The sequence below is a fragment of the Rhea pennata genome, chromosome 1 (assembly GCF_028389875.1).
Source record: "Rhea pennata isolate bPtePen1 chromosome 1, bPtePen1.pri, whole genome shotgun sequence".
In the NCBI taxonomy this organism is placed as follows: Eukaryota; Metazoa; Chordata; class Aves; order Rheiformes; family Rheidae; genus Rhea; species Rhea pennata.
In genome coordinates this window covers 11,878,545-11,950,633 of record NC_084663.1, presented here as the reverse complement: position 1 = coordinate 11,950,633, position 72,089 = coordinate 11,878,545, and the positions used below count along the sequence as shown (strand labels likewise).

Sequence of the window (72,089 nt, the reverse complement as noted above, 5' to 3'; positions counted from 1 at the left end):
TGAGATTTTTCATGATGTCTCTAGTGTTTGTCCTTCCTTGGTCACTTTGGAGTTAGTGGATCACTGTCAATCCAGTATAACTCTTCCCAAACTCCTTGAACACTGATGGCAGTTTCAGCTGCTGGTGATTAGAAACAAGGATGGTTTTTTTCCATCGAATATGCTGACCTGGAGATTCCACTAATTTCCAGCTAGACAATTCTGGGATTTCTCAAAGAAAGTCCTAAACTACCATGAAATAAAAAAAGAACAATGATAAAAGATTTATTTCAGCACAAGTGAAGGCAGCTTTCCGGTTTCCTCTGTATACTTATTACATTGACTGAGAAAGAATGTGAAATATCTTTTGGTGATTGCACATTTGGAAGCTGGACATTCTCTTAGGTTTTCAGATAAAGAATGATACAATAAAAATAATAAATAGGTGACTACTGGTACTGTAACTTATTATCCTGCTAAAATGCATTAAAAAAAATGTTCTTCTCTTCTTAGGACAGCCATGAGATTAGAAATAAAAGCAGAAAAGATTTTTTTAAAGCTGAAATCAGATTTTTTTACTGGATTTCATAACACAGCTGACTGGAAGTAAAATGTTAAAGGAAAAACATAATTGATCTGAAATAAAAAATAACTTCAAACTCAAAATGTATACTTCTTATTAAGAAAGAAAGAGATGGGGAAGCAATTTCAGTTTGCAGTCTGAGAAGGAGGTTTTGAAATCCCCCAAACTTATTGTTTCACTTGTTTGGAATGAAATGGAGTTAAACACACAAACCTATCTATATTAAATTCACAGAAAAAAATAGTTTTCTGTTAAAATGAGTTTTAAAAGTAGTATTCTAAGTAATAGAAGAGTTAAATCCTCTAATGGAAACATAAAATGAAATGAAGAAGCTGGATCTATCTTTAAACAGGTAATGTAAATGTAAACCTCTAAGGAAAATTTGAGAGAAAAGTACAATACACTCCTCCCCCACTTCAGGCTACGCTGCATCTCCCATTTTACAAGTTAGGTATAATTCTGTATCATAGGAAGAGCTCTGGCATTAAACTTGAATTACAGGGTTTGTCTTTGCTCTGGAGACATAACTATATTTCCTTAGGACTGTCTCAAGATGACCTCCTCAGTGCATAGCTAAAACCTAGACTTACCTGGCACTGCAATTCCCCACCTTGAACACATGCAACCAAATCGTCAGAGACAGCTCGAGCCTTGGAGGAAACACTGAATTTTGCTATTCCAAGAAATGGGCTTGAGGGGTGTGTGGGAGGGAGATTGCCAGGCCTGAGCAACTCCCACTACAAGGAGAGAAGAGGAAGCTGGTAAGAAAATGTGGAGAGTTGGGTTTGCTGCTCCAACAACCCAGGAGACAGGGAAATAAAGATGGTGCCTGGTTCCTGGGAGGAGCTCCTCTTCTTCCCACCAGTATGTACCAGCCCGCTCGCCACAGAAAGACAAACCAACTTTGCGAGACTTTGGCATCATAAACAGAGGTTGGGGGAATGGGGAGAGAAGAACAGCTGTTTCCTCCCCCCCCCCCCCCCCCATATCCATTTTCCTGAGTAACTGTCTATCCATCGTCAATAAGTAGATTAATATTACTGTGGACCTTAATCACTATCACTACTGCTAAGTCTTTCTGTTAGAGAAAAAGAAAACAAGACATTCTAGTTTCTCAGAACATAAAGTTGACAGAAATGGCTTTTCGGCTACTCAAACTATCATTTCTTTATCTCAAGTACAATCTATTTTTATGGCAATGCAAAGCTTAATTTGAGCTAATTTACCATGCTCTAAGTTGATAACATGATTGTTGGCATTAGTCCAATCTGATGAGAGTTTCCTTTTGGGAAACTCATCAAGTATTTCTATAAAAACTGCAGACCATTGTGCTGCTTCGTTTGGTACATTCAGTACTCTCCCTGTCTAGAACTTGTTCCTGCTGCGCCTCTTTTCAATGATTGTCTCCTGAAATACAAAGATGTCTCTCTTTCTTGTCTGCCTAAATGTTCTTTTTTGTGTAGCCTTCAGCTTCGGGTACTGAGCTTGAGATTTGCTTATATTATGTGAAAGGAATATTTCACAGAGTTAAAGTGTGAAATTTTTTGGAATTTGCTCATCTGTATAGGGACACACATATGCCTGGAGGAGACCCTGGAGTGGCCAGCAGACCCCTATTTCATTCCAGCAGAGTGCTCCAGTTTTCTTCAGAGTTACCTGGGGACACCTACATGTGGTTTTGGAAGATGATCCTCTTTCCACTTCTCAGGTGGAGTAGACATCTAGCCATCTATGTCCTACATTGATGTCACATTGCTGTCGATGAAGTAACACACCACTGAGCATTTTCCACAACCATAATTCACCTTTTCCCCACTCTTTTAACACTTAAACGGATTTCAGTAGGACTAGGCTAGCGGCTACTGTCTGTGGAGCATAGCTGGACATGGCTATCATCCGTAGCTTTTCCAGGAACATTTAACAAATAGTCTTTTTTAACAATATATTTCCTCAGAACTTGAACACACTTTACATACAGTGCCTTGGCTCCTGCAGGTTGCAAAAAAGCTCAAGGTCTTCCACTTTTCATAGATTGTTTTCTGTTGCCTTGGTTGTGATTCTCTCAGTGCATGCTTATTCTCATAATTTCCTTGCCCATTATGCACAGCTGCTGGAGAAAGCTTTATAAGAAGCATCGTGTTTCAGAATTTTTAACAGATTAGACAACATCTCTGGCTACTCTTTTGCATTAGGATACTCCAGTTGGCACAGTGAATGATTTTAGAATTTTCTTGAGGTGCTTGTCTTTGTGGAAGCAGCTATTTCAATGTTACTTGTCTGAATATTTCAGTGTACTGTTTCACCTAAGCAGTTGCTGCATCTTGTATTGGCAATGTAATTTTGAGGTGAGATTTTGATCTTCTCTTGAAAGAGATTGAATGGTTTTTGTTTGGAAAAAACACCATTGCTCTGGTGCTTTTAGTTTGTATAAGTGATGCATTTCAGTATTATAAACAGCATAAAAATTAAAAAAGTGTTTATAAGCTATGCTCAGTTGATGTAGCTTTATGATTTTTAGTAAGTACTAATGATCTAGTCATGTAGAAACCATAGAAACCAATACAGGCTAATATTTAGTACAGACTGTCTTTGGTTTTTCGTTTTTTGTTTCTTTAAACATTGATTTGTACCATGAAATCCAATGAAGTCTTATGAAGTTTGTGAAGAACTTTGACACTTTGTAGAAGAAAATATTAGATTTTTTTTCAAAATAATGGATTTTTAACAGTGTTCTTAAATGATCGATGTAAGATTGTGCTTGCCTTTAAAATCATTTTGGAACTTTGATCTTAATATAATTAGTAACGGATACAACTATACTTACAATAGTATCTGGTTCTGATTTTCGCTTTAATAGTTCAGCTCATTATCCCTGAATTTAATCTTTTAACAGAATTGTCAGCTTGGAGTTTTGAAACCTTCCTAATAGCAGTAGCAGATATTGGAAGGCATGAGGCTATGGTTTCTTTTTTTTTTTCCTCATTGAATTGTCAAGTTGTTACCACCATGATCAGGGAAAAAAAAGATTAAAAAAAACTTATTTCCTGTTGCTATTAGCATTCTCTCCAGTCACTCTTTCCAGTTTTGGCTTGATGTTATACGTGTGGGAGGCCTGATCATTCAGCTTACAGAACTTTGTTTACTTGAACTGCTAAAATAACATTACTTCTCTTTGTAAATGTGGCAAAATACATGTGATCATGCCTCCCTACATCTGCTAGGAGTCCTATGACTTGCAGCCACTTGATAGAAACATCATGCCTCTTGCTCTCTTGCTGCTTAGAGAAATGGACATCTGTTCAGCACAACCGCTAACTTTTCAGTTCCCACCGATTTTTGTCGCCTTTTCACAACATTTCCTCCTAGAGACTCTGAGTAAATGGAACAAACAGAGCTTGCAGGTTTGCTCTTTATAAGTGGCTTCTTTTTTTTCAGGGGAATCTTGAACTTTTACAAGGGAACACAAAATTTGGAAAAGGGAGTTTGTTATTGTTAGGGCTTTCTAGGAGCCCTCTGAAAACTGGGACACAGTGGCTGCTAGGCACCTCACTTGGGATTCTTATCCTTCGGCAGTTCATATTAGTGTTTGATAGCACTCCTATACAAAAAAGGGGCAATTACAACCTAAAATATTCAAATCAGTGATTAACATGAAATTTTTATTTTGAAAACTTGTATTTCTGTGACCACTGTCTCCAATCCAAAGAAGAAATCCAAGTCAGGAAAGTAAAGTCTGAAAAGACACAGAAAGAAATACTACCAGTGTTTTCTTAAAGTGGAAAAAGGGGAGTCTGGTCCTGACTTTTGAGTTAGTATTATGCTAGCACTATTCTGTTGATTCTGGGGAAGTTATTCCACACTTGCTTTGAAAGAGTAGAATATTCTTCTGTTCACTTAACCACAAAAGAATAAGAAACTTAGTGGAGATGCCAGTAATCTGCAATACCAAAGCTGCAAAAGCAGCTGTGGGTGTTCAGTTAGCCTTAACTATGCATATGCAATGAACACAGTTGTAAAGTACTCAGTTGTGCCAATTTTCTCCCTAGTGCTTTGTACTAAAGGAGCTAATTTGAGATTTTTTTTACCATATAGTGTGTTGAATAAGAGGGTGTAAGTCCTTATAGTAATTTCTTTTCTACTACATGGTGAACAGATTATTCTTTGCAGTAAACTCTTGCTATCACATGGTCTCATAGTTAGCATTTCAGAGGAAGTCGTTATTCTGGTATCTCTGCATTTCCCACAGCTATGGCTCAGTAGAACTCAGGCACATTACTAGAGCACAGGTCCTTCCTTTGATTGCTCAGTGATTAGTTTCCACTTCCTGCTTACTTGAAAATGTGATTATTCTTCAAGATGCAGGAGGCTCAAATTTAGCGACAGCTGGGGGAAGAAAAAAAAAAAGAGAGAGAGACATGATTTTTTTCCTAGTAAAATAGCAGGGACAAATTGTTTTTACAAATATTGGCACGTCGTTCCCGGCAACATTATATAAAATGCAGATGGTTAGCTAGCAGTTCTACACTGCTTCCTGAGGCACAGCTGGAGATTTAGTAAAGAAAACCTGTTCCTACAGAGCACCACATAGAAAGAAAATGGCTTTAATGGCTATAGTAGTCACCTTTCATATTTTCTTCAAAGCTAATTAGAACAGTTCCATTTTGTGAGATGAATTTCAGTCAAGAGCTCCTTAAAAATAATTTCAGAATAAAAGATATAATTACTCAACTGCTCATTTCAAAACCTCTGACTCAGTTACTTTCCATGTTACTTTCTCCATAGTTTGTCATGCAAACCACACTTACTGCCTATGGCCCACTACAGCCCACAGAAAATCACTGGACAAATATCTGGGTCTATGGACAGCCTTTGCTAACTGCAGAAAGTCACAGAAGATTACCGTGCTTGTGGGGCAAAAGAACTGAGTTCTTTAGCTTTGGACATTTTTTACTAAATTAATCACTTCAATAAACTCTTATTTAGAAGTATTTCAGTCCATGCGGCAGCACAGAATCAGCTCTGTGGTACTTTCTGGCCATGTCCTACTACTGTCAACAAAATATTGAAAGACAAGCTTTTCAGTATCCTAATCTATACATGTCACTTTGTAGAGTAAACAGTGCTCTGGATTAATAATTTAGAGGATCTGCTGTTCACAGCAGCTGATAATTTTCTGCTGCAACAGAACATTAGGAAAACGCTGATGCTGTAAAGTAAAATATTCTCCAGCTAGCTAACAAGTAGGTGGAGGGCTTAGTATGCTGGGCAGGAGCATTCAGGCTGCTCGGCTTGCTGCCTGCCCTGCTCTCGGGCCAGCTTTCCCTCGCAGCGGACACTCGTCCATTGACTGTCTGACAGTGGATAGTTGGTGTCCTTTTCTCCCATGGTGGATTCTTCAGAAATTCACTACATATAGATATTTATGTTTTTATGTATTTTTAATCATTCATCTTGGTAATGAAAAGATCTGGAGTATTTTCCAGGATTTGGAAAATTCCCATTCCCCAAATCTCTTACCTTATTAAAAGTTCATACTTCTATTCTAAATAAATGTTTTTGACCAGAAGCATTGCACACACACCTCTCTCAATATCCTATCACTGAAATAAATCTCAAAACTTCATACATGAAGTTGTTGGCAGACAATAATATACCAGTTCTGTTTCTTTTTTGTTCTTGATGAACATAAAGCATATTTTACACACCTTGAATAACTGATACACTTTTATATAAAAGACTGTCATAAATTATCCAAACACAGAAAGTATCATCTTTTTTATAAATGGTCTCACTTATCTTTTCTTGATCAAGACTGAAATGTCATTTCATATGATTAAGAAATAAAGGTTATGTTAAAATAACAAGCAATTCCAAGTCCACTTTATTTCTTGCCAGTTCCACTATTCCTGATAAGGCTAGTTAAATATTAAAAAGGATTTATTTGAAATTCTCTTTGCTAGATTATTTTCTAGGCCCTAAGTGAGACAGAATGCGGGGACAGCCAGCACGTTCTCTGCCACTGTAGAATTTAAAAATATCTATTTTTTCTTTTTATACCATTCATTTCTTCAAAGAACAAGTATATTACCACAATCAAAATGAATACTGGCTGGAAGATTCCTAGTGTTTAACAGTGGCAGGCCACTTCCCAAGTCACTTGTATGAAGGCTGCAAGGGGACACTGATCTTACGGCCAAGGGAGGGAGTTTGAAGACAGCCTGTTGTCAGTTCTGGTACCAGCTGTCTGGGCTCTAGGCCAAGAGATTCTGGTTGAAGCTCAGAGACCCTGGGGAGCCTGAGCTGCAATTACCATCCATCTGACCCCTGGCATATCTCAAGCCAAGAATTTAATATACTTACTCTTGAAGGAGGCAGCATTTGGGCTTCGCTAAAATATATTTGGACTCCACTAAAGCATATGTACTTTCAAATATATACTGGATCAGAGTAGAAGTTCAGTAGTGTTTGGAATTGAATTCATTTGGCTATAAGCCAGTTCTGAAGTGGGCTGGTGAAAGTGTGTCTGACTGATGATAAGCATTTATTTATTTATTTATTTATGGGCAGAAATTTGGCTCTAAGACAGGGCTAGTGTGCAACTACACTGAAGTGATGCCTTATCTAAGGTTGCACATAAAACATAGGGAGGAGAGAATCATGATGAAATTATGAAAACGAGTGGAGGCAAACCTGGCTAGCAGCTATATGCCACTCAGCTGAACTGAAAAAAAAAAAAATCCTGTAGTCATGCTTTACTACCTACAAGCAGAGAGTACATTGTAAAAAAGTGGCAGTCTTCCTGAATCCCTACGAGAAAGGGAAAGCATTGGAAACAGGAAATCTGATTCCACAGAGCTCTGGCTGGTGGCCATAACTTGCCTGGATGCATTGCCATAGCGTGGGCAATAGCATAGTTGTCAGACTGGGTATTCTGGCTGCTTAACAGGCAACAACATCTGTTGGAGCAACATTCAGATTTAGGATCCAGGGTGTGGGTTGCACTGTGCTGAACTATCCAGAATGTGGGTTATGTGTGAAGGAGATGGGGAGACCTATGGTTATTTGTTAGTGCATTTGTTAGCGCACGTTTCCAGGTGAATTTCTTCCTCTCCAACAGCAGTAGGAAGGACATCCTCTGCAAGAAAAGTGGAAGTTTGAAAGTAACACCTACTAGAGAGGAATCTGTACATATGAGTGCAGGATGCTTAGGTTCTGAACTCCACACTAAACTGGATGACTGGTATTTTGTAGACCAGCCTTACATTTACAAAAATGCCTTTGTTTTAGGATATTCAGACTGTCAGCACAAACTCTTTCCTTTCTAACACAATCCTGACAGAATTAAATTGGCCTAAAATGCCTCTAGGCTTGAATTGAAATGTGGACAAATGGCATCAACCTTAGTACAGAAGTCCTGATTACAAACTCTCGCCCTCGTGGGAGATTTCAACCATCCAGACATTTGCTGGGAGGGCACAATAGTATTGTGCAAGCAATCCAGGAAATCTTTCGATTGTGTTGGTAACGATTTCCTAATATAAATGCCAGAGAAGCCAAATAGGTCTACGTGATCTGCTGTTCCCAAAGAACTGGTGGTAACTGTGGTCGTAGATGGCAGTTTGCATTGTAGTGACCAGGAGATAGTTGAGTTCAAGATCCAGAGAAGGGCCAGGAAGATAAGCAGCAGAGTTAGGAGTCTAGATTTCAATAAAATTGACTTCAATTTATTTTGGGAACCCCTAAATAGAGTCCCTAGAAAGCTACCATGAGGAGGAAAGGCACTCCAGAGATCTGGATAACTTTTAAAGAAAACTTACCTAGTGCCCAAGAACAAACCAACCTGTTACACAGAAAGACAGAGAGATTTGGCATTTTTAAATATGTTCATATCCATAGGCTGGATAGGATACACCCAAGGATGATTGCAAGGTCACTGTCTGTCACTTACTAAAAGTCATAGTGATTGAAGGAGTTCCTTGACTGGAAGAAGATGGACTGGAGAATGAGAATTCTGCTCATCTTTAAGCACGGCAAAAGGGAGCCTATGCCAGTCTCATCTCAGTCTGCAAGTAATGTGCTTCTGGAATTCATTTTCAAGCATTTGAAGGATGTTAAGACAATTAGGGGCCTAGAGTATAAGACCTATCAGGTGATATTGAGGTTTTGGGGCTTATTTAGTCTAGCAAAGAGGAGGCCAAGGGGTAATTCAGTAGTAGGAGACAACTACATTGGGGGAATCATGAAAACAAAGCCTTTTTTTTTTTGTTTTTTTTTTATGGTGGCAGATTGTATAATAGGAGACAAAAGCCGCAAGTTGAACCTTATTGAACATTAGGAAAAACTTCTTTACAGTGTGTGTGGGTGTAGTGCAGTACTAGAACAGGCTATGAAGACTCCCTCCTTGGACATTTTCAAGACACAGGTAATCTAAGTTGCAGCTGATTTACTACGGCCCTGATGGACCTCTTACTTCAAGCAGCAGATTGTACGTGGCACCTCCAGAGATGCTACTTCTAGATAACATTTCTGTGATTCTCTTTTGTTGTGGATACAAATTCTGTTCAAGTAAATGTATATTTACTTTGTCAATCTAAAGATCTTAAAAGTGAAGAAAAGGAGTAGGAATTCACTTCAGATAATAGAAGACTATCCTCTGACTTGTATCTGACTTCAGCTTGCCACCGTCTTACACATTTTACAACATGATCAGAGTATATGCTATAATACATACAAATACAAGAGACGCTGAGAGGATATTGCAGGTTCACATGCTATTTTGAAATCATCAGAAATCAACAGTGGGATCATCTGTTTAAATCTGTCACAGTTCCACATACCTGTTGATTAAAAAAAAAAAAAGTCCAAGATGCCCTAGATGCAGTGTGATCTGAGGATTAAGGGAATTAAGAATTATTAGTTGGTGATAGATGACTAATGCTTAAGAAAACACAGTCAGTGAAGAAATGAAGGTTAAACTCTTCTCTTTGTATGTATATGCTAGACTAAATTGCTGGGAGACCTTCTGTTTAAAAAGAGACAGTTGACATCCTCCTCTCTGTGCAGAAACCCTTTGCTGCCTTTGCTGCCCAGGAGATGTTCACTTTTCAGGTCTGAATTGTAGCAGTCAGCAAGCTACACATCAGCTGAAGACACTGTCATCACTCAGGAATAAGCTTACTATCTAATGTAAACCATCTCAGCATTTAATGAGCAAGTTTATGACCACAATCTGAATACTTGTAACAAACAGCTGTAACGTGTATAACCACTTGCTTTTCAGAACGATCCTCTATGCTGTGGCCTGTTTACGCCTACCATCTCTTAGACTGTGTTTAGAAGTCAACACTCTTATTTTATTCCCTTCAGAGAAACTGGTTGTTCTTAAAAGCATTTATAATTTCTCCATGGGGCCTTTAGGTAAATATATGATGATAATAGCAATAGTGATTAATTAAGCATGTTCTGTCTTGATCTTAAGATCTCACAGAAGGCTGAAAGTTTGTCCCAGGTCAAAAAGCCTGTTTAAATTGAGTCTAAATTTGGAGTTCCATGGGAGGCACTAATCTTTGGAGTCTAATCTTTCTGATATTCAGATCCACAGAAAAAAACTTTCCTGGATTTTATTTGTGCTGACTTCATAATTTGATCATAAGTTCTTAGAAAACTAGATGGCTTTCATATCTTTCTTTTAAGGCTACAGCATTGCTCTTTGAGTAAAAAAAAAAAAAAAAAAAAAAACGAACAACCAACCAAACAAAAATATCTGTAGAATTCTGCAGTACACAACAAGAGTAGTTCTTCTTTTTAGGGTAATTCTTAATCCATCAGGCCCTGAATTCAGGTAAGTTTTGTGTGAGTATACAGCAGTATATAGGTAGCATGTTCCTCACAAGATGTTGACTGCAAGGTGATCATCTGCAAATGTGAGTCTAGCGACAGTAAGGTTTGATTGTACACTGTCAAGAATACACTTTAAGAGGAATTTTATGCACCTGCAGACTTAAATGATTCCTGAAGTGAGAAGACTTTCCTTTGGTTAAGCAAGTGCACTGAACAGAGCATGTGCACTGACATGTGGCCCAAAGAAATCATTATATCCTATTCTGTACTGGGGCATATGGGCATTTGGGGCTATAAACTAAAAACTGCAGTAACAGTTACTGAAATTTTATCTGAAGGAAACCAAACCAACAGAATATCTGCCTTTGACCCTTGAAGAGACTATAAATACTATAGCAAAGAGGATCAGAATGCAAAATCCAAGCTAGAGAAACCATCTGAAATCAAAAAAGAAAAGGTCAATAATGCATTATTTATCAATGAGAAATTAAATATATTGATATAGTCAGTAATCTGAGACATTTACAAAGAAAAAATGTAGACAAATTGGAGAAAGTTCAGAGGAGAGATCAAAAAATACTAAGAGAATGCACAATCACTAGGGAAAGCTTGACTATACTTTGGTCAGTTGAGAAGGCTAAGGAAGGCATACAAGTATGATGATAATATAAGAAACGATGAAGTAATAAAGAGGATGGTGATCATTTTTTCTCCATATCAGCTGAAAGAAAAATAAAAAGCCTGATTATTAACAAAGAAGATTCAGGGTGGAATTAGCAATACTAGCAGTGAAACTGAAACAGGCTACTAGAAGAGACTAGGAGGAACATTTTTCCCTGGAGCTCTTCAAGAGAAGGTAGACACAATGGCTGGTAGGAATATGAAGGTGAATTTAGTACTCCTCAATTCAAGGCTGGAGGTTCTTTTAAGAGGTCTTTGATTTCTGCAAACATGAGCTGTTGTTCGGAGAATGGAAGAGGAATGTTAAAAGAGGACATTTTTAAAAAAAAAAAAAAAAAAAAAAAAAAGAGAATTTACAATCTGTTTGAGTGATCCTAAGGAAAAAATTGGGCTGAAAGCTGGAAACTGACATAGGGCGTTGGATGAGGCGAAAGGCTAATGGAGTGACTGAAGATGCAATCTAGTCCTTTCAGCTCAAAACTTGACTTGCATTTAGGTGTAGGCAACTATTGGTACAGTCCTCTTAAGGCATCTATATAGACCAGAAGGGTCTGCCTGATGGAGTTTAGATCTTTTGGTATTTGGCAGACTAGAGCCTATCAATGCTGAGCATCTGAGATGTATAACCTCAAATGTCAAGGTTAAGTAGAATTTAGTAGCAAGCAATTGAAGACTGAGTGCCAAAACTTTGATTTCACTTGGCCATCAAGATACTCGATTGGACAAAATTCAAAACAAGAATATTTGTATAGAAAGATGCAGCCTTTCTATACTGATGCAGATTCTTTTCTCAGATTGTATATTTGCTAGAAGAACACAGTATATCAAGCCTTTTTACACTCGAAGAGTAGGGGAAGGTCCGAAATAGGCAATGTAAAGAGGCAACATCATGTTATGTGGCTTATTATAGGTCATTTCATAAGGAAGGAATAGTTGAGGCTGTCTTTCTATGCCTTTAATAGTATTCTCCAAAACCAGAACAGAATTTTAATTATCCACATAACTACTTCAAACAGGTAACCACAACATAGCCTGGCAAGTTCTTGGAATAGGTTGGGAGGAAATTTTATTTGAAATAGCTGAGCAAGTTACTAAGGCAGTACGATTTGCTTCTGATGAAAAGAATATATGCCTGCCTCTAAATGCCTGAGAACATATAGATAAAAAGCCACATACATAGAAACTGACCCCATCATGGTACAGTTTACTCACTGAGTGACTGGGGTATTTATTTATTTATTTATTTTTGCTATTTTATTGCATCAGGAGCTTAAGAAACATAGGCAAGACATTTTAGATCCTGCTTTTGGGAAGAGGTTTTAACAGTAGCATATAGGTAGAAGACTGCAAAACACAGTTTTCCAAACCCAGAAAATTGCTGGATGTAGTCTTACGGTATAGCGTAGGAGAAAATCTATCAATTAGCAAATAACTGTCTTAAAGGCATAATACAAAATGTCTTTAAAGCAAAAGGGAGATAAGAAGCACAATAGAAGAACACTATAGCTGCATCAGAAAAAAAACAGTTAGATAAGCACAATCATACTTGTGACTTAGGTTTCAAACTGATGGTTAAGGCTTTCTTGGTAACGTGGATTTAAACTCTTCTTGCAGAAATAATTGAATCTACAATTACTACACTCTGTGTGGGTACTCATATCACTTCTACAGACATCACTACACACATATTTATGAGAAAAAATCCTTACAACAGGTGAGTGTTGAATCTATTCAATAGGAATTCCCACAAATCCAGGAGATGTGGGATCTCTACTCTGAGTAACAGGCATATGTTTTTTTCAGGCAAAGTAACTGTGCTTCTGAGCATTTAGAGGAGTGTACCTTCTGACATTTCAGCATATGCCACCAGGAAGGTAGCCTTACAGATGTGACTTTGTGGTGCATGAACCTTGGTGGGGGCTGCTCCAGCTGCCACCTTGGTGCTGTGGAACGGGTCTCGGCAGCCCCTTGTGAAACAGGGTATAGAAATTGCATATAGGACAGTTAAAGGATGACCTTGGTAAAAGTATTACAAGTGATTACTGTGTTCTTGAAAGGCTGTCAAATTTGAGCACAATGTTAAAGCTTTAAGGGCAAATGGCGGGTTCCTACTTTTACCTTTAGCTGCAGACATTGGTGTGTCTTAAGAAATATAGAGAAGAATAACTTCTCAAGGGAAAAACAGTGGGATTTTTACCATTATCTTCAGAAAGAGCTGAATCAGGTTTGCAGATTCTATATGATTTGCCAAGATGATGCTTTGAGCACAGTAAAGTTCCAGAACACACAACACGTACAGTGCAGGGTATTTGGTTGACACCCTGCAATTTTAGATTTGGGAGCAATATCTTAATGAAACAAGATTTTGTGCAATGCAGTATTCTTACTAGGAACATTTATGGTCATTTTGTTAATAACTAGTTATAATAAACATCTGTCCTTAACTGCTGAGAAGACATTTTTTAAAAACTATTGTTAGGCTATTTTGTAAGAACAGTTTAGTTCATGCATGTTTTTATAAAAATGGATCTTGTGTTCCAACTCTAGTGAGGAACTTTATGTGGAGAGCAAGTGGCTTCCAGCACTAGTATAAATAAATTGGAAAACTATAAAAGGGAATAATGTGATGAGGTCCCCATATAAGCAAAAATATCCCAGTGGCTTTTCTTGTATGTGAAGATGCAGAGAAAGAGCTCCTGGCCTCACTGCTAAATGTTACAATATTTCAACCTTAGTACACAGCACATCCTCCACGCTAGTGCCAGTCACTTTAATAGCTCAGTTTCTTTTGGTCAGGTCTATATTTATCCTCAGTGATAGTGTGAGGATGGAAATTACTCCCAAGAGGATTAGGGTCCCAGATCCAGGCATTTAGCTGATTTGGAAGTTAGTCACTTCAACTCCATCCTGTAGTGCATGGAAAACAGAAGAGAACTCAAGTCACACAGACCTGAATTGCTTCTCAAGATTCCTAACTGTCTCCAAAGAGCAGAGGGAGATTAGCTTAGCTAAACCAAGGATGAATGAGGTACCTACCCATCACTTTAGGCACTCCTTAGACATCGCAAGCATCATAAAAATCTTCATTCACCCACCTGTAGTTCGAAGCTCTCCAGGACTATGCTGATACTGCCAAATAAAAAGAGATCAAACCAAGTGAGGGCCACTTAAATCAAGTGGTACTGGTTGTCTCATATCCTCAGTGGCTAGTGCCAGCTCTGTCTATAGCAGATTTGTCTTAGAGCTAGTTGGGCAGATTCAAAACTGCAAAGGACTAAACTAAGAAATACCAAATGTAGACATTAGTGCTCAAGCTCACTATCCAGACCTCCTTTACATATCTGTATAGACACACTTGTCTCTGTTTTTGTTGCCCAAGTTTCTTCTAACAATGCACATACATACTAAGAGCTGCTCAGATGAAGGATGTGTTATGCAGCTTGATTAATAAAGCAGGCGAACACCATAAATACCTGATTCTCTTCGTCTCCTATAAGCATGACTATGAAAGGAGACACAATTGTCTATATAGATATATGAATTGATTAAGACATTTACTTGAGATTTGGTGACCTTGATTACAATGCCACTTGGGAAGAACAGCTGCCTATGAAGGAGTTCACCTCTATACCTGAGAGTTCATGACATGTTAAACATGAATTTGAAGCTTTGCGACATTTAAGTGCCTTTGAGGATCTGGAGTTGAGCAATTTGCAAAAAGTCAGGAGATTGATCTGTGGAAAAGCTGAGATTTAATCAGGTTTCCCACAGTATGGGGAAGCTTAATTCTCTGTTTCACCCTTTTCATCCTGTTTCTGTCCTCAAACTGAGCCAATTATTTACAACTCCCTAGGTATCTGACTGCGCTGACACTCTCTTCTCCTTTTAGTGCTTCTTCCAGTCTTTGACTCTTCTGAGGCTTGTTTAATGTTTCTGGGCTCAGGGTATGAATCAAATAATTGGCACCAGGGAGGTCAGAGAGAGCCAAGAGGATGGGAAGTGGGAGAAGATATTCTAGTGGGAAAAAAAACAGAGGATATGTTACAAATCCAGGGTCTGAAAGAGCTCTTAATGATACTGTCACCATATTTTATTATTAATGTTTGTGTTACATTTATAGCATCCCTCTCATCAGGGACAGATACAGCAGTCAGTTATCTTGGCCAGAAGTCCTGAAGTCCTTTGCTGGAATTAAAACTGAGGGAAACATGACTGTGTATTCACTAAGGTCAGTGAAAACAAGTAACAAAACATCATTCCAGTAAAGCAAAGAGGAAAAGATTATTATTATGTACAAAGAGATTAGGAAAATTTGCTATTGTGCAGAAAAAGAATAAGAATTACTTTTGAGAAAGACAGATTTCTGCGTAAAAAGAAACAGAATCTGGGGAAATGACAGATAAAGAGAATACCAGTGGCTATGAATAAGCATGAATACCAGGATCTGGAAAGAAAAGTTGTTAGACATATGGAAGAAGGTTCTATGTTAAATAAAATAAAGGCTCTTCTAACTTTTAAGAGCTAAAGAATGGTGCAAAAAGAGAATCACAAACAGTAGGTGAGAATTATTTGTAAATATTAATGATTCATTTGAAGACTACCAGAATATTTCCTGAATACTTCACTCTTAAGAAAAATCTTAATAGGAAAGCAAAATTAAAATTCATTGCAAAAGTCATACTCTTTGAGACTCTTGACAAATTTTATTTATGACTCCTTCTGAAAAAAAAAAAAAAAAACAGTGAAAGGCATCACCCTGTGAAGCATCCTTTGTGACTGTTTTCTAATTCCAGAATCAAATGAGATTCCAAACAAGAGGCACACTCAACTTTCATTCAGCAGTGTTTATGGAGAAACTCATTACAACTCCTTTGATTAATCCACACAGTTTAAATGCACTTGTCATAATGTCTAGGGGTGAAGATTCCTCACCCACTACATTCATGAAAAAAGGCATACCTACACAACAAATAAATGTTGGAGTGCCAAATTACCAGCAGCAGTCATAACATCTGCCCACAAGACCAACCCTCCCAAATATTTATATCTTGTAATTTTCTTTAGCCAAATTGACTAATCTACTCCAAAATGAAAGGAGTTAAAATGGCAGAAGACTACTTGCAGAAGAAACAGGGGCTCTAGCAGGGGAATAAGTGAGTGGATGAGTCAAAATTATTTCACACAATTCATCTTAAATCAGCTTTCTTCTAATTACCCCTAGAACTGCTGCTTTGTTCTTCTGAACTGTGACATTTTACTCATCATAATTGGGAGAGTGTTGTAACTGAGAGGCAGAGATCTAGTCCCATTTAAGTTCAGTGACCATGATTTAATCAATCAGATGTCAAGTCAGGGTCTTGGGCATTACACAAAATATCTAATTTGCACAAGAATGTAAGAGCAAGAATATAAGATCAGGCAAAAAGTCCATCTAGCCTAGCATCCTGAGCACTGGCAAATTAGATTTGCCTAAAGAATAGTATAAGAACAAGTTTTGGTTGAGTACTCCTCCAGTCCCTAGCAGGCTGCAGATTATAGATTTATGGAACAAGACCTTTTTGTATTGAATAGATTTAAATAGATTATTTTTTGAACCCATGTAAATTAATAGCAGTAAAGAGTCTCTGGACTGCTTATTATGGATAACACTTATGATTTGAAGTGTGCCCTGTATTGCCATTGCTGTTGATGAACTCTACCAGCCAGTTACCTGTCTCCATTGGACCCTAACAGGTATGTCACTGACCACAAAAGTTCATTTCAGTGGTTTTAATTCCAATTTTAAAGCTATGGTTTATTTCTTTTGCATCCTTACAGTTTTTGGTAAAGCTACTATAATTTTCTATCTCACTGAAAAAAAATAGAATAATATGGTCTTCATCCTGTACCTTTATAATTTTGTCTAACTTCTAAACAATGGATTAATCCTCTACACTTTTGAGTTATAAGACCCAAACAATTTAAGGTAAATGTTTCAGGGCTTTTCTGCACTACATTTTTAACATCTGCTACTCCATATAAAGAAGAATGAACTAAAAATTCTTTACAAAGGCATGTAATATTGTAGAGTAACAACTACACACTGGAAGATGTTATAAAGTCTCCTTTCTGCTTCTCCTGGCTTCAATGGGGATTTTCTATGTTAATCATTTGTGAGCATATTTTTAGAGACTATATTTCAATTCTGAGAGACTTTGAACACCTTTTATTATATCCTTTCTCAGATAAAGTCCAGTTGCTAGAAAGAATTTCAGAACTTTGCTTTACAATCAATCTTTAACGAGACTAAGGTTTTATTTGAATATAATAAATTGACATTCCTACTGAATTGAAGAAACCCCACTCAGTGAAGAAATCTCACTGCACTAGATGTTGGACTATTATATACTGCAGGCTCTGCCCTAACCAATAAGGAAGATACTACCAATGCACAGGACACACAAGAACATACTCAAAATGAGACTGAATTATTGCCTCAATTTTGATATATACTCAAAAAAGGCTTATGGTTTTACTAGGATTTTCTTTTATCTAGTTTAGCATAGAAATCACAATTTAAAGACAAAAATTTGGATTTCAGTAATTACTCACAGTTCTCACTGAAATCAAAAACTGCCCGGTTTCTCTACCAATCACACCATGCAGTTAGTTATCTGAATATAGAGCAGAAACTTCAATGATAGGTCACATAACTGAACTGTCAACTTTGTGTAAAAGCAGTGCAGAGAACAGCAAAATGTCAGTTCTCACCTCCACCTCCAATCTCCTTTACTCAGATCCACTCAGAGGTGACCCCAGCTACAAATAAACACATCTCAGACAGTGTTAGAGCACCTTCTTTACTAGTATTAAGTACTTGGGGGACTATGGAAGAAAAAGCATCTATTAAGGTAGTATTTGTTCCTCCATTCAGTCTCACTTTTAATTCAGTATTTGCTTCATGGCTGTTATCAGGAAAGCAATCATTTAAAGCAGATGTGTTAAGGTGGGAGGCAAGGAAAGACAGGATTCGTAGTCAGAGCAGTCACCAGTGAGAGCCGCAGTTTAGCTACTCGCTGTTTAGCTGAAAGCATAGCATATTCACAGTGTGGAAAACGTGGGGTGTAATAACCTACTTAATAGTGTTGAACAGTTCAAGTAGGCTTTGTTTTAACTTAAAAAGCCCGATTTCAGAGTCTGAGAAAAAAATGATGACACTTACATATGATGTGTAATGATGAAAATGAAAAGTAATGATGACAGCTGCTCTTGATGAAAAATCAGATACTCCTGAAAGCTCTCGCAACATGACAATACAAATGTAACTTTAAAATTCTATTAATTCCCTCATCTGTTGCCACAACACCAAGATTTACAATGCAAACATGTGCTTGTCTATTTATCAGGCATAGCTGCAAACTAATTTTTTCAACACAGCTACAGATGATAGCATTATCAACAAAATTACTATGAACTTTTGTGGTAATACATACATGAATGCATTTGCTTAATTCAATGTAAGTAAATACTTGTTGACAGCAGTTTTATTGCTGTGAGAAGGGCTTTTTTATGTTCAGCACAGCATACACTACAGACATTTGATTTCAGGTACTGTGATTTAAGATTCTCTTCTGTCAAGCCTTCAGCTGTTGTTGAATTATTATTTTTAAATAGGACTAAGTTAAATCACTTACATTATTTGAGGCAATTGCTACTTTAGATGGTGATTAGAAGGGGCAGAATTTCTAATTGCCAGATGAATGACAGGATACTATAAATAAGAGATGCACTGAAAAACAATTGAAAAATCCTTCTTCACACTTGATCTTGTCTTAAATGCTGAGACAATGCCAGGCCTGCTTGTTTCATGATTCAGGGCTGTCTTCCTTGTTTCGTTCATTTGTTCACTTCTCCGCACCGAGAAATCACCAACAGAACATTTTTTTTCCTTAAGTGCTATTTTTAATTGGAGTCACTCACTCTGCTTCAGAACATTTTTAAGGAATCATCAGTTCCTTAGATGACATTGAAATAGTCGCAAGCTCAAGAATATTTTCTTACCTTTTCAGCTGGGATTGTTGCCACAAAACGAGTGCAAGGTTAGAAGAATCAGAAACACTAATCTATCAAAACAAGGTTATTTATAGAACATTTATAATAATAATTTCCTGCATTTGTGTGATTTTAAATCAGTAGGAAAGGGAGTTATTTTTCAAGGACATTTTTAAGTGGCATCAAGAAGCCTTGCAAGTACAAAAAAAAACAGTTGAGACACTGAAATGCAACAGACGAAATGGAGTCACAAGAGAGAAGCTATCTTTCTACGCAATCTTTTGAAGCAAAATAGTGTTTAAGTAAACATATATGCCTTATTTATGAACCATTGCTTCTTGTCCCTTCTTTTTCACTTACATTCAAAACGTAAAGTTGGATTCACTGCTGCTTACAGTTCTGAAATTATCATAATTCTGGAAAGTTATAGAAAAGTAAGATAAACTATTTTAATATGATGAATTTCTCTTCAGAATTATGTAATAATAATTCCAATATTTAAAAAATGATTACTTGGGTTCCCCTGAATTATGACCCCTTTACCACATTTTGCAAAAATTGAGAATATACAACACAAATAAATCTTCAAGTATAATGAATAGAGCTTTTTAGAATTAGGAGGCTGGTTTCACTGCAAGAATTAAAGAAAACATATTTTTTTTCCCCATAGACTTAATAGCTAGAAACATACTTTCTTTTTCAGAAATGAAAGCTGAGATACTCAAGCTAACACTTGACTCTGTAAATAGGAGTTTAACCATACTAAACTTTATAAGACTCACAATAAAATGAGGTTTCTATTGTGTGATACTGATTTCATTAAAGTTATCTGAAGTATTTTTGTTGGTTTAGTGTTTTATCTGTTGACCTTAATATCTTTTTTTTTTTTTTCCCTTGCTCAGTTTATTATTTTCTGTGATATTTTTAGTATCTCTTTTGGGTCTTTACTTTTCTCCTAATTTCTTTCCGCATCATAATTATGTTTGAAAATTGTTGGTCTATTTGACGTCTAGTCCCTTGAGGCTATTCAATAGTACTTCTTGAGCCTTGTTCTCCCTTATTAACATCAGAGTTTCCTTTACCCTTTTACATACTCTTTATAGTTGAAATTTGCCTCCCAGCTTTCCTACAGTTAAGTATTGTTTATACTTGCTTGGAACAAAATGATTACAAATGGAAACAGAAGCCAAGTATCTTTGGGCTACTGGCCTCTGAATAGTCATTTTTGGCACTTACTTAAGTATGACTTGTGCAATGTCAAGACGTGTCTCAATCCCAATATGTTTCTTGCTCTTGACTTCTTGCTTTCTGGCATTGCATCGGCTACTTCCCACAATTACTGCCATATCCGTTAGAGACCCAAAGTGCATGTGTAGTTCCAAGTCTTCACAAAGTGCAAGAAGCTTTCTTGTGGTATTTTGTTCAGTATTTTCCCTCTTTAATGAGAATCAGTGTCTATCACAGCAGGCCAGTAGGGTGGAAAATCTTTGAGCACAAGAAATAGGCATTTCCATTCTTCAGCCTTTGCATTCTGGAGCTTCTGTGTTTTGACCCTGATAACATGGCAAGTATCGGAGGATTTTGAACAAAAGTTGCCATGTGGACCTCTCAATTATAATGTCTGCACGTTCCATAAAGGAAAAGTTCCTCAAGTTGTTTAAGCTTGCAGACTATGAAACAAAAGAATATTTATTCAAGATTTAGACAGAGTCAATTCTTAATGCTGGTCAGTTCGCAGAGGAATGCTGTCTCAAGGAAACAAGAACAGTGCAGGTACCTTTTATATTATCTTCTTAAAGGAGTCTATATTTTAGAAATATAACAACCAGATCTACAAAGCTTACAGCTTGTATAGTGTAAAAGGTAAAAGCTATAAATAGTAAAACCACATATTGAGACAATAACGGTATCATCTTATGATATATCTGTGGCCTGTTTTTTAAAGGAATGTATTCCACATGGCTTCCTTTGTTTAGAGAATGTCTTCTACTGAGTTTAGCTTTGGACTTGAAAGTGGGGGAAGTGGGTGTCAGCCCAAGAATTTGGAAAATTACAATACAATGTGCTATGAAAAATTTAGTTTTCTTGAATTTCCAACACTATATTGTCATTTTGGACAGAAAAATAGAAAAGTTCCAGTTCCTTGGGGTACCAACCTGTTATCTGAATTATGAAGTCATGGCTTCTTTTGTCTGGCACTTGTATTACTTGTGCTTGCTAAAGTAAAGAGTGGCTACTTGTCAGTACCTTTGTAAAGCCTATAGTTTTGCTTGCTGCATCTTCATATGCATTTGCATGTGAAGTTATACATTGTAAATCAAGAACTCCCAGAAAGAGATGTTTTAAAAAAGGACATGCTGAGGCATATTGGAAAGTCAACACTCATTCAAAGGATATAAAAGCATTCTCAACTTTACTTTTCCATTAGAGAGGAGTGATAAATACAGCTCTTGTGTTTGGGAAATGCAACTGAGAGGCCAAAAAGATGAAAGATATTTGGTGTCTACTCAGATGAAAAACAAATGTTAAGACTCTTTCCAATAAGAGACAAGCTAGGTGCTATGGGAGTCCTGCTGGCAAAACGCCAGGTGACTACTGGGCAAGGTTATGGGCTATATGGATAAAAAATGACAGAAAGTCTTTCTTCCTCTCTTTTGAGACATTTTAAAGAACTATCTGCCTGAGCAAACTAGATTTGATATTTATGTTTATGATGGTTCCAAACATCTGGTATGTACCAAAATTAAAATAATCCAAACCATCAACTTTATTTTTCACTATACAGACCTCCACTATGTAAACAAACTAGACACTTCCACTTCTGTAAGTAGCTAGCAATTATGTATTGGAGCAATGTTAATGTCTCAGTTTTGGGAAACATAGTAATTCCAACTAAAAAGGTTGTGTTTTTCAAAGGATAGCTAGCAATCTTCCTAAATCAGATATCTTGATGGAAATGATCCAGAATCATTTGGGACTTCTGAAAATAACCTTTATTGGATTCTCATGTGTTAGAATGTTGCAGTCTCTGGCTTATAGAAATAAAGCAGACTGGTTTCATTCATGCTGTTATTTTATAGAAATGCATGGAAATAAATGGACTTCATCACTGAAAAACTGAATAAACTCACAGAACTTCTTGGGCCCTATTTTCCATATTTTCCTATATTGCTTATATTGTGTAACTTTATCACTTCCCAGATGTAAATTCTTTTGAATTCTTGTGAGCTGTCACTTAGTCTGGCTCCCCTTTCTGGAGCCAGACTGGAGCTGAATCTCCAGATTCAGCTGGATAAGAGGGCAATCACTGTTACCGCTTCTGGGCTTGCAGGCAACAAGTCTAGGCAACCGGGCTAGGAAAAACTCCTACTCTGACATTTCATTTTGAGACATGGGAGTTTCCAGTTTTGCTGCCTAGCCTCAGTAGCCACTACCAGCTCTCTCAGCTTCCTGCAGGTTCTGTGGTGATTCACTGTGAACTCTCAATTATCTGAGTAAATATGTCAGGGATGTGTTGTAGTTAAACAAGAAACTACAGCACTTTGCAATTTTTAAATTTAGAGCATTTTGAATTCCTGAACACATAGAGAAAACAGTGATGCTATAAATGTATGAACTTGGATCTTAACACTATGAATGAATTATGAATTTCTACTTATATTCATGAAATTTAAGACTGTCAAGTTCTGTTGTAATAAAAATTGCTGACAGAGCACTTCCGAGGCCTCTGAATTTTAACAGGTCCTATGAATATCTATCTCTCATGTCATGGTATGAGCCACTGAACTGTTCAGGAGCTATTTTGCTCCCAATTTTTTATGAAAACTAAAAAAGAAAAAAAAAATCTTAATATCTTTTTGTTTTGCCTGAAGTGTCAATTAAACATTCAACATGCAACAAAGACAAGCTGAGTGCTGCTGTATAAATGATTGCTGACACAAATGCAATGTACTGGCATATGTTACATCTACTAGTGTTATTAGAGATACCATACAGCAACACACAGACACTAAATATTTATCAATATAAATTTCTTCATAAATATCACTTAGCACTGCCTAATTTCTCTAGATCAACATATTCTTGCTAAATCTTTAGTTAATTGGCATTTGCTCTGTGGAAACATACCTAATTTGAATCCTGTATTGTTTATTTTATTTTTAAAAAATACACTAGTTCAATTCCTTTAGGATGCTTGAGGGCTTTACATCACCTTCCTGATTAGGAACAACAACAGTGCAAAGATTTCCTACAATAAGGTGGAAGACGTTACATATTAGAATTTTAGTGTGACATTGGCAAAATGTATTCATACTCTGCATCCTGATTAGAGTCTACCATTTCAGTATGTCAGTACTACCTTGTCTTTTCCTCTTTCTTGGTGTAGTAGCTGGGGACAGGTTTACACTGGATTTTGAGACTTAGAGTTGTAGGATCCAATCAAGATACTTTTTCAAGTGATCTAGAAAGATCTGGACATAGAATTAGATGATGTATATCACATTTGCATTGAGACTATACATTGAAAGCTGGAATTGTCTGGTCTGCAGAATGATAGCACATGCTTAGTGCATATTATGAATTACACATGAACGATCAAAATAATAGTTGATGCACTGCTTTTAAAATGGGAATCTATTCATGGAAGAATTTCTTCATACGAAAAGCAAGGTTACATAGAAATACAGTAGCCTCTTTAAAGAAGACCGTAGCACCTCAGAAAGAACATTTAAAGCAGTACATGAAGTTTGGCAACGTGGCAAAGAAACAACTCTATATTACTGACCCATTCTTCAGGTGAGGAGCCTGACTGGTACGAAAAGTATGGCTTGGCTAAGGTTATGTGGGGAATCACAGCACAATCATAGGCACAGACATTCCTAGTCACATGTGTTTCGGTGTGATACATACACCGCAGTTTTCAAGGAAATGGTGGTATTTACTCAGGGTATTTGCATGCTGGAATATGGCAATAGGCATAGTTGCAAGAGGCAAGAGTCCTCAGCTACACACCAAGTCTCCAGAGAAATGCTTTGACTTTGAAACAAGGTAACTACATGTGTGTTCATGTACACATGCAAGCATGCATAAATGCTTAAATATTTATTGGTTCAAAAATGGTATATTATACCCTCTAAGGAAAAGAGTCCTTATGTTTTAATTGGGCATGGGAATGTAAGCTATCTGCAGGAAAATACGTTTTCATGTCTACTATCAAAGCCTCTCAGTCCTCACCAATTCAATTTCTCTTACCAAATATGAGGCAACATAAGCCTGTCATGCTAACATAAAGACTCTTCTCATTACATCCTCCTGAAGAACCAAAATACTAGGATCGGCTGCCTCAAAATAACAAATAAGTTGTGTTTTACTAGGATTTTTATAAGCATAATGGATAAGAACTGTCTGACAGGAAAGTTATCGAGAGTATGTGAGAAATAATCTCCACTGCAGTTGTTTCTGTTTATTATAAAGAATTCTTACAGATTACATGGATATGTATAGAGACACTCATTAGGTACGTGTACATATAGAACTGCAGACGTATTAAAACCAGAGAGAGGGCATAGGTAAATTGATAGATATAAATGATAGATATCCATGCAATTTGATCATGCAGGAGACCTGCATGGGCGAGCAAAGAGCACCTGGCCAAATTCAGACAGAAGAAGAAAGTACACAGAATGTGGAAGGGGGGACAGGCTACTTGGGAGAATTACAGGAATGCAGTCAGAGTATGTAGAGATGTGGCGAGGAAGGCTAAGGCCCAGTTGGAATTGAGTCTTGCAAGAGATGTCAAGGACAACAGGAAAGGTTTCTTCAAATACATTAGCAGCAAGAGGAGGACTAGGGAAAATGTGGGCCCGCTACTGAATGGAGTGGGGGCCCCGGTGACAAGGGATACAGAAAAGGCAGAATTACTGAATGCCGCCTTTGCTTCAGTCTTCACTGCTAAGGGCAGCCCCCAGGAATCCCGGAGCCTGGACATGAGGGAGAAAGTCTGGAGAAGGGAAGACTTTCCTTTGGTTGAGGAGGAAAGAATTAGAGACCTCGGCAGGCTAGACATCTACAAATGCATGGGCCCAGATGGGATGCACCCACGGGTACTGAGGGAGTTGGCGGATGTTATTGCCAGGCCGCTCTCAATCATGGTCCTGGAGAACTGGAGAGGTGCCTGAGGACTAGAAGAAAGCCAGTGTCACTCCAGTCCTCAAGAAGGGCAAGAAGGAGGACCCAGGCAACTATAGGCCGGTCAGCCTCACCTCCATCCCTGGAAAAGAGATGGAACAGTTCATTCTGGATGTCATCTCCAGGCATATGGAGAAGAAGAAGGTGATCAGGAATAGCCAGCATGGATTCACCACGGGAAAATCCAGTTTAACCAGTCTGATAGCCTTCTAAGATGGAATGACTGGGTGGGTAGATGAGGGGAGAGCAGTGGACGTTGTGTACCTTGACTTGAGCAAGGCTTTTGACACTGTCTCCCATAACATCCTCCAAGATAAGCTCAGGAAGTGTGGGTTAGACGAGTGGACAGTGAGGTGGATTGAGAAGTGACTGAAAGGCAGAGCTCAGAGGATCGTCATCAGTGGCGTGCAGGCCAGCTGGAGGCCTGTGGCTAGTGGCGTCCCCCAGGACTCAGTCCTGGGTCCCATCCTGTTCAACTTCTTCATCAATGACCTGGATGAGGGGACAGAGTGCCTCCTCAGCAAGTTTGCTGATGATCCCAAGGTGGGAGGAGTGGCTGACACACCTGAGGGCTGTGCTGCCATTTAGAGAGACCTGGACAGGCTGGAGAGCTGGGCAGAGAGGAACCTCATGAGGTTCAACAAGGGCAAAGGCAGGGTCCTGCACCTAGGGAGAAATAACCCTACACACCAGTATAAGGTGGGGGCTGACCTTTTGGGGAGTAGCTCTGCAGAGAAGGACTTGGGAGTGCTGGTGGATGACAAGCTGACCATGAGCCAGCAACATGCCCTTGTAGCCAAGAAGGCCAATGGTCTCCTGGGGTGCATTAGGAAGAGTGTTGCCAGCAGGTCGAGGGAGGTGATCCTGCCCCTCTACTCAGCCCTGGGGAGGCCTCATCTCGAGTCCTGTGTCCAGTTCTGGGCTCCCCACTGCAAGAGAGAGATGGAGCTGTGGGAGAGAGTCCAGCGTAGGGCTACAAAGGTGATCAGAGGGCTGGAGCACCTGCCCTATGAGGAACAGCTGCGAGAGCTGGGCCTGTTCAGCCTGGGTGAGAGAAGACTGAGGGGTGGATCTGATCGATGTGTATAAGTACCTGAAGGGAGGGTGTCAAGGGGACGGGGACAAACTCTTTTCAGTTGTCCCATGTGAGAGGACAAGAGGCAACGGGCAGAAACTGAAGCACAGGAAGTTCCGCCTGACCGTGAGGGGGAATTTCTTCCCTGTGAGAGTGACGGAGCCCTGGCACAGGTTGCCCAGAGAGGCTGTGGAGTCTCCTTCTCTGGAAATCTTCAAGGCCCGCCTGGATGCAACCCTGTCTACCATGCTCTAGGTGACCCTGCTTGAGCAGGGAGATTGGACTAGATGATCTCCAGAGGTCCCTTCCAACCTTACCGATTCAGTGATTCTATGAGTCTGTGATACTGGCAGGCTTCCATAGGCACAAGGACTTTAAAAATGCAATCTTTTGTAAAATCTAGAACTTATAAATATTGTTAAAAGAATTCTCACACACCTTGAGGTACGTAAAAAATAATTTCCCTATTGCATTAACGTGAAAAGCTGAGTTGAGAATTTTGGTCTATACTTCCAAGACTTTTAAAGGAACTTTTCTGATACGGTCCAGATTTAACCTTCAGGAGAAGATGGACAAAAAGTATGATGGCAAAGTTTTAGGGAAAGGACATGAAGTCTATGTTAGATTCTGTCAGCTGAAAAAAGGAATTATGAAAGAAAAACTGAAAGAACTGAGTAGAAAGCCACTAGCACACTAACAGAGCGTAACATAGCATGGAAGAACTGATTGCAGAAGCTGGAGGGAAGGAACATCTGTAGGGCTGGAACCCTGTGGTTGTTATTACCCACAAAGGCTTGGGAGTGTCCTGCTGAATCACCTCCAATACCATTTGGGGAAGCTGATAAGTGACTATTGTTAGTTTTCACCTAAAACAGAGAAGCCTGATAATTAAACAGGGGGTGTGTATGCCACCACAGACTTGCCTGGCATGCTTCATGTTGAGATGGTATATTTACAGTTCTGTAATCTTTATCATAAGTAACTTTAAAGACTGTTTTTAAATGCTAAATAGTACTCTGACTTCTTATCATTTTTATGTGCAGGTAACAGAGCTTATTCAATAGTTAGTTTTCCTTTATACATAGAGGGACTCTTCTCCTCCCACTTTCTTCATACCATCTATGAACTCCAGAGGGTATCCTGCCATACATCATTTCAAGTGGGTGCTCAGCCTAAACACATCTGAGAGCTGTCAGATTTGTCTTTGGAAGTTAGAACACGTGCTGTATGAACTCTGTTGTTCTCCATGCTTTTTGGATACTTCTGGACAACTTCATTAAACAATATTAAAAATATTCCTGACCACTACACACTTCTCGTCTCCATTGCACTGTATTTTCGTTTAAGAGTTTTCTACATAAATGTGAGGGTAGATAAACTCTTGAAAACTGGGCTCTGCCTGGCTGCTTTCATTGTCTCTTTCCATAAACATACAGGAGAATCAGATATGTCTCATGAAGAACTGCAGACTCTGAAAGACAAAGCAACAGGAAAGGAAGTTTTCTCAAAGAAATGCGTAAGCTCCCATGACAAAGTAATTGTTTTCTTAGAACTGCTCTGTTTCGATAAAGGAATTAGGACAATACGCTCATTTATCAGGCAAACTGTAACGGAGCAGTTAGCCATGTTGTCACCCTCCTCTTTTTTAGACTTCAGTGACACTAGAAAACATACTTTCTTATTACTGTTGTATAAACAGAGGGTCAATTCAGTATCATATAAAACCAATTTGCTGTAAACTGAATGCTTTGTAAAAGTTTTTTAATCAGTGTTTCTTATACCAAAGCATAAGAAAGAGGTGAAGGATTCATCCCATTTCCTTTCTAGTTGTTGTGGGATGGAAAGAACAGCACTGTTTTTAGTAGTCCAGCCTTTGCACTCCTCCACTTACCCAGTCTGTCTCTATTCAGAGAAGTCTGAGCTGTTCCCCGACTCGCCATAGATTCTCTCTCAGGTCTGTTGCAGGTAAGTTGAGGATGTGGTTTATTTTTAATGCTTACCTGCTTTTATATATGGGTTAAGATCTTCAGCATTCATTTAATTAGTAGGAGGACTTCAAAAAAAGTGTTCAATGACAGCTGGGCAGGGAAAAGATAATGGGCAGGGACACCATGAGCTTTCCTTTTCTGAGGAATAGAAAGGAGTACAAACATTACTGGATCAAGGTTCCCAGCTTAAATCATTATTTATAATTAACCTGTTCAGGTAGGTGTACCAAAGAGCACTGATAAACCTGGCTTTTAATTAGCTTTTTGATTAAGGTTATATACCAGGACTTCAGACAGGAGGAGATAGAAGAAAGTAAGAGAAAACAAAAAAGTGACATGAGACATTTTGGGAAATATAAATGATAATGGCAGAGAATTAGGAGAGACCTGATGTACAACCATAAATTCTGGGAGAGGGGGAAAAAATCCCAGAGAATAAGTTGACAGGGGAGGAGACAGATCAGAGGAGGCTTAATAAAGGAGTGACTGCAGAGATGATAGGGTGGAAAGTGGAACAAATATATGGAGGAGGGAGGAGAGTCTGAAAACAACTTTAGTAAGGAAACTGGAGTAAAAGGAAGCACATGCAGAAAGGAAGGCAGAAGGGAAGCCTGGCAACAAGCTGAAGGCTGCAGCTGCAAAAGCCACACAGGACACAATCAACAGGACTCCAAGCAGACCAGAGGTAGAACAACAGCATTTATACAAATGGATAGGTCAGAAAATATCCAGATGAATAGAAATTTCTGGAATATTTTCCTTCCTTTCCTTTCCCCTGTCTTTTCATTTTCTGACTAGCTTTAGAAATGGGGAGACTTCAAACAAAGCAAGGTAAAGAGGCTTGTGACATTGGATGTCTTCTGAGCTAGAACATATGGGAAGTAGCTTTATAGCTCCTAACACACTGACTCGCCTTGGGGTTCTCTTAATCCCCTCTGGAACAGCTTCTATCTTGGTAGACAGGCTGTTCACCATTCATATTTGCTGTCTGGGAGGACTTGCCCTAACTTGCTGTTTAAATACAAAATTAATAAGTTGCTTAACAGTTCATCACTGCTATTATAAAAAGATTTAGCAAGGACCCAAAAAGACAAGCAAAAAGAAGAAACAGCACTATCATTTGACTTAAATTGTCTCTTAGCCAACAAAATTCTGAACCAAAGCTTGTGGCAATCATTAGAAAGAGTCCTATGAATCTGAACAGCTGTAAATACAGCTGTGATCCTTCATTCTCATCTGCTTCTGTGCTTTATATAAATAAGTATAAGAAGCCCAAATCCAAAGACTTAGTATGAAACTTCTTACCTAGCTTCCAGGGTGTTGCAAGTATTAGCTAGGATTAGATGATGTTTGCAAAGAGCTTTTGTAAAGAGCAAAGTCATTAAATCTTGTTGCCCTGAACTGGCAGCAGAGACCTGATTCCTTGCCTCTGAGTGCTGGGTAGAAGCAGTGGGTAGAGACCAGAGACTGGTGTTGAAAGAATTTCTCAGAGCTGATCTTTCTTTGGCTCAGGAGTCTTAAAATTCCTTATTACTTAAGACAGCTTAGCCACCAAGGATTTTAAAAAGTCTCTACAACTTGGTTTTTTTTTGCTTTGTGGCTGGTGAAAGATCAACGGACTCAAAGAGAATTGGGCAACCTGGGTTGCTATAGGGTTGCTACAGCAACTTGATTTCTCTGTGAATAAGAAGCTAACTTAGCAGACTCTTCTGCAACTCTCCAGTTGCTGGTGGCAAGAGTGCTGAGAGCAGTTCTTCCTCCGTACAGGTATGTGACCCTGCTCCTGCACTAAATGCAGTTTCTCAGCACACAGCTGGACACTTCATTAGCTCCATGTGAGGATACTATTGCATTATATTGCTAGGAATATGTCCTTACTCTTAGAATTAATGAAAGAAAAGGCAGATGCCATTGAGCCTCTATTTCTTGTCTGTTTTTAACTCTAAGAACTCTTTTACTAAAATTTAGGAAGAGCAAATATACTGCTAATCAAATTATTTCACTTGCATGTTAATATACAGCTAACATGTCCTGTACATTATAATAAAAGATTAATATATTCACATTTTAAACTACTTGTAACATAAATATATATAATCATTTGTGAATAATTATATATAAAAGTCTATAATATAGAGGGTCATAGAAATATGAAAATAAATATGTGTAAGAGAAATATCAAGTGTATAGATGCTTATACAATGTATATGCTATAGATGCATGTTATACTTATGAAATTTTGAAAATGTTGAATTAATTATCAAAATATAGTAAAAGCATGCATATATGTGCATTTTTTGTGTAGGTTTAAAATTATAATTCATACCAACTAAAGATACTGATGAAAAATATGTAAAATTCCTTTTCATATAGAGGTCCTGAGTTCAACAGAATAAATACAGTATAGTCATGTCAATTCTATTACCTTGTGTTATTTTACTTATCTGATTAACAACTGATATAAACACTATGAATCCCACAGTGATATTTTTTAGCTTGGTAAAAATATCCTATTTGTATAAAAGGTGTAGAATGCAGTTGCTTAGTTTGAGAGCCGTTTTTCTGCCCTCAAGTGATACTTCAGAAGCCTTTTTTATGGGTGCAGCCAGGAAAATGGTCAGCAACATAGGCTTTTTCAGTTAAATTATTATATTTTGCAGCGCGTTGATGTGTAACTGGTAGTTATGTGCATATTTCTGTAATATGATTTCATCTGCAATAAGAAGCCACATCTTAGAATGAGAAAATTACAAAATCTGAGAAGTTCAGGATCTATACTAGCCGCCTGTTTCATTTACTGCTGTGCATGGAAATCACCAATAGGACTTTTTCTACTGATCTGTTCTTTGTAGTTGTTATTGTTTCTTAATATACAATAATTGTACACATATTTTCTTACTCTCTAGGACTTCAGCTGCTGCCAAAATATCTCTTCAAGCAAGGGCGACTTTATATATTTAGACTTTTCTTTCTATGATCTGAGTTTTATATTTTGGCTGTAAAAACTAAGTAACTTTTCAATGAGAAAAAAAAATAAAATATAAAATTTCCTTTTTCATCATGCTTACAAGAACAGCCCATTAGTACTTAGAATGAAGTAGAGAAAAAATATTCTTCCTATAATAAAATGGATTAAGTTTTTATATAATACAGGAGGTTAAATTAAACCTAGCTTGGCAAATCCATAGAGAAAGGTTACGAAAGATGAAAAACTCCATGGTAGTCTGAGCACAATTGTTGACAGTCTGAGTATGGCTTCCTCTCTCAGGTCGGTAGGCAAAACCCACACTGCACCTCTGCTGCCAGCTGGAGGGGAAAGTCTGGTTTTCTGACTCTGTCTCCATTAGCTCTGTGCTGTGGTGTCATATGCTCAAGATTCCTCCTCAAGAGGGAACGCTTAATGAGGAACTGCTTTGGCCTGTACTAATTCTCCAGATGATTTTCTATGTTGTCTTCTCATTTAGTAGAAAATGTACGTCTCCCTGGCAGAGTCCTGGATATCCTGACACTACCCAAATGACTGTCATTCTCAGAGTGGGGCAGGAGGCTTGCCCCAGGACATGGGATTGGTTAGGTAAAACTTTCCTTTCCTGCTGACCTGATGACAAACAGGTTTTTCTGGCAGTAGGCTCATGTTTAGGCTTTAATACCTGCTGTTTTGAGTCTGAGCTGAAGTCCTGGGCAAGGTCTGCATGTTGCTCAGGCCAAGAATGTCTCTCCAGATCTGGAACACATCTACTAAATACAGTTTCTCAGCATGTGGCTGGACATTGTATTAGCTCCAGGTGAGAGAAGAAGAGGATGTCAATTATTTGCTCTCCATCTCTTGAGAAGTCACCAGAAAGTTGACCAGTTCTAAAGCTCTCTTCTTTATTCATTTGAAAAATCACTTAAAGTATGTTGTCACTTATTACACAGACAAAACCATGGTATAGCTGGCAGGCAGAAGCTAACATAAGGAGTACCCAGTCATTCATCAAAGCCACTGCCACTGTCTGTTTAGGATGATTCATTAAGGAGACTATTACTCCACTAGCTATTGCATCAGTGAAGGAGTTTCTAATCACTCCATTATTCTCTGACTTCTGAGCTAAGGAGCAGAGTTTTGAAAGAAGTGGAATATATCCAACTGGGGACAAGATTTATTAAATTTCTCTTGACTTTCATAAGGCATTTGCTTTCAAAATTTTTCTCTTCTACCAGTGCAGCTTCCTCTCTATACCCTCCTTAGTTTTCAGTTAAAAATGTCTCTAGAATTAGCATCCTGATCCAGTTCTTTAGGCAATAGATTTTTATAGCTCTGTGCTCCTTCGGACACATTCAGAGGACTGAATTGTTATATCACAGTTTCTGTACTGGACTCAATCCTATGAAGTTCCTTTGTCTCTATATTCTGAAAGACTCTCGACCTATAGCCGTGGTACCTGAAGAGTCCAAGTCTGCTCTGTTCCTTCCTCTTACATGTTTTCTTCACCTGATTCACCTGCTAAAATCACTTGAAAATAAATTTTAAAAGCAATTTGGGAGACTGAGAAAAGCAGCAGTGTATGCATGCCATTGGCAGTGAAGAAGAGCTCAAAATCAAATTTTGTAGGGAAAGAAATGAATGGAAACAGCTGCTGGATCTTCCATCAGCCATTTTGCCTACAAAGGACCAACTAAAGTTTATGGACAAACTTATCACTGGCAGGAGCCAAGTACATCACACTGTTTCCACTGTACTGCTGCCAAGCTAGCTTAAGCCAATGGTATTTTAGGATGTTTTCCATATAAGCAGGAACACACATCGAGAATCACAAGGGACAGCACCTTAGCTCCTCACACTTCACAGAACTGGGAGAACTACAGTTAGGAGTCCTTAGTGGGTAGTGAAGGAGCTGCACCTTACATGGTGAGTAATCTGATGAAAGCAAAGTATCTCACACTGGTTTGGAATGAGTCTTCCAGGTTATTGTGGTGAGGGATCGGGTATTACATGCATGTTTGTGAGGATTTTTCTTCAGATAGCTGAAGACTGGTTCATGTTAGTGTTTGAAGTGTACCACTGGGAAGCTATGAGGTCCGATCATCTGCAGCAATAGTCTGTGATGTAATGGGGCAAAGAATGATACAACACCTCTGCAACCTTTGTCCAAGCTCTCCATTAAAGTCAGGTGGTATATACTTTGAATTTTTCTCTTTATATTTGCCAATTGCTTCATAATTTGTTTGCATTTGGTGGAACCTTGTAGAGTAGTTGTGATATTGATACGCTGATGAGGGGACGAGCTGACTGCTCTGGAGACTTTGAAAGGAATTCTACTAGTATTAGCCAGTTAAAAGATTGATGTCTAACTTAAGCAAGTTATTTAGGTCCTTTTTAATTAAGGGAGAGACATCAATACCTCCAAAGGATATGATAAATCATTTCCTAAAGTAAACATTTAAGGTAGATGGGATGAATCCCTGGAAATTCTTACATCTCTCCACTGAGAGGAGAGGAAACCAATTTAGCTTTGGCCAGATGCCTACTTTTTACCTGGATAAAGTTATTTGCAACAAATATTCTTTAACCAAGAAAACAGTCATTGCTATGAAACTTTCTCTTTGTTTTCAGTTAGCTTCTTAGAGATGAGATATTGCAATCAAAAACATCTGGAATATCTTTGTACTTCCTTCTTTTAAAGTGAAGTGACTATGCCTGTTATATAACTCTGTTCTCTCTTCTGGCTTATGGTAAATGAAGTGGTATATATAAATTGGTATAAAATACCAATCACAGTAAGAGTGAGACAAAGAGGGTGAACATTTCACTTAGAAATAATTGTTATTAATTCTGTATAAATATTATTTTTATTATTTTGGTATTATATAATAAAATGCTTTGTAGGCAGTATCTAAAGGTAGGCAATATTTACTCTGGAGAAGACTCCTACATAATAGAGGTGAAATAAATTGTTGAGGCTGGTGTGAGTGGAAAGTTTACGTGCTACTTTTTGTGCATTTTGTGATGGGGAGATGCACAGAAGGTTTCCATCCCCATAGGAAATCAAGCTATCATTCATGAATACAAAAATTCACTCCCTGTAAAGGAACACGTCATAGTATGTCAATAAACACAGAGGCGAAGAACTCTTATCCAGCTGGTGGCATATTGCACATTTTCTCCTTAGGTGATTCAACCTCCTTATTCTCTACCTCTGTAAAACTAAGTGCACATGAAAGTGTTGAGTTATTTGGAGACAAGGAACCACTTGTTCTTATTCTTCTTTCTTGTGAATGTTTTAAATCTTTCACTACTGAGCAAAATATAACCCTTCTTGTGGGACATAATCACTATGAAGAAGCCAAAGAGGACCATGGTAGCAAGACAGTTTTGGGAATGGAGTGCAGAAGCCACATTATATGGTGCTGATAGGAGAAGCAAGATAGAAATTAATGTGTGCCTTTTCTCACCATAGAAAGGAGATAAACATAATCCTCCACACTTTATTTTAAAACAGGAAGAGTACTTGAAAGGTTATAGAAAGTCACTTTTTGAATATTAATCATTACATCATCTGTCTCAACACTTGACAGTTTCTCTAATGACTAAAAGGTTTTTGTTTTTCTTGTTTTTAATGTCCCCTGAAAATTTCATAGTGAAAATGTGTAAATAGAAGTTTTCTGGAGTGTTCTAATCTGCTGATTCAGCTCAGCCACATCTGACAAAAGGATTAATGTTAAGATCTGTTTTTATGTTTCATAATAGGCAGATGAAGAAGGACCTTACAACTGCCATGACTGTGCTATAACATGGTAATACTAATTCATGTCTTATGTATGTCAAAGAATTTTCAGGAGAGAAAGTTGATGCGGGCATCTCTTAAAATGCAAATAATAACAAACCATAACCATATCTTATTTCCTCTGAGGGAAGGGATCTTAACTTAAAAAAAATTGGGGTGGAGGAGCACTAAGGAATCTCTTGGCATACGTAAAGACAATACTACTCATCATTAACTCCCTCTGTTTTGAGAAAGTATCTCTAAGAGAGCAGTTTTCAAAAGGTCTCAGTAAAATGCCTGGGCAATACTCATAAGAAAAACCAGGAATCACAATAATTTTGTCAGAATTCTCCTCCAGCAGTTTCTTTATTTCAGGAAGCAATCCAAGCTTCACTGTGTCTGCTGTAATGACTTGCCATTTACATTTTAGGGTTTCATCAAAAAAAGAAAAAAACGATAGTAAACCTTCCCTCTCCCTTTTGCATATTAAATTCCACACACTGCAGATGGAGAAAGAAAGCATGCTAGAAAAGATTTTCACAGGCAGGTATGAATAAGTGGAATTACTTCATTTTAGAAGAGACAAGTCAGTAGTGAAGTTGTTGAGGTTTGAGAGGAAAGCTGGAGGATTCCTAACAAAATGTTCCTCATGAGAGCATCGTACAAAGAGATGTCTGATGGAAATAATTAATGACAATACTCATAAGATTAGTACATGGAAATCATAGTATGGAGGACTTCTTCCTTCAACAGTTAAACTTCACTCTTTAATCAGAGTCCTCTGTATGTATTTATTGCATTTTTCAAGTATATGAAACGGAAGCTAACTCTCCCTGGCAGCAAGGCTTATACAAGGACTGTCCTACAGGTTGCTTTCAAAGGACTGGGTCACTTTCACTCTTCCTTTCACTATTAGAAGACAAAACATCAACTTCATTAATCTTTTTCCATCATGGATTTATTTAGTGGAAGTAGATTAAGAGAATGTAGCTTCTTCCATAGCATTTTAACTTTCAAATAGGACAATGTCAAAAACAGAACATTAAATAATCTGTCAAAACACGTTGCAAGTAATTAGCATGGAGATCACAATCTACATCCAATCTTGTATCATGAAAGTCTAGACTGAAGAAACTTCTAGGAATGTTTTTGTCTCTTTTACACAAATCACTTATAAATCATTTCCTTTTGGTGTTGCTAGAATATGTGCTCAAACAAACCATTAATGTGATTCACAGGGAGGCGAGGATGTATCTTAAAAATATTTCGGCAAAAATTCACTCAACTAATCATTGTTCATTATTAATAAATGCAGTGCTGAGGTGACACTCTGGTCTACATAAGTGTCAGTGTAAAACTAATTGATCTTTAGCTACATTGAGAGAAAAAACACACGGAACTAAGTTCATTGAACTTACAGTAAATGAGGAAGAGCACTTCATGAGGAAATGGTGTAATCCAACTTGTGGAAAAAAAAATCTTTTACAAAATATTCTGACATTTCCTGATTTTTATTACTTGAAAACACACTATCATGAGGATTAAAGTCCAAAAGTGTTTCTCCTGTGTTTTGACAATATCTGCAATGCTAAGGCTTTATTTGTATAGCAAGGCGTGCTACGTGTCAAAGAGTATTTTAAAACGTCCCCTATTTTAGAGGAGCTGTTAGGAACTGCTAGTCAGAGCTTGCCAATCTGAGCAGCTTTAAAGCAAATGGGTATTAGAGAAGAAGTGGAACCAAAGGAACCAAAGCAGCGCGTTACCCTTTTGTCTCCTTGACCTTTGGCTCACTTGGATCCAAACCTGACAAAGATTGCAGCTGCTAAGTGTATTACCACGAGACGCAGGTTGTGGCTTTTAGTCAGACTGTAAAAATAGACCCCCCTTGGCCTCAGGCACCAACGCAACTTAACTTTTTCTTCTGATGAAAAGGTAAACAGGGAACTGACGTCTCTTGGAATATATAAGTGCCTCCCTCAGAGCGCAGAGGATAAGTGCTCGGTGGGGAGATTTAGCCGCTTCTGTTTTCGTAACTTGATGCAAGTCATGTGTTAAGTACTCGTACACTGAGCTGAAAAGTCAGTTGCCCTTATTCAAGGTGAGTCATATGATACAACATTTAAAATGAGAGGGTTTTCCTCCAAAATACTTCTAAATTCCATTGGTGGGAAAATCTTAAAAGTATCTATTTGTCATATAAAATCAAATGGCCGGTTTTTGCAAAGCTCCGTTTGCAAAACACAGTTAACTTGTGTATGTATTAGTGAAATGCTTCTTTACTGTGTTAGTAATGGCATTCTAGGCGCACTATTGCTGGCTCTCCCAGTTGCACTCTGTCTCTTGAGATTTAATGTTCTTGAAACTACATTTCCAGGAAGCGTGTGAATTTGTAAGAAAGGCATCTTTTTAAAGTGAGAGCCTTTAGTGTTGCAGGTAAAAAGCTTGAAAGTATAATTCCGAAGTACATCAAAGATTAGAAAAAAGAAGACCTTCTTCACTGAAAATGTATCTCTTAATAATTTTGTGATTTTTAATACCACCTTCTAACCTTGTAGAAGCCGGCATTATGTTTTAACAAACACTATATTTTGTGGTTGAAATTCCAATGGGAATTTTCAAAATTAATTTTAATTTTAACTATACACACTGCTTATTCTTCATTTAGTTTTCTCTCATTTGAGACAGCAAACCAGATTCTCTGTAGAATTAAAATGACAAAAAGTGTTTAAAAATGATTATTAGAGATGGAGAAATCATAAGGAAAATGCAGATACTATCTTTTTTTTTTTTTTTTTTTTTGTAAGGACTTGATTTAAATTGACATGTACAAAAATGTTAGTTAATTAGGGAAGAAACAGTTTAATAATATTTTGCATCTTTCCTCCTATTCTGTTGCTTATAAACTGCATTTATGTCTTTTCAGAGATTTGAACGGACTGTTAAGATTCTAACAAGTACTTAAAAAAAAGTACATACTCAACAATCTAGATTGGGATGAATATTATTATTAATACTGTGGACAAGTCTAAATTTAAATGATGTCAGTCTCATATATTATATTTTATTTTACTATACTACATACTATTCTTTCCAGTGTAAACAATTATTGCTTGAATGTGAATTTCCTGGCAACTACACTCTTACTGGTAATTAATATTTTATTCTTCACATATACTTCAGATAAGTATATCTTATTGACTTCTATATACAGTCTAGTATGATCTTGTGAGACAGTGCTTTTCATTGCTGTTGTGTAACGGATAATTTGAATTGCATAAACTGAGATATGTCTAGACTGTTATTGCATTGTGTTTGGTGGGAGAAGGGTGAATATTCTACAATTTGCAAAAGATTGGAATAGGCATGAGTTATTAGCAACAAGTTTGTTTCTCACTGTTTATTGCTAGTGATCATGAGGGACATCTAATCTGCCTAACACAAAAATCCATTGGATCAGCTTGTAGAAACTTGAATGGAAATATATTTCATTGGAATGTGTATGCATATTGAATTTGAAAGCTTCAGTACATAAGAGAAGAAATATAGTCTGACAATGCTTAAAAGCCCTCTTTAAACAATCATGGAAAAAATAATTTCCTTTTTCCATTTTGAAATGTGTATTTCTATGTTTTTTAAAAAATCTTTAAGTATAGATAGATTTTTCTGTTTATGTCTAAATTTGCAAAAGGCCACACTGGGGAAAAACAACTCAAAAACTGTAATTCTCAGAATTTCCTTTGATTGAGAAGTTCTACCCCTCCTTAGTTTTGCTCCAATGTGTTAATAGCAGTCAGATTTTAAAATCCTCTGGTCATTTTTAGAATGAGTTGCACAGCACTATTGCACCTATTATGCTTTTGTCAAACTAAATATATTGATCTGAACACGTCTACAAGGATATGAGTCCCAGAGACTGCCACTTAAAAACTCATCAGATCTAATTTGAATTTTTAAGTGTGATTTGAAATTTTGTCATTAGCCATGTTATGTATTCATCCAATACATTAAAGAGCCTTTAATTACTTAGAATTTTTATCATTTAGCTAAGTAATTTTTCAATTTTCTTTTTTAAAAGAGAAATAAGATGCATGAGAAGTTGAGAAAATGCACTTTTTTTCTTCCCCTTAATGCTACCTCTTTGCTCGGTTTCTATTGCTGTGAAGGTACACGGTAACAGATCTGGTCAAGGAGAGAGTAACTAAATAAGCCACAGGTTCAGATGAAGTTCAATTCCTCAAGAGGAGAAGCCAAGTTTACGGCTGTGGAGAGGCTCTTCTCTGTCTAAAGAGCCTCTTCTCAGTCCAGCACTGGCCAATCATACTGTTTTGCCAAGGCTGGAAACCAGGAGGCAGCAACCTGGTTTCCAGTAACCTCTTCAAGATTTCCCTCATCAAAAATAGTTATTGGTCAGTGAGAAAAGGTTAGGCAGGGTGTTCTCATAGAAAAAGCTTGAGAAACTGTAGGCCAGTCCTCCCAACAGAGATGAGCATTAAAACAGCTGGGCAGGAGTTTTGGTTATAATAAAGTCAAGAAAGAGATTCTGGGCAAAACTTTTAGCTAAATCTGGTTTCTTTTTTGGACTCTCATATGCGCAAGTAAAAGGATCAAAGTGCAGTTTTGATTTAAGAACCACACAAAATCACCTTGTGGCAGGTAGATGGACTGGATGACCTTTACGGGGAATATGCTTTCTATGAGTGCAAAGAGAAGTAGTATTTTAGTCATTTTACTATTTAGTCATTGCTGCAAGTTTCTGAAGAGAAATGATTAGTATACCAAGAAGACTCAAATGTACAGAAATAGGCATTGTTAATATCAAGGGACTTGTAAACTGCTGCCAGTCCAAGATGAGGCAAAAGGTGGTTTTCCAGTGCAGACAAAAGAAGCAGTCTGAGCTCAAATATTGATATGATATAATTTTTGTGAATTTGAGTAGCACAAGAGCACTTAGCCTGCTGACCATAGCACCTTATATGTGTCCATATGTGTGTCTGCTTTTTTTTCTTTTTTTTTTCCAAAAAAGGTCTTCATAACTGCAAATGACATTTACAAAAATAAAACAGATGGCTATTCCTACATCTATTTCACTATCCAGTTTTAAATCCAAGAACTCTTTTTGGTCTTCAAATCTCACCAACAAACTGGGAATTCATGTTGAGCTGTTCTTTACTACAGCTACCTGTTTTCCTTAGCTTTCTGTGTTTGGCCTTGAAAGCTTAATTAACTCTACAACTAATGCCTGCTTTGAAAGTGGTTCAGAGATGATCACAATATGTTAATGAACAGAAATTATTAAGAATAAAAAGGACTATGGACAATGACATGTAGAACAGAAAACAACTGACTTCTCTTGGTTGGATGTCTGGAGCAAATAAGAAATTTCTGTAGGCATGATGAATTCTGAGCAAGCATAAATTAAAAATTAGCCTACTCTTTGCCTCAGTTGCCTGAAACCAGTAACAAATAGATCAAAATATCACTTGGACTGTATGTCTCATCATATCTGTCAGCACTGGTATCATTCTGATGCTCTTGATATCATCTTTTAATAGGACCTAAATCTTAAGATATGTTAGCCCATATTACTGATCTTAAGATATGCTAGCCCATGTTACTAGCAATTGTTGTAGTCCAGTGAATGATTGCCAATTTATTTTTTTCTGTCCCAAAATACAAGGTGTTATATCTTCAGAAAGTCAGAATCTAGACCTGCTTTAAGTAGTCCGCCTTTCTCTGAACCAATCAGATTGATGAAATTAGGTGGTGGGATGGGTGGCAGGGAACAACTCAGTTCCTACAAATAAAATCCAGTCATGCCTTTGTCACAAGTTTCTGAAACATTTTATTTCTTCAGTAGTAGACTGTAGGCTGACAAATATCCTCTCCTAGATGCAGCAAAGCAGAAGTGCAGGCTTCTCCTAGTTCCCCCAGTAGAGACAGCTCTTCTCACCAAGTTGCTGATGGTGGAGTTTCCGGGAGAAGTCCCTTGCTGCTATCACACACAGAAACAGCCAGGGCAATCCAGACTAACACCATAAACTGCTGATTTTGCCTGAAGTGGGAGCCACTGGCATTGCAGCCTGTGATAAAAGCTGAGGACTGTTACATCCTGCTTTGGCACAAAAATATTTTGAAGAAGGTATTTGCCTCCGGAAGAGTGTTAATTGAATTGGGTCAGTTTGCCCTAATGCAATGGAGCCAGAAACAAAGAGCACGCACGCACGCACACACACACACACATACACACGCACGCACACATACACACGTACACGCACACACACAGAGCAAGTGACTACCATGCCAAATGTCCATACAGCCTTTTTGTTTTTTTCCTTTTTTTTCCTCCCCCCTCCCCACACTTTTGGCACTGTCTTTCTAATAAATAGGTCTAGTTTTGACGTGTTATCTTCTTATCTGCTTCACCTTATGTACTTGGTACTTTGAGCTTTGGAATGTGATTTTTGTTCACTCTCTCCTTATATTAGCAGCTTCTCTCAGGAAGACTGGTTGGTGTACTGGGATCCAGAAGTGAGGAAAAACTTTGAAGGCTTACAGCGAGGATATTTGTACACTGTCTGTCTGCATCCTGACAAAGGAGAGGAATGGGCTGTAACAGGAACTGTGGGCTCCTCACTGGGGCCATCATTGGTGCAGTGCTGGCTATCTTTGGAGGAATCCTGATACCAGTTGGAGATAACATTATAAGCAAAGCAATAAAAAAGGTACAAGTTATTTCTATTTTCATTCCAATGATTTGTGGTTACTGAATTACTGAATAATCATTATTTCTGAATATTTTGCTAAGTTTCTGGTTCTCCCTCTAATTATTTTTCTTTGAATCCCCAATCTTTGAAATTTACACAGTCCCAAAGTAGTCCTGGCTTTTGTTCCCTGTGAATCAGGCTGCAGCAAAACATTTTTTAAAACCAGTTATGTTATTATATGTACTTGCCTGCTCTCTTTCCTGCTTCACATGAGGAGAAGCCATAATATTGTTTTAAAGTTTAGTTTTCATTAATGTAATTTGAAAGTGATCATTTTTAATTTTAATTACTATTATGATCGTTATTAGTGTATTTTTGCCATGATGATCTGGAGAAGTAGGGTCTCCTTGCAGCCACCTCCCCTATAATTAAAATCTAGAAATCTTAAGGCTTTTGACTGATGATTAGTCCTCCTAATGAGCTATTGTCAAGCTGAAGACCTGGGAAAGCCTTTCTAGCAGAGTTTTTCTAGCAGAAAGTCTTTCTAGCAGACTACCCTTAACTCATGAGCTGTTAAAGCAAGCTGAGGACCTGGATATATGAACTGTCAGGAAACATTAAACTATCTGTTGAAGCCCTGCCTAGATTTTAGTATCACTTTGAAAAGAATTGAAACAAATGATTTCTACATAATATTTTTATTTTGACAAAGTAGCAAATCCAGTGAAATAGTTACTCCATGGGAATGTTCCAGTTCTTAGCATGCTTGGTATTTTTCATACAATTTTCATATTCAGATAAAACCAAAAATAATTAAATGAAGTACAAGAACGCCTCACTAGACAGTAAGTGTCACCCAACTTCACACAGTTTACAAAGAGATAGAGTGTCTATTTCTGCAAATAATTGCAGGAAATTGAAGGTTTTTTTTTCTAAAAGCGCATAATACAAAAGATGTGGATCTGCTTATATTAAGTATTTATTTTGATTTAATCTGGAGTGTTCTTTTATGTTTTCAGAATTTTCAAAGCAAATAATATATATTGGCAATGTTATATGTTCATCTGTTTACTTATAATAATGAATCTGTTGCAAGCATACTTTGCAAATAACTACATATTGAATTATACCTATAGGCTTTTTAAGTAGTAAAGTTTTAGGTAGACTAATTTTTTCCTCTACCTCTCCACAATTTTCTTCATTGTAATCATGTTTCAGATGCTTATATGAACTTCAAGGCAGCTTTTTTGACATATATATAAAAGAGAATTTATAAGAATATTCATATGAATCATGCAAGAGTAAATTTGTAGAGGCTTTGTTTATTTACCAATATACTTTTTTCCTAACTACAAGTGGATTATTTCTTTTCTATTTACCATACTGATTATTCAGTGAGACCATGAGACTGGGGCAATTCCTTTTCAGAAAAGATATGCAAAGGAGCATCAGCTGAAATATTTGATCAGTTCAGCTGATACACAAGAAGGACTTAAACCAACTAATTCTGATTTACCTGTGTTGATCAAAGGGCTAGTAAGAAAAATATGTATTTGTCATTCATGGAGGTTATATTTAAGATAAATATGTAGCTGATTGTGGAGAAAATGTCTAATGAATAGAGAAAATACTTTTTTTTTGGTGAAACTTTTCCCCCTTTGTAAATGTCCTTTTTTAAAAAGAAATGTTTGATAGAAGTAGACAAGTTTCAATGAAAATCTTTTTCAGAGTTTTCCAAGAATAGAGACTCTCAGAAAGACAGAAAACCTAATAATTAAGATGTTCCCTCAGATATGGCCCATTCACATTCACATTTCCATTTTGACTGATATGGGGCAAAGCCTGAACTTGGGTCCTCATGAACGATTTATCATTTTTCACACACCACATACACGTTTTCTCATGATAAAATTCCAGGGGTCTCTGTTTCACTTATCATCAGGATGAAAATAAAAGCTTTTTTATGAAAGAGAAAAACTGTTAAAGATACCACTTTTGCAAGCAAAAGATACCCCTAGCTGTTCCTCTGCCTAACCTATCCCAAAGTAAATTCCTGTTTGCAGAAGCTAAAAACAGTGCAGTAAGATTATACTTCTAGAGGCAATTAATTTTATTATAAAATGTTTTTACTGAATCAGAGAAACAAGTGTTGAAAACTTTTTTCCTAGCTATGTAGATTTAGGACACTTCATGCTATTATGAGTCAAATTATCATAAGTTAATTTGTTACAAATATTTATTCAAATCATATAATCATTAGTTTATTCTCGAGGAAGTTCCATTGAGTTTACTGATATTTCCCAATAAATAGGGACAGGTTTAGGTTCAAAAACAATACCGTCAATAGTTTTTGCAGTTTGTGCAACTGCACACTGCCTGTGCTCAAGCACACATCCCTTCGGTAGGCCAAACCCCAGAGCCCCATTTAATCTTTATTGCAGTCATTGAGAGATTAGCCTGGATAAATAGTGCACAACATATCTTCCTGCAAGGCTGCTTGTTGTTTTTGCACAAAGAGAAAGCATCTGCAAAGCATATGCAAACTTCGAGGTGTTCCTAGAAATTTGACCCAAGAGTCTGTTGTCTCCTAGCAGACAGGTATTGTTTTCCACCCTTCTTTTAAACAAAGTCCATGTAACACATAATACCAAAATGTCACCTGTTCATATGTTCCAGTTCATTAACATACACCTGTATTTCAACACAGAACTCACTGCTATGTTTTCTAATCTGAGATTGCTATACCTATGTCTCAGACCTTACCTGGTTAAGCTGTTTCCACTCCTGCCTCTAGAGGAGGATTTTAAAGAATTTAAGCATTATATATTTTTGAATCTTTTTAGAGACTGTTTATAGAATCTACCACGTACAGAGCACACTCAAAATGACACCACTAGCAGCAGTATCTTTTCCCCTTAAAAGGTGCTTTCCATCTCAGTGCTAAAGAACAAAACCCGTAGTTTCCCCAGGCAGTGCAGTTATCAGGAGGGCAGAGCTCTCATTCTGTGAAGGACTTAGTGGTTTAGAAAATTGTCAGTGTTGCAGTTAGAATGAAGCCTGAAAAATTTCATGCTTTCATGTACGTTTTAATTGACATTTCTATACCTTTCTTTTATATACTATCATGTCTATTATCATGCAGCAATAAAAAGTTAAGAGGAAAAGTCAGTTCAAAATAGAAAATTGGAAAGTTTTCATCTGAAATGGTTGAAGGAAGATGTTTTGGCATGACTCTATTACTATTTTTTGCCTTTCCTTCCCTAAACACAATGTTATTATCTCAGCAAATAATCCCATTGTTACAAATATGATAGAACTGATTTTTTTCAGCTCATCTGTTTTTTTTTCCTAGTAAGTCAAATGTGTTGTTAGCTGATTCATTTGCCCAAAAAAGTTTTATCACCATTTCTATGAGAACTTTTGCTGTCTTAGAATGTGGATTCAGAAGGTCAACAGAAGCCACAAAATGTTACTCAATATATTAAATTCCTGATAAATTGGTATATTCCTGATATTCCCAGTATATTCCACAATACCTCAGCACTGCACTCTTTCTGTAGAGTCCTCAGGGTTAGTCTTTGCTATTTTTAACCATAAAGCTATCAATTTTATCTATTATTATATTCAGTCATCTATCTCTCTACATATTTGTTATCCCAATTCTTTCTCCTCAGCTACTTACTACAATAGAAATATTTCTAATTTACAATTATGTCTGTGAAAGGAAGATGCTATTTCCTTATCTAAACTAGTGAAGCTAAAGCGGCTACTACTGGCTCTTAGCAGAACATAAAAGATTTGATCATCCATATTTCAGCAATACTGATAATAAATTTAATTGGTTTCCATAATTTTTTTATGTTCAACGAGTGAAAAAGGACTAAAAGATTTGCTCCAACAACGCCTGAATAGGAAGGTTAATACACAGGAGAATCATCGTCACACTTCAAAAGTAATAAATGGCTATTCCTACTTTCAGCTGCAAAATGGAAGAACAAGATTACTTGCTTCCCTAGAACTCAACTAATTCAGTTTTACAGAATTGTAATGTTCTTAGACTTATGCCTGCAGTAGAGCACATATAATATATAAACTAGTAGCACTCTTCTTACTGCCTGAAATATTTGAGACACAACATATCTGAATTCGCAGAAAATGTCATCTTTTATCAATCTGACTAGATCCCCTGTCAAAACAGAAACTATCTATCTGTTGTATTTTGTATTTCTTCCTCAGAAATAATGATGACTGAATTTACTGTAAAGCATTGAGGTACAGCAAGCTTCTATTGCTGACTGCCTCAGCATTTCTTGAATTTATGTAACTTACCCATGAAAAGTGGGAAAAGTTTGGTTCAGAAACAAAAGTGGATGAAGTTCCCATTGGTTCACTCAGACTCTTGCACAGTTTGCTCATGAGATGAACTTGGTTGTATGGCAATGACATATTATATCGTTACTCTTGCTACTCATGTTCCTCTCCTTTAGCAAGCAGAACCAGGTCCTCGAGGAATCCCAGCTGGCACAAAGGCAGGGGGAGGCACATGGGTCAAGCAGCAGGGAGGCTGTGGAAGTTGACTTCTCCCTTTCGGCTGCCAAGCGGCTCGATCGGCTCGGCTGTCCTGTCAAAGCTCCACCTGCAAGTGGCTGTGGGGCCATTAGTGCAGTAAATGGTGGGCTGCAAATTCACATATTAACTCACTTTGACTGGCCTGGCCCACAGGGAATGCTTCTTACAGTGCAGAAAGTCATTCTTCTCTACTGGGATTTCCTAGTAGATTGCTGATGATACCAAGCTGGGAGGAGTGGCTGACACACCAGAGGGCTGTGCTGCCATTCAGAGAGACCTGGACAGGCTGGAGAGTTGGGCAGAGAGGAACCTCATGAGGTTCAACAAGGGCAAAGGCAGGGTCCTGCACCTAGGGAGAAATAACCCTTCGCACCAGTACAAGGTGGGGGCTGACCTTCTGGAGAGCAGCTCTGCAGAGAAGGACCTGGGGGTGCTGGTGGATGACAAGCTGACCATGAGCCACAATGTGCCCTTGTGGCCAAGAAGCCCAATGGTCTCCTGGGGTGCATTAGGAGGAGTGTTGCCAGCAGGCTGAGGGAGGTGATCCTGCCCCTCTGCTCAGCCCTGGGGAGGCCTCAGCTCGAGTCCTGTGTCCAGTTCTGGGCTCCCGAGTACGAGAGACATGGAGCTCCTGGAGAGAGTCTAGCGTAGGGCTACAAAGATGATCAGAGGGCTGGAGCATCTGCCCTATGAGGAACGGCTGCGAGAGCTGGGCCTCTTCAACCTGGGGAAGAGAGGCAATGTGCAGAATTTGAAGCACAGGAAGTTCCACCTGAATGTGAGGGAGAATTTCTTCCCTGTGAGAGTGACGGAGCACTGGAGCAGGTTGCCCAGAGAGGTTGTGGAGTTTCCTTCTCTGGAGATCTTCAAGGCCCGCCTGAATGCAGCCCTGTCTACCATGCTCTAGGTGACCCTGCTTGAGCAGGGAGGTTGGACTAGATGATCTCCAGAGGTCCCTTCCAACCTTAATGATTCTGTGATTCCCAGGGCATAATTCAGACATGGTAGCTATTCTTGAATGAAAAATAAAGGACAACTGCCCACCTGTTTGGGCACTGAGGACAATAAATTTGTTCTAGATTGATAAAGAAAATACACAGTACTGCACAGTGAGTGCACTGAACAAAATACTTGAAAAGGATCTTAGCCTACAGTGTAAGTTTATATGAAAAGTTGTCCTCATTGTAGTAATTCTTGCAGTCTTGCTCAGCTTTCCCTGCAGTAGCAAAAATAAGATGAGACACAAAGATTTACTGTTCTGACAAAATAGAACCACTTGCATGGGAAAAGCGGTGAGGAAGTATATCGCTTATGTTCTTCCAAGTCAGGTCAAGGTTGTGAGATATGATAACTGTAGAAGCATTTCTCAAAGTACTCAGAGGCAGATAGGACATTATTTCCTTGTCTCTGAAGGATGGGTCACTGAGGGAGGAGTTAGCATACAATTATGTGCTGTTATAATGGTTAGCATGCAGAAGTATGTGGGGGGATTTTGAACAGAGGAGAAAACTTCATTTTTTTAAAAAAAGCAAGTAACACAGCTTCTTTAAAACTTATATCTTTGTTCTCTCCTGTGCTTATACTTTGTCGATATCTAGAGAGGTTGGTGCTGTGTCCTCTTGGCCAGGAATCCTCCCCATACTGGTTAAGCAGAAAGAGGAGGTTAAATGATCACGTGCGAGTCCCTCCCTGAACCCTCAGGAACAGACTGATTCTGATCAAACTAAGTTGTGTATTTCTTTTATATCAACATGCATTTCTCAGATCCTTTGAGCACTTCTCTCTGAAAACTGAAAACAAATCCAAATCATGAAAGTGTGTGTCTTTTCACCTATAAATAAATTATGGAAATAGATGACAAAGGAGATGGCCTGCCCCACCTCCAGGAATGCCCTGCTGTCTGGATTGTAGCTGTGTCAGAGTCCTTGGCTTCCCAAGGTTTGCAAAACAAAGCCAAAAATAATTTTAGCTATAGTGGGGTTTCAGTGCAGACCTCAAGCTGATAACACATTTGCTGCTGCCAAATTTCCTTCCCCTGTCACACAAATGCACACAAAGACAGCAGATATGCAGAAAGCAAGCATTGTGTTTTACACCACCAGAGCATTTACAAATCCACCATACAAACAGGCTTAACTCAGATATACCCTGTCTGTGTGAAGGGTTCTCTAAAATACAGCATTCATTTCTAACTGCAGTGGTCCTTAATTAGTGGTATTCTTTTTTTCGATGGTCCTTGCTAAGCAAATCTAGTGGAATAAAATTATGGTAGAAAGAATATCTGGCAAATGGTAATTTAAAATGTCTTTGTTCTTCGGAACTCTCTGGAGGGACTCCAGCACTTTGTTTTCTGCTACTCTGTGGTCTTTGAGAATTAATTAATTAATATTGCACCATACTATTAAAAAGAATTTTATATTTTGGATTTAGGTAGCTTGGACTTTTCTTCTTGTAAAACTTTTCTAAATTTTTACTATCAAGGGGAAAGTCTGCATTATCCCAAAGCTCTGTGAAAGCCACAGAGAAAGAGGCCTGGTGCAGACCAGGCAGAGCAGGTATCCCCCCTGCAATATAAAAGCACATCTTCAAACTCCTTTCACTGTCCAAAGGATTCCACAATCCATAAACATCAAGTACTTGCTTAATCTGGAGTAGCTCTTGAGAGCCAGTTTTGTCCTTATTTCCATATTTTGGTGTCATTTCCTGGACCTTGGAAACATTCTTAATGGAAAATTAGATTTCATAGAAAAATTTCTTTTCACCTTTTGTGACAAGAATTTTCTAAAAAGAAATAGTCCTACAAGAACACTATTTCCCTTCTCTGTGTGCAAAAAGGCTAACTGCAAGATTAATGCTCAGAGATAACACTCCTTTTGTCTCCTGGGACATGAACAAATGTATGAAAAGGAGATTACAGATTTGAAAAACAGTTGGGTATAGTTCAATCATTTAAGGGTTTTCATTTTACAAATATTCGGTAGATTTGGCAAGTATTTGAGAACTAAGGCAATGCCCAGTCCTGTTAACAGGAAAGCCTGGCTACAGGCTGCAATTGTAATTATATCATATTTGTGGTTGCTTATTCCAGGGACTTATTTCTGTTTTCACTCTTCAGAAATGTCAAGCTGCATTCAAATGTTGGCCAAAAGTCTATACTTTATGCCTCATCTGATAAAATAACTTTTATTTCTGTTTTTTTGGAAACCTTCTACAGTCTTCTGGAAAGTAAATGCTTCCTGTCACTCATTTTTCTGTAGCTAACTGGCTTTTTTTCCTTGTAATTTTTGTCCTTGTAGGAAGCTGTCATTGCAAATGGTACTATTGCTTTTGAAAACTGGATTGTACCAGGAAGTTCAGTTTACAGGCAATTTTGGATCTTTCATGTGCAAAATCCATCGGAAGTATTAGACTATGGAGAACGTCCAAAACTTGAGCAAAGAGGACCTTACACATACAGGTAAGCAAAGCACCCTGAATATATGACATGTCATATCAGAAGTCTTGCTAAGGCCAGAGAAAGTTCTGGTGAATTAGAATTTGTTCTTGAAAGTTCAAAGTATTATCGTAGTTAAATTTGACAGAAATGCTGAAGATATTTGCAGTTACGCACAGCAATCATAAACAATTTCTGTACTGGGTCTTGCAATAGGAAAATGTATATAAAAATAGACAATTAAATGTGAAACTATTTGCTCCTGTGAAAAATGAATGTTTATTAAAAAGATATTTAGCATAAAAGCATACAAGCATGTGTATTTGTTCCTGATCAGTTTTTGCCAACCTTTTACACACAAAAAAAAAATCTGTCAGATACCCTAAAAACAAGACATCTTATCACTCACTAATTTGAATAATGTGTTTTGTTTCATTGATACTTTATGATATTTTTAATCTATAGGGGGTCGTTTTCCAAGTTTTTCTCTGGAAGAGATTCCATTTTCTGAATTTATTAGCTGACACCCAGATGGAACAGCCCGTCACTGTTCAGGAAAGCTTTAATTATTTGTTTAACTCTAAAGATGATTTCACCATAGGACTAGTTCATACATACTATATCACTAAGTTCAATGCCTGTCTGTCACTGGCACAATCATCACTTTCCTGAAGTGATAGGGTATTTCTTTATTAATAGCTTTGGAGACGTATTTACAAGACAATTTTGGACTGCAGCATCTGAACCTGAGGTGTTCTAAGACCTAAAAGATTATTAATTTCTCAGTGGAATACCTTGGTTGTACAATACGTGGGAAAACATAAGAATTGGTTCCACAGGAGTCAGGAAACTAAGCAGGACGGTATGACAAAGTACCGATTAAGAAATACAGAGGAAAGCGAACTCCCACCAAACAGAAATGCTTTATTTTTGGTAGAGGGAGGTGCCTACTTTCTCTAGGTTTAACTTCTGCCTCGTACTCAGATGAGACTATATAAGAAATGATGCTGCTACCTTTCTCACTACTGCAGTCACATTCACCTGGGAAGTGAAAGATATTTCACATCCCTGGTGAAGGATATCAAGTCTACCTGAATGACTGAGACACTGTGTCTATTTCTCAATCTCACCTTGAATATTTAGCTATTTATTACAAAGTAGAACAACTTTTTTTGAAAATATGTTCTCCTTGGGATTCCATTCGGATATGGAAGTTTTATGTTTTAAGTCTTTTGTTTCTATTCAGAGGGAATATTAATTAGAAAACAAACCTCCAGTCTTTCAGTTAGTTGCTCTATACATTAGGCGATTAATTAAAATGATACACACAGGAAACCACTCTTGAGAAGGCATGATCCCAGCTTCTTTTGGGATAAGGCCTAGTTGCATTGGTTATGTCTGTACTGTGGGAAAATACTCGATGAACCTTTTGATCCCTCCACTGGCCATACTGGAAGTTCCGATGGAGTACATTGAAGACACTTTTGGGCCCATATGCCTGGTTTTTATGCTGAGGAACGATAGAGTGAGAGGGATGATAAGTGCTCAGATCTTGTCCTCACACAGTGTTATAGTGTGATAGCAGCTCACCTCCACAACCAGGAGCTGGGAAGTGCTTCCTTGGCCACAGCAGAGGTTAAGTCACTCAGTGTCACACAGTGTTACACAGCTGGCCTCTGCCCCTGTAGGGGGGCAGCAAGGGGACACGGAGATAAAGAGCAGGAAGTCCTAGACTAGAATTGTTAGGAGTCAGAGATTTGTACAGTAATGATCTCCTGACAGAAGTATAGGCACTTAAAGGCACATTTTGAGGACTTTGAGAATCTCAATGGTGCTGAAAGACTGCTTATAAACCTGTACATATGTATGAAATGATAACAACGTGACTCTCAGTATAGATTTAACTTATAATCATCTCTTTCATTACAATTCAGGCCTAGAAAACAGACCTTAAATTTTTTTTTTTTTGACCATTCCCAGTCATCCTATTCTATTAACATGAAAACACAAGAAAGCTTAGAAAACAGTATGACTGAAGCACAGTTAATTCAGAACAAAACATTAAGAAGTACAACACAGGGGACACCATTGTGGGTGTCTACTACAGGCCACCTGACCAGGCAGAGAAAGTTGATGAGGCCTTCTATAGACAGCTGGAAGTAGCCTCTAGATCACAGGCCCTGATTCTCATGGGGGACTTCAACCACCCTGACATCTGCTGGAGGGACAACACAGCAAGGCACAAACAGTCCAGGAGGCTCCTGCAACGCGTTGTTGATAACTTCTTGTCACAAATGGTAGAGAAGCCTACAAGGAAGGGTATCCTGCTGGATCTTGTCCTTACCAACAGAGAGGGACTGGTTAGAGATGTGAAGGTTGGGGCAGCCTTGGCTGCAGTGACCATGGGATGGTGGAGTTCAGGATCCTGCAGGAAAGAACTAAGGCAACAAGCAGGATTGCAACCCTGGACTTCAGGAGAGCAGACTTTGGGCTCTTCAGAGACCTAATTGGTGGAATCTCATGGGTTACAGTCCTAGAGGGAAGGGGGGTCCAGGAGAGCTGGCTAATATTCAAACATCACTTCCCCCCAGCTCAAGAGTGGTGCATCCCTATGAGTAAGAAGTGCAGCAAAAGGGGCAGGAGACCTGCATGGGCGAGCAAGGAGCTCCTGGCCAAATTCAGACAGAAGAAGAAAACACAAAGAATGTGGAAGAGGGGACAGGCCACTTGGGAGAATTACAGGAATGCAGTCAGAGTATGTAGAGATGCGGGGAGGAAGGCTAAGGCCCAGTTGGAGTTGAATCTTGCAAGAGATGTCAAGGACAACAGGAAGGGTTTCTTCCAATATATCATCAGCAAGAGGAGGACTAGGGAAAATGTGGGCCCGCTACTGAATGGGGCAAGGGCCCTGGTGACAAGGGATACAGAGAAGGCAGAATTACTGAATGCCGCCTTTGCTTCAGTCTTCACTGCTAAGGGCAGCCCCCAGGAATCCTGCAGCCTGGACTTGAGGGAGAAAGTCTGGAGAAGGGAAGACTTTCCTTTGGTTGAGGAGGATAGGATTAGAGACCTTCTGGGCAGGCTAGACATCCACAAATCCATGGGCCCAGATGGGATCATGGGTACTGAGGGAGCTGGTGGATGTTGTTGCCAGGCCGCTCTCCATCACCTTTGAAAAGTCATGGAGAACTGGAGAGGTGCCTGAGGACTGCAAGAAAGCCAGTGTCACTCCCGTCTTCAAGAAGGGCAAGAAGGAGGACCCAGGCAACTATAGGCCGGTCAGTCTCACCTCCATCCCTGGAAAAGAGATGGAACAGCTCATTCTGCATGTCATCTCCAGGCATATGGAGAAGAAGAAGGTGATCAGGAGTAGCCAGCATGGATTCACCAAGGGGAAATCCTGCCTAACCAATCTGATAGCCTTCTAGGATGGAATAACTGGCTGGGTAGATGAGGGGAGAGCTGTGGACGTTGTGTACCTTGACTTCAGCAAGGCTTTTGACACTGTCTCCCATAACATCCTCCAAGATAAACTCAGGATGTGTGGGTTAGACGAGTGGACAGTGAGGTGGATTGAGAAGTGGCTGAAAGGCAGAGCTCAGAGGGTTGTTATCGGTGGCGTGGAGTCTAGTTGGAGGCGTGTAGCCAGTGGTGTCCTCCAGGGCTCAGTACTGGGTCCCATCCTGTTCATCTTCTTCATCAATGACCTGGATGAGGGGACAGAGTGCCTCCTCAGCAAGTTTGCTGATGATACCAAGCTGGGAGGAGTGGCTGACACACCAGAGGGCTGTGCTGCCATTTAGAGAGACCTGGACAGGCTGGAGAGTTGGGCAGAGAGGAACCTCATGAGGTTCAACAAGGGCAAGTGCAGAGTCCTGCACCTAGGGAGAAATAACCCTAGGCACCAGTACAAGGTGGGGACTGACCTTGTGGAGAGCAGCTCTGCAGAGAAGGCCCTGGGAGTGCTGGTGGATGACAAGCTGACCATGAGCCAGGAAGGTGCCCTTGTGGCCAGGAAGGCCAATTGTCTCCTGGGCTGCATTAGGAGGAGTGTTGCCAGCAGGTGGAGGGAGGTGATCCTGCCCCTCTGCTCAGCCCTGGGGAGGCCTCATCTCGAGTACTGTGTCCAGTTCTGGGCTCACCACTACAAGAGAGACCTGGAGAGAGTCCAGTGTAGGGCTACAAAGATGATCAGAGGGCTGGAGCATCTGCCCTGTAAGGAACGGCTGCGAGAGCTGGGCCTCCTCAGCCTGGGGCAGAGAAGACTGAGGGGGGGATCTGATCAAGGTGTACAAGTCCCTGAAGAGAAGGTGTCAAGGGGACAAGGACAAACTCTTTTCAGTTGTCCCATGTGGCAGGACAAGAGGCAATGAGCAGAAAGTGAAGCACAGGAAGTTCTGCCTGACCGTGAGGGGGAATTTCTTCCCCGAGAGAGTGACGGAGCCCTGGCACAGGTTGCCCAGAGAGGTTGTGGAGTCTCCTTCTCTGGAGATCTTCAAGGCCCGCCTGGATGCAGCCCTGTCTACCATGCTCTAGGTGACCCTGCTTGAGCAGGGAGATTGGACTAGATGATCTCCAGAGGTCCCTTCCAACCTTACTGATTCTATGATTCTATGAAATGAAAGGTAAAAGGAAATATTTGTTGACATTTCAGTATCATGAAGGAATTTCTATTAGGCAGTAAAGAAATATTTGCAAAAAAAATATTTTACACAAAAAATATTTTCAAAAATGTTCACTGTGAGGAGCTTAAAGTTTTTTCAGTGTGATTAATGGTCATAAAATACTCAACTGTCTTCTTCAAAAATATTCATCAACATTACAAAAAAGTTATCTGTTGACTTTAAAATAAAATGTTAAATATATTCTATGATTTATTTTTTCATTTCAAGGGTGCGATATTTACCTAAGGAAAATATCACTGAAAATCCTGATGGCACAATATCCTACATGTTGCCTAATACTGCTCGTTTTGAACCTGATATGTCTGTTGGGACAGAAAATGATACCGTTACATGCCTTAACCTTGCTGTTGTTGTAAGTAAAGAAATGAAACTAATCCAAATTTGAATGCTGATATCCTGTAGGAAAAAGAGAAGAAAGCAGCAGTTAGCTGGTATTAGAGGACACACGTGTCATCTATGCTGAAGACAGTTTTATCACTGTGTTCGTAAAAAAACCCTCATTCTGAGAATACGTTGCAGTTACTTCATGTTTTTCTTATGCTCCTAGGGTAATGTCAACCACCTTAATTACAAATGAAAATTGAATTTAATGTCAACAGTACCAAAGTCATCAGCTTGGATGGGATATATCCCAAGGCATTCTTCTAGTCAATTTTAGCATGGGAATGAATCAAGAGTTTGTAGATGGAGTCCCTGCTTATCTAAGATAGAGCATAAACAGCATGAAGCAGGGTTGCCATAGTCTTAGTATCTTCAGTCCTGCGTTGGAGTGGAGCCCCTGTTGAATCCCACGCTCAGCCTGTGCATGGCCTCACTGCCACAGCTTCTAGCAGAGGTGTCAATTAGCACCACTGCAGTGGATGTCCCTGAGCCATCTTCTCCTACTGAGATCTTAGTCTTTTAAAGTAAAGCTCAGTAGATCCCATCTAAGCAGGACTGTGCCTTTTTTTCACTGTAGATATGTGCATTTATGTGTCCCTCAGATAAGCCCGAATTCCCAGAGAGGCCCTGCCTTGCTCACAGAACAACACTGACTTCAAAGCAGAAGCAGATCTCACTTTTTATATCATAACCTTGTAGTCAGTACACCACAGAAGAACCAAGAGAGATCTTTCACACTTTCTTAGCCCTGAAGAGACTGAACCTACTTCTCTTCTATCTCATAATCTTGCCTTATCCATGATTTCTGCTTACTCTGGGTTCAAGTTCAGATAAGAATGAAAGATTCATGGGTAAACAGGGGCGGGGGAAAAAAAAGAGAGGGATCAACAGCGAGCTCAACTATGTCTTGCTTAATTTCACCTTCTGGCTGGCTCCAGCTCTCCAATTCCTCTCTATAGCACTAAACACAAACTGAGAGTCTACTAAAGGGCCTGGGCTGGCCCTTACTTTAAGAGTATCACTTGTTTTTACACAAACTTATCAAATTTGTTACCACTTCCTGCTTCACCAGACAGGCCAAAGCAGATAATTCCAGTTTGCTTTCCACAAGCTATTCAGTGATTTTAAGGACTTAGTTTTGTGTTACCATCTCTGCAAATGTTCATTACAATTAATGCTGGTCAAATGCCACATTCTTCCTTGTTGAAATTGGAAAAGTGTATCTTTTATTTATAATTAAAACTGTCCAGAAAAAAAGGATGCTTGCCACAAAAAAATGTATTCTTTCTGAAAAAAAAATAATGAAGAGTCTGCACTTAATCAGTTCTATGCAGAATGCAGTCGTATTGTTTTATGGTATGATTTTATCACCATAGAAAATATGAACTACAGTCAATAAATAACAAGGCCCATATATTTGTAATACACATATATAGTGTGAGTGAATCTGAAGTACGTGACACGGATGTGATAGAGAAAAGGCAGAAAACTAGAACTTTTACAATCTTTATTATACAATAGAGACTTGAGGTGCAAAGAGATTAAGAATGATATAGTGACCTCATGTAAATAATAATGACAAATTGTCTGTTTTTATATAAATATGCTAATTGTTTCATTAAAGAGGGTCTATTTTAAGTGGAAATTTAACTTAAAGTGAACTTCAAATCTAGAATTCAGCTTTAATTACCAACTTTGCCAGCGATTCCTTGGGTCAGTGTCTGTATTTTTGATCCAAAGCATAAGTAGAAATCTTATATACTAATCATTAGTTTTGTTGCTATTGTAGGCTGCACCGGCCCTGTACACAAACACTTTCATACAACTACTATTAAACACTTGGATTAAATCTTCTAAGTCATCCATGCTGCAGAATAGAACAGTGAAAGAAATCCTGTGGGGATACAAAGATCCTTTCCTGAGCAAAGTCCCCTTCCCCTTGAACCCCGTCCTGGGAGTCTTCTATCCGGTAAGCGAAACTGCTGAGGACGGAAAGCCTTCAGTTACTGTTCTGTGAATAAAGATTCAGACAACTGCTGTTAAGAAGAGAAATCTTACAAAAATCCCTTGTATTACTATGTCTGTTATTCTTTCTTCTTGTCTCTGTTACAGTATAATGGGACATATGACGGACTTTATAAAGTTTTTACTGGGAAAGAAGATATAAGCAAAACAGCAATAATTGACACGTATAAGAACAAAAGGTATAATAGCACTGTATATATGAAAAAATGCACATATTTTAAAAATATGTCTTTTAAGGCTTGTTTCACTAACAGCTATAGTTAAGTGGAAAATCTTCAGCAATTCCAGGGAATGCTGCATCAAGCCCCAGGAGCAGCAAAACCACCTCTCCTTTTTAGCTATTCATGATTCTGTTTTGAGCTTGGATCTAAGACAATTATTGATTCTTTGATATAAATAACTGCTTCAGTTTTGCATATTTAAGCAGCTGGATCCCCTTTACCCTATTCGAAGACATCATATAGTTTATCTGAACATATGAATTAACATCACTTTGCTGATGAATCAAGCCTATATTGCAGTGAGGCTTAGCGGTACAAAAGGCTTACATGGTGTAATATACTACATGTAGCATAACATATTTTTCTTTTTAATTTTAAAGGAATCTTTCCTACTGGCAAGGTCACTGTGACATGGTTAATGGCACAGGTGAGGCTATTAAAGCTTGTTAATATTTCAACACATTTCTTGATATTGCAGGGGACAATTATCAAGTTAATTGGCCTGGGCTTTTCAATGTATGTAGAGTTCTACATGCTGCCTGTTAAATGTCTATATAAATATGTATATATACATACTGCTTATGCATAGGAATGTATTACTTTATAGATATAGCTGTTATACATTATATACAGATATATATACATATACATACATACATATTTATACACACACACACATGCTTTTCAGCTACTGTACACAGGAAGACACACCAGAAAAGAATCCACTTCTCTCTTTCTTTTAGTTGTCTGCATGTTATAATATAAGATTCCTTTAATTTGGTACAGAAGTTGAAAGCTATCTCTGCCTTGCAATACTGTAAATTAACTTTCACTGTTGAAGAATAAAATTAAAAGCATCATAATGTGCCCAACACAAAGTTTTTCTTAAGATGTGAGAAGACAGGGAGAGTTAATGAGCTGCAGAAATTGAGGTGGCAAGGGAAAAAACTCCCAGACAGTCTGATTTGGAGACTAGTACCAGACAAAAAGGGAGGGAAAAGAGGTATAGATTAGTCTGGAATCAATGAACTAGAGGAGAACATTTTTAAATCTGCTTTTACAATGAATATGGAAACAGTCGATCTGTTCAAAGGGTATATTTATTCAACGTGATTTTTTTTTCTTGATGTCACGGAGGAGGTTTTCACACTAATGATAGTCTCACAGGCAGAGACAGTAGAGACTGTGAGCTCTGAGTCACACAGAAAAGGGCAGAACTATATTTAAAGATGTGCCTAGCATATCTCTCTATGAGGCGTTTAGCTGAATGAGATTCAGAAGAAGCCACTAATTCATTTGGTCAAAAATAAGCAGCAAAGGACCTTGGACATTGGATGATCATTTAAAATATCTCTATGATTTACTATTTTGTAAGGAAAAGCTAAAAGTGAGGTAGAGGTACAATGTCCAGAGTGGAAAAAGGAGATCTTATAAAAGAGATAGAAGAGACAGCAGAAGATTGAGAAGAGAAACTTATGGGACTTTTTCCTGGAAAAAACAATAGAGGACACAAGAAACTTTGAGCAACTTAGCTTGCATGAAAACCTCTTCCCAGCAGGCCATCGATATGAGAACATGAAAACAAACAGTGTCAGGTTTATTCTTGCTGTATTTTTTTCACCAGCAGAGATCATTCTCCTTATAACCCAGAGCACATGACAAGTGATTTTGAGTTATTTCAAGTACTTCACAAGAATTTGAGTTTCTAGAAGACTGTGAATCAGGAAAATTTAGCTCCTTTACTATATAAATATTTTTGTATGAGGGAATATTTTCTTAGGTTCTGGGATTTTTCTTCTTTCTTATGGTCCCTGAATCACTGTCAGCTTTTTCTTCTTCCACAGCTGATGGAATAAACACATTCAGATAACTAGACTAAGTGCTCTAGTACAGTAAAATACAGAGTTGTTACATGCCTTACACAACCATTCAGTGTGACTTCTGATGAGACAACCAACATGTGTTTAGAAACTTTTATGATGTCTTTTAAATACATGCCAGAGTTCCTTCGTATCCTATGAACTTTCACACTGAAAGGGAGAATGTTTTCCAGTACTGTAATAAAGCAAATAACTAGATCATAAGATCAAACAGTATTCTTGGGCTTGAAATGAGTCAACATTTGCAAAGTTTCCAAGTGTGCCATGATTCAGAAATAGAGCGCATCTCTAGGATGATCTTGGATCTTCTTTAAGACAAAATGCTTCCCTCATCTGTGAGCAGGCAGCAGTGTGTAATTCATCTTTCTCACTCTTGCCAGCTTGATTCAAAGATATCACAGATGTTTTTGAGTCCTTGTTTATGGCTGCTGACTAAGAAACTAAACAAGTATTGTAACAAGAAGTAACAAATTCAATGGTTAGAGGTTTACTGCAATGCCTTGTTTTGGGAGAATTGCCCAGACTCTTCTTCCCTAACTCTAGATGCGTGAAATGAAGAAATACCCATCTGAACTAGCTATGTGTCTTTTTACACATAGAGTAGAGGAAAGCTCTCACCAAAGTGTTATTCCTCTGACCTATTTTGTCCATCTACCATGGGATGAGATGAACTTGCTCTAACTATAGAAAGGATCTATGCTTAACAAAGAACAGCTTCAGCTGAGCAGTCTTTGGTGAAAAAAAAAAAAATGTGCATTAAATATGCAGTTTTGAAGACTAAAGCTATGTTCCTTAGAGGTTCTGAATGCCATGACTCCAAATGAACTCCATCTTTAGAAAGGTTTTAAACCTCTAGACTGCATAAATCTGAAGCAATGGTAACAAGAAATAGGACTTCTGCTAAATAGGATTGTTTTTTGTATCCTCTAATTTTAATTGGCATGATCATGTGGCTTCACATCAATGAAAAAATTAGTGGCCACAACTTGGCCTGTCTCCAAAGAAAAGGCAATGTGGAGTACCCGTCACTATGCAATAACTTATGTAAATATTTATTCTATGAATGTTTTGTTTATCTTTTTTTGTAGCTGTATGGGAAAGTTATAGCTGAACATTGAACGATGATTAAATCTTATCTTGTAACGAGAATTACTTTCAAGCTGTTATTTTATTTTTTTCACAGATGGGGCTTCATTTCCCCCATTTGTGCAGAAGGATCAGGTACTGCACTTCTTCTCCTCTGATATTTGCAGGTACGTTGTTCCCTTACTGCATCCCTGTGTGTGCCACCAAAATGCTCTTTAGTTTCAGAGGGTTGCTGCAGTAGCTCTGCCTGAGGCATTTCAGCAGAAATGTTTCACCTAAACACTAATAAATTAATGAGCTATGCTCATGATTTAGTGCCTGATTCTTCCACTTTTATTTGTGTCAAGTAGCAAGTTATTTACAGTGCATACTATTTCAGCTATTTACAGATGTGTGAATCAAGAATACCTCTACCTAACTTCACAGAGTGAGACAATGGTGCGAGCTGGTGCAGACCTATGAAAGACATCAAGGTCCACCGTGCTCAAAGTCTTGAACTTCCTCCAAGACCAGGACCTGGCTTAAAACCTGCCTTATTTGGTCTGAGAATGCAACTTACCTCTAGGAATAGATAAAGCAGGAAGCAGCTAAGCCCATCCTGGGGATTTCAGTAGAATATCGTCTACACAAAACAGAACTCACAACTGCTACATACTCAAAATTGCTTTCTCAGGATATTTTTGTATATTTTATTTTTATGTATTTACAAACAGACAAACCTGCTTAATTCATCCCATACTGAAGGATTTTTCAGGCTGCTTCTTCTACTGTGGCTATTCAGTGTCCCTGAGTTCTCCAGTGAACTCAGTGAAAGTAGTGTTAGAAGATCGAAAGTGCATCAGAGTATATTTACTTACAGAGGTTCAACCACTTTATTTGTTTTGCTTTCTGGAAATATCTGCTTCCTTTTGACTAGGTTTAAGGTGGACCATTTGCCTTGAAAAGTTTATTTTTAAAGATCAGAGTTTTTTACATGAAGTTTTTTATTTGTGAAGTAATTGGACCCCCAAACTGGAGGGCATTTCTCTAACTACAAAGAAATTCTATGTCTTCAGATCGGTTTGACAGTGTTTGTGAGATACTTCTGGCCATTTACTTTTCACAATTACTAAAGAATAAAGAGGAACACTAACAGTCTCCCAAAGTTTTGCTCTTAAATGGTTCATGGAAAATTATTTTGATTATACTCCAAGACCTAGAATGCTTGTTTTTCTTAGCTATTATACAAACATTGCTGCGCAGGTTACATTAGTGTATAACAACCGCATCTATCCACTAGATGAAAATAATTTGGCAAAAAGAAGGTTAAATGGTATTCTGATTCAAAGCTATAGGGTTATACCCAGTACACTATCTCCACCATAAAGCTTAGATTGCCATTATCTGTTCAGTAAAAAAAAGCTGTAACAGAGGTGATTTATTTTAATAAGAACTTATAACACAGTCCTAAAAAGTGCAAACATTTCATAACAACAGTGGTTGAAGCAGTCTGTAAAGAAAAGTGCTGTTAATTAGTTTATTAGTTTACTATATATATTTATTAATATAAATATTTTTCTCTTCCTTTTTGTGTATTGATGTACTTATCTGTCCTTGTATATCTTTTTGTGTAAGCATAGAATAACTCTCCGTTACAGAGGAGTACCTCTGCAAACTACTGTGAACAGTGTGAAGGGAGCTGCCCTTTGGGTCTCTGGAGTCCTTATTTTACTTTAAGAGAAAGACAGTCAGAGGATCCTTAAGGAGTGTTACCATGGATTCGGATTTGTAATCCAAATGACTGCAACAAGTTTATCCTCTTTTTTATTTAGATCGATCTATGGAGTTTTCCAGAGCAAGCAGAATGTGAAAGGGATCCCGCTGTACCGTTTCACAGTTCCCCGTGAAGCGTTTGCATCGCCTGTTGAAGTTGGAGATAATTACTGCTTCTGTACAGACTACACCATTTCGGAGAACTGCACATTAGCCGGAGTCCTAGACATCAGTGCCTGCAAAGCAGGTATAGTAGTGACATGGTACTGCCGAACAAGACATCCGTCTAGGGAGAAAACACCTGTCCTGCACTGAGGTGTTAGTTACTCTAAGGCCCCAGCCACTTGTATTTATCTATACATTCTTCTATAGATTGCCTGTGAAATCTTTCACTTTTCTGTAGCCTCATTCCCCAAATGAGGTCTATAGAATTTCCATTTTACATAGTGCTGTGAAAAAAAAAAAAATCATGATATTAGAGATGGTATACTGAAATCGTAGGAATATACAAACAGAAAGGAAAGGGGAGGGCTTCCTTTGCTACTGCTTAAAAGCCAGAGATGGTCACTGCCCATGTCATTCCTGCTAATTCTCACACACAGTGTATTAACCATACACACATGGCTGAGACACTGTTGGCTTAATTTTGCGCAGCTATAATAAACTGAACACTTACACAGTCTGAGTTTGGTGCAGAGTGGGCAGCATGAGTTCCCTTCTGTCCTTCATCCTTCTCAAACAAGACCATGAAAATTGGGGAAAATAGTGAAGGTCTCATTCTCACCTCAGAGTGAAAATGGAAGCACTTCCAGCTCCACAGTGTAAACAGACAAATAGTATTTGCAATGACAACCTATTTCGCCATGCAAATTTTCTTCATGCCAGTAGAATCATAGAAGCTCTCAAATCTTCTTTTGTTTAGTCTATTGACAGTTTTATCAGATTTTTTTTGTGTCTTTATAGCAAAATATGTTTGCATGGGAAAAGGCTTCAGAAGATGTACATGAAACAAGGCTTAATGATTCAAATAAGTTTATATCTGCCTTTTTTTAAACAGGAAGACCAGTGTTTATTTCTCTTCCACATTTTCTTCATGCAAGTGATTCTATATTGCACAATGTTGAAGGCCTGAGCCCAAATGAGAAGGAGCATGAGACATTTTTAGACATAGAGCCGGTGAGTCCAAATATTCAATACTTGCAGCTCAGCAAACTAGACATGCTCAAATTTAGTAGAGTAAATCTTTTAACAAAGCGATGAACAAAGGATTCTGTATTTTCATACTTTCTTTTTCAAGACTTGCTCACAAAGGTATTTAGCTCTTAGCAGCAGAAACTTAGAGCAGAACTCTGTCTTATTCTGAACTTCAAAGTTTGGAAAATAAATTTAGATTTTTACTCATTGGTAACACTAGATTAAATGGATTCTGAAAAGCTTTAACCTGTGATATGACATTAATCTGTGATTTTCAGATACCTTAAGGACCTTCTTTTCTACCAAAGCTTCACTCTTCCTTCTATATTTTATGTTTTCTTTCATTTCTGTAAGTAGCAATTTTGGTATAATTATTATCACAACCGAACTAAAGGAAATAAATATACATCAGTTTATTTCCAAGAAAATAACTAGAATTCTGAAGTGCAACTTCTTGTCTGCTTCTAGAACAGACCTAACTCAGGCTGTCAAACGGAGCTCCCAAAATGAATGAGTTTTACTTTTACTTCTGTTCCAGTGATTCACATGCTTGCTTTTAGTGTGCTAATCAGAGTTGTCTGAATTGTATTATGAATTTTAAGGTTTCAAATTTTTATTTTACTCTGAATCGGCATGAAAAAATAAAATTTAGAATTTTTCACAAAATATTTTTTTCAGTCATATAATGTAACAGTTATCTACTTTTAGTGAGGAAATGTGAATTCAAGTCTTTGTTTCACATCATTTAGAATAAAGATATCAACCCAAATTTGCTAAACCTGAGCTGAAATATTCAAGCAAGACCCTGAGTCTTGTTATTTTTCGGAGGGAAGAGGGGGAAAGAAGTAGATGAAGAAGAGGACCCTATTATTTTAAAATGCTTGGAAATCACATTTAAAAATATTAACTTTTGTTCTGATATGAAATTTTCTTTTTTCTTTTTTTTTTTTTTTTTGTTTGAAACTGATATATTTATATGAAACATTTCAGGACTGATATACCATTTCTCAGGATTAATATCTTCACTATTAATTTGCCAATTACAAAATCTACTACAGTAAATCCAAAAGATCATAACCTCTAGGAAGAATGAAACACCCTTTGAAACATACAAATTTCATGAAAATATAACTCTCAGAAGCATAAGAATAAGTACTACAATGCTTTTTGACACAGTCCATATTTTAGGCTTATGTCTCCAATTCACCAAATTTAAAGTAATGTAGTTTGTTTTCTTTCTATCCTTAGATCACTGGTTTTACATTACAATTTGCCAAAAGGCTGCAAGTAAACCTCCTGGTGAAGCCTGCACCAAAAATTGAGTAAGTACTCTTTCAGTATTTTGTTTCTAACTACTTTTTCCAAGACAACTGATTGGTCTAAAGCAGTGTTGGTGGAAGTAACTGTGAAAAGAAGGAGTGAAAATACTTTTCCAAAGCCTTTTAAACTTTTTTTGCCAAACTTTCGATTGTGAATTTCTAGAGAATATAAATTTCAACAAAAGATCAATCCTTCTTGTGATAGCTATTGCACAACTATTTTAATGCACATTTGATATCCCACCAGACACAAGTATATACTTAAAGACAACATTCTTACAAAACCCAAATGAGGTCATTAGGACAAACTAGAAGGAAAAAATCCATTTTCTATAATACATTAAATGAGTGATACAAATTATGTGCACTCTGTCTTTGAGCGGATTTTATTGGAAGATTAATAACTGTTAAGTTATTAACTGTTAACTGCTAACAGTTTCCCTTTTCTCAGTTAACTTACGTGCACAGACTTAGTGTGTGTTGGGCTCCTGTACATCTGATAGCTGAACATCGCACAGACCGTCAGACCCTCCCACCAACACCCCGCCTGTGTCCGGCCTTTGGTCTCTGACTGTCTACACACGGAGGTCTAGCCAGAAAAAGATAGCTGCCTGATATATAAAATGGCTACTATTAATTGTAGGATTTTATTTCCAACTCAGAACTGTATTAAAAATGTACTTCCTGGAAATTAGACACGTGGTTACTGGAGATGTGCTTAAATGGAGACGGGGACTATGCACCAGACTAAAGGTTTGCCATACTATAATGTCATACTTGTTTTATTTTCTCATTTCAGAGCTTTATCAAAAGTTCAGAAACCTTACATTTTTCCTCTTCTCTGGCTAAATGAGGTCAGTATATTTTCTGCCTATTAATCTTCAAGATTTTAATAATATAATAATAATTATATATATATATAATATATAATAATAATTAATATCTTCAAGATATTAATCTTGTTAATATGGAGAATCTTGTAAATCTGTTAAAAAAAAGAAAGTAAAAAAAAGGACTAACCTAACCTTCTCAGTCTTGATGCCCAGAAATTGGCAATTAAACTCATGTTATAGTATGTACATGTCAAGAATGTGTCTGGGAGTGAAGACTTGCATATTCACCTCTCACCAATGGTTTTCTTGTTTCAGTCTGCTGTTATTGGGGATGCAAAAGCCGAAATGTTCAGAAATAGAGTCACCAATCGGGTTCAGATGCTGGGTGTGCTGCAGATCGTTTTAATCATCGCAGGTTCTGTGCTGTTCCTCGCATTCATGGTTTCCTATTTCATATGCAGATCAAATAAATTAAAATAAGTAAGTGGTAATGGTGATTTTTTCAGTAACTTTTTCTCACGTTTTCAAGAAGTTAAACATTATATACTTAGCTATTCTTGTTTTTCAAGTGCTAGTAAAGTTCAGCAGTTACCATTTCAGTTGTTGTACTGCAAATGATACAGATACCCTAGCTAGTGTTTTCAAATTCAGCTCCCAACCTTAATCTTTCAGGATGCTATTAACATACTCAGAATAGGCTGTTGGGAATTTCCAAAAATACAATGTGATCATTGTGACTTGATGAAAATAGACATTTTCTCCAAGACAGCCAAACTGTTCAGGTGTGCCTGCCCCGTAGTGCTTCTGCAGGAAGCCACACAGCTTCTGACTTATATGCTCTTCCAGGACATATGGCTGGGAGGACAGAAAGCCCACTGTAAATGCAGTTTTTAGTAAGTAGGCTAGGTAAGGTCTCTCGGATATTCTTTCTTTCAGTCTTCCATTACTATCACATTAGACTTATCAGCTCCTGGACTCACCTAGCCCATTAAGACTAAATATAGTTCTAGAATGGGTAGAATAGCCAAGCAGTGGCTTAGTGCACTGACACTCATTGAAATGAACAAATTTTGGGGAGTGACTTAAAAGAAGTGTAGAATCATGAGTATTACTTTGAAAAAAAATATAGCGCAGTAAAGAGCCATTTTCAAGAATACTACTTACCTCATTAGGAAGAATACTCACCTCATAACTTGCTAAATTCTGATTTTGTTTCATTGCAGGTAGAAAAAGACTTCAGAGGTAGACAATCTTTAACTGAAATTTCAACCAAGCAGCTTGTTAAAATTCAGAGAGAAATGATCCAAGGCACACCAAGTCTACATGTTATGGAATTCAACATGCTTTTCCATTCTGAAAGACCAACTCACTAACCCAGATAAACTGATGTTTCCAAAGGCCCGCATTTCTGATGTCACTAAAGAGGCCACCATGGAAATGATACTTTCAGATAACTTTTATTATATGAACTTCGTTACAAATTTTAAGTGACATTCAAGCAGACTGAAGCTGAGATGCAGTCCACCTGCCATTTATGCAACTTGCTACTTTTTTTTCTTCTGGAATTACAAGACAAATTAAAGTTGTTTGCTGATGTTCTGCCGCTGAGCATAGGCTGGGGAATGACACCATCGTTGAGCTCATGCTGTGCTCTAGATGCTCTAATTGCAATGTTTTTCTTTCTGTTCCTTCAAGGAATGGAAGCTGCTGCAATGGAAGTGCTCTCTGTCTTCTGTTCAGGGATATGAATTGTGCTGAATGTGAAGTTTATTATGTAAAGTTACTAACTGTAATACATGATGTTAATAAAAGACTTACTAAAATATTTCTTTTATATATTTACGCAGAGCTAGCCAATGCACATATTTACAAGTTAATCCTTTACAGGTTAACAGGGGCTCACAAACATTTGGCTCCATGGCTTAGTAATCTGAGCCACTTTCTAACTGCCAACCTCCTCTGCTGCTTCCTGCCTGCTTCTCTTTCTGGCTCTTCTCTCACCAACAACCTCTGCTCTGCCCTAACTCCACTTTGCCCAAGGCTTCCTGTAGGGAATGATCTGATATATCACCCTTAAGGTCAAGAGAAAATATTCCAGAGTTCTATACACAGTAAAGATTGAGATAATGATTTTGATCAAAAATCAGACTATTCCACCTCCTTGCTGTAGAAGAAATAAAGGAAGACAGGTAGACCCATTCTTCATTGATTAGCTACCTGCTGCAAGGAAATATGTGCAATCATCTGTTAGAATGAGGTGCATCAGGCAGGTAGCTAGCATTGCCATTTGTGTAAATGGTTTATTTTTTTATTTAATTTGTTTGTCATATTTTAGGAACCAGTAGTGGGACAGTTTTTGAGAATTGTGGGTGTTTCCTTTTCCCGTGGACTCATTGAATTAAGAAAAAGAGTACTTTGTAAGATCTATTCTGGAAACTTTTTGTCTTGTAAATGAAGAACTGTAAAGTTCAGGCCAGCTTCTCATAGCCTGGCTTCTGGCAGTATTGCTGGACAAAACAGAAAAGTTTGTCTTGCTAGCAAAGGACAATATCTTTGTCCAGGTAACTTAGAATGGTGTTTTCCTTCTTTGGAAATAAAGAGAAGGAAGCCCAAGAGATTAAAATGTTGTGATTTTAACTCCACGTTCCTTGTGGACAGAGCTGTGTTGCTACCTACCATGGTGCATTGCGGCTGATGGATCACAGAAATCCCAAGAGACTTTTCTTGAAAGCAATGTCTGATACATGATTATATTCTTTTTCCAGACATAAGCTGGAAAGGTAAAGCAAAAGAGGGCAGGAGATATGAAGGAACCACTACACTGAAGAGAAGCTATGCTCTCATTTAGAGAACTAATGTATTTGATTGCTCATGGTGCCAGTAAGTAAAAAAACAAGCCATATCTCTCTTCTCTACATCATTGCTGGGGTCATACATAATATTCTGCTCCCGCGGTAGCCTGTGGACAGTTTGATGCAATTTAAGGCATCCCCAGAGGCCTATGGACTGGTCAAGAAAGTATGAGGACAAATACGAAGGTTTTGTTTGAAGTCATTAAGTCACCTCTTCTTAGGTTAAAACAAGCAGAGCTCTGCTGTGCTCTGCTGTGCTTCAAGATTTGACATCTTTTTTTTTTTTTTTTTTTTTTTTTTTTTTTTTTTTTTTTAATAATAAAACTAGCCTTTTGTGCTAGAGTTTAGTGGAGGATCTTTTTTTTACACTGAAACAACAGCAAAGGTCCCATTGATTTTGATATGCTAGCATTTCAACCTTGTTTGTTGTCTTGAAATCTGCTGTCACCAAAACAGTGTTTGCTCTATTAGGGTTGCTTGGTGCTATTTAGTGATCCAGCAGCAGTGATCCAGCAAGTCAGGCCATGATTTTAAATGTCTCAGGGCCCAATTTTGCATGCACGCAGATAAGTTTATTCATACATATAATCTCAATGATATCAATGCAGGTTTGGACTATTAAACTGTGTTCAGCACCTAGGCCTCACTTGAATTATAATTAGCACTTTTTGTTTTTGTCCAGAACATTGGTTACAGATATTCTTAGTTCATGTTATTAAGGCTGATGTTAATTATTTTCATTTGTTAAGCTATATGTGGGATAAACGCTTGTTAGAAATTTTAATGAACTCAATAAAAAGAAAGCAAAGCTCAAAATCTTCTTTTTGAAACTCTCATGTCCAAGTGTAAATAAAGTCTTCTGTGTTGGATACTGAATTTTTATTTCTTTCCTTGGTGTTTCGGGTGTGTCTTCTTTTCCTAGAGTTTGATTCTATAAATTGACGAATAAATGAGTTTATGGATAACTTCATTGTATTGATGTACCCTCTGCCCAATTGCTTAGAAGACCATCTTACCTTTTGTGTTCTCCTCTGATACATCATAAACACTGGAGACATGCAGTATTTATATTCTTGATTACAGTGAGGTGCAAATTGTGCCTTTAGGGGCAAAGCTGAGTACCAGCATGCCTAAAATGAAGCAATTCAGGAGCCATCCCAGGATACTAAGCTCTGACCTTCTTTCAGTACCCTTGAATGGAAGGTGTTGGTGCTGTGGCCTGAGCACATCCAGCAACGTATTGCAACATATTTCTGCAGGCAGCACTGGGCCGGCAGGTTGGGATGGGAGGGAAGCCCTGGCTACGTTCTCGTGCCTCATGTTCTCCACCCACCTTATGGGTGAAAACCACTGGATGAAGTGCAACCTGACCCAAGAGCTGACAGCATACTTATGCCTACACCCCAGAGCAGGTGTGTGAGCTGAGGCTTGATGAAGCCCTTGATCTCCAACTGTAATTACTCTTTCAAAGCCTTTCTTAAAACCTGTTCTTCTCATCAAGCCTACCACAGTCTGTTTGGATAAAATAAACATGCTACTACACCCTGAAAGAGAAAAACAATGTTTTTTTCTGTCCTCTTAGCGAGGAGACAATGCAGGGACTTGTTTTATTCATAGGTGTACACGTTGGCAGTATTTAATAACTAATAAATTTAATAACTAATAAAATTTGATTAGGGCTTTGCTTCAGTAACCAGAAACAACAAGGAGATGACTCACATTTACCAAGTGCAAACTGCATTTATGAAGAGATGGCATGCGTTTTCTACTGTCCGCCTCCTTCTCTTTGGATACTAGTCTTTGGATGCAGTCCCGTCCTCCCCCAGCCCAGCCCCAAACAAGCCAACTAGCCAGCACCAGGCTGCAACCTTCCTCAGCTCTCCTTCCTAGGAGAAGAAAGCAAATGCTTTGCAGTAGGCGCCACCCAAAGGACATACATTTTTTCACAAGTTCGAATGGTTCATTTTGAGTGCAGCTAGTCCGAAATAATGCTGGATAAAACTTGCCGTTTCTTATTCTGCCAGTTGACGTAATCCAACATAATTTTCACCTTAAAATCAGCGTGAGAAAAATCATGTCCTAAGTGTCTGCTGAATGCCAAATTATCTACTTTCTGCTAAGGCAGAAACTATACCATTAATATCTTGGAGTATTTTGCTGAGGTTAGGATTTCCTCTGAATACTGTGAAGTGGTATTTACTGGGCACACAGCTGATGCAGCAGAGACACACCCTGAGGTTTCAGGACTCCATTGCTTGCCCAACAAGCACTTATGTAACACTGAGGATGTGTGGGCAAATCAGGACTTACGTGATGCTTTTATATGTGACTCAGGTTTTAGATGCACCCAAAACATATTTGCAATTTCAGCCTTACTGGATTATTTGTGGGTAGGACTAGGAAAGTCACACGTTTTTGTATTTATTTTTCTTTAGTAATTTTTCCAAATTGAAAGTCCACATATTTTTCCTGTTGAGTATTTCCAAAATTTCTCCAGTGGTAAATTTCTCCATTGATACTTTATTTCATGGCACCAGCTAAAACATGATTGCTTCTTGAACCAGTTGCTTGTACTTTGGATTCTTTCATATAAATTTTTTTGTGATCTTACAACAAATGTGGAGGCATAGCCTCCTCTCTGTGTTCACTCTAGACATGCAGCTATTTGTCCATGCACTGCTCAAACATTGGTTCTGCTTTGCAGAATTAGAAGTTATCATTAAAATTCATGCATACATATACTCTTTCTGACTATAGTGTGTCAGTAAGTGCAATTTGTTCTGCAGTCTTGATGATCTCAGCCTAGCTGTCTTTACCAGGATAAAGTAGCACTGGACATTCATAGACTCACACTGACAAAAAGCAAGCATAAAAGGAGAATCAGAAGCCTCTATTTTTTTTTCTATTTTTCCTATTATTGGGAAACACACTAAGCAAGAGCTTTTGGCAAAGTATATACTTTAATTTAGTGACAAGTTAGTGCATTTAGGAAGTTAATTCAGGAAGTTTAATCCAGCCATCATCAAATCTACCAGGCAGCAGACAGAAACTTCCCTATGCACCCAGTAGTGTCATGCAGTAGCTTTGCTGAATTGATGCAGGCACTCATTTCCTGGGTAAGATCATTTGGTGTTCAGCAGGACACTGAAGGAGCCATATCTTTGTAAACAATGTGCATAATATTTCTCACTTCAGTGGTAGAGAATAGCAGTAAAATAAATTAATGAGTACACATATCAGTTGGGAGGTAGAATACATGGGTTCTAAAAGCTGCTATCTTTAGTAGAAATCATTTAGGTTATACTTGCTCAATATAAGTGTAAATATTAAGTATCCTGTCTTTCAGGTTCAGTAGGAGACTTCAATTGAAGCTGAATTTGTAGAACATTCTTGTTAATCCAGGGAGATTAAGAGGATCCTGGATGTATTTTGAGCATTGCCTGGGAGATAGAAAACTGCTTTTATGATGAACCCTTATTGGATTGAAAATGGTAGTCCAAAAATCAAGTACTTAGAAACTCTTTATCTCACTTTCCAGCTGTGTGCAGGAACTGCAACACAAATGCTAAGTGCACTTTCTCCTTAAAAAATGAGGCAGATGTACCACTTTTGGATGTTTACACACTCTGTGGCTTGGCACACTACCTTTTATGAATCCAGGTAAGAGTCTAATTTTACTCTGCCTTCCTCTGCATCCCTTTCTGGAGCTGAGCACCTCTTAGCACTGACACAGTGCTTAATATTTTGTTTAATGCTACTGAGACCCCCAAGGGCATGCTGTGTCTGGAATGCCTTAGTGAAGATGCTAGAGGTCCCTGGTGTCTGGCCATGTTTCACATAAAGATAAAGAAAGGTAAGTCTGCACAGACAGTTCAGGACGGTAATGCCTCACACCCAAATGGAAAACTTTGAAGAGTGTGTTTAGTTCAAAGTCATCTGCTAAGCGTGCCGGTCCTGTAATTTGTGCTTCTTAGCTTTAAGAACATTCATTAGTGGTCTGTGGCTCTGGTTGAGGTCGTTGAGAGCAGATCACACCAGGTCAA

The 72,089-nt window shown here is 38.1% G+C and overlaps 1 protein-coding gene across 3 annotated transcripts; it reads left to right on the top strand.

The window, feature by feature from the left end:
* Positions 1-30,116: 30,116 nt before the first annotated feature.
* Positions 30,117-68,922, top strand: CD36 (CD36 molecule (CD36 blood group)). 3 transcript variants are annotated; one of them, XM_062581371.1, is made up of 14 exons: positions 30,117-30,133; positions 41,598-41,834; positions 49,682-49,842; positions 54,711-54,855; positions 56,674-56,853; positions 56,997-57,088; positions 57,511-57,557; positions 60,194-60,263; positions 61,908-62,095; positions 62,906-63,024; positions 64,291-64,364; positions 65,161-65,215; positions 65,510-65,674; positions 66,418-68,922. In XM_062581371.1, exons 2-13 carry the CDS (start codon positions 41,715-41,717, stop codon positions 65,672-65,674), a joined length of 1,416 nt encoding a protein of 471 aa, XP_062437355.1. In that variant the 5' UTR covers positions 30,117-30,133; positions 41,598-41,714; the 3' UTR covers positions 66,418-68,922. The 3 variants fall into 3 exon arrangements, with proteins under 3 accessions (XP_062437355.1, XP_062437348.1, XP_062437340.1); XM_062581364.1 differs by lacking the exon at positions 30,117-30,133 and adding an exon at positions 37,103-37,210 and having other exon boundaries at positions 41,601-41,834; XM_062581356.1 differs by lacking the exon at positions 30,117-30,133 and adding an exon at positions 37,103-37,210.
* The last annotated feature ends 3,167 nt before the right edge of the window (positions 68,923-72,089 follow it).

Coding starts and splice junctions, on each gene's coding strand:
- CD36 (XM_062581371.1), top strand. CDS start 41,715: ATGGGCTGTAACAGGAACTGTGGGCTCCTCACTGGGGCCATCATTGGT. Junction 54,856..56,673: donor GCCTTAACCTTGCTGTTGTT/GTAAGTAAAGAA, acceptor TTGCTATTGTAG/GCTGCACCGGCCCTGTACAC. Junction 57,558..60,193: donor TGACATGGTTAATGGCACAG/GTGAGGCTATTA, acceptor TTTTTTTCACAG/ATGGGGCTTCATTTCCCCCA.